This window comes from Heptranchias perlo, unplaced genomic scaffold, assembly GCF_035084215.1.
Source record: "Heptranchias perlo isolate sHepPer1 unplaced genomic scaffold, sHepPer1.hap1 HAP1_SCAFFOLD_47, whole genome shotgun sequence".
Classification (NCBI taxonomy): Eukaryota; Metazoa; Chordata; class Chondrichthyes; order Hexanchiformes; family Hexanchidae; genus Heptranchias; species Heptranchias perlo.
Genome location: NW_027139484.1, coordinates 445,689 through 506,636, shown reverse-complemented (window position 1 = coordinate 506,636; position 60,948 = coordinate 445,689). Strand labels below are relative to the sequence as shown.

General features: G+C 44.7%; 1 protein-coding gene and 6 non-coding genes across 7 annotated transcripts; 3 read left to right on the top strand and 4 right to left on the bottom strand.

The window, feature by feature from the left end:
- Positions 1-12,647: 12,647 nt before the first annotated feature.
- trnav-uac (transfer RNA valine (anticodon UAC)) lies at positions 12,648-12,720 on the bottom strand. The gene has a single exon. It is a non-coding gene; the product is annotated as a tRNA-Val (tRNA).
- Positions 12,721-14,589: 1,869 nt separating this feature from the next.
- Positions 14,590-14,672, top strand: trnal-cag (transfer RNA leucine (anticodon CAG)). The gene has a single exon. It is a non-coding gene; the product is annotated as a tRNA-Leu (tRNA).
- Positions 14,673-23,683: 9,011 nt separating this feature from the next.
- Positions 23,684-23,756, top strand: trnav-aac (transfer RNA valine (anticodon AAC)). The gene has a single exon. It is a non-coding gene; the product is annotated as a tRNA-Val (tRNA).
- A 4,084-nt stretch (positions 23,757-27,840) lies between these two features.
- Positions 27,841-27,923, bottom strand: trnal-cag (transfer RNA leucine (anticodon CAG)). Its single transcript has one exon. It is a non-coding gene; the product is annotated as a tRNA-Leu (tRNA).
- A 78-nt stretch (positions 27,924-28,001) lies between these two features.
- trnak-cuu (transfer RNA lysine (anticodon CUU)) lies at positions 28,002-28,074 on the bottom strand. The gene has a single exon. It is a non-coding gene; the product is annotated as a tRNA-Lys (tRNA).
- Positions 28,075-36,909: 8,835 nt separating this feature from the next.
- Positions 36,910-36,981, bottom strand: trnag-ucc (transfer RNA glycine (anticodon UCC)). The gene has a single exon. It is a non-coding gene; the product is annotated as a tRNA-Gly (tRNA).
- A 12,443-nt stretch (positions 36,982-49,424) lies between these two features.
- Positions 49,425-55,322, top strand: LOC137313344 (probable G-protein coupled receptor 139; the record flags this gene model as incomplete). The annotated part of the gene is made up of 3 exons (XM_067979470.1): positions 49,425-49,473; positions 51,637-52,520; positions 55,257-55,322. Coding segments are annotated over 3 exons (999 nt in total), but the record flags the coding sequence as incomplete, so codon positions are not given.
- Between the last annotated feature and the right edge of the window lie 5,626 nt (positions 55,323-60,948).

Genomic DNA, 60,948 nt, shown 5'->3' with positions numbered 1-60,948 from the left:
TTGAGGACATGACGTACAGGGTGGATAAAGGGGAACCAGTGGACGTAGTGTATTTATACTTTCAGAAGGCTTTCGACAAGGTGCCACATAAAAGATTATTGCTCAAGATAAAGAATCACTGGATTGGGAGTAATATTCTGGCATGGGTGGAGGATTGGTTATCGAACAGGAAGCAGAGAGTTGGGATAAATGGTACATTCTCGGACTGGCAACCAGTAGCTAGTGGTGTTCCGCAGGGGTCGGTGCTGGGTCCCCAACTCTTTACAATCTATATTAACGATTTGGAGGAGGGGACCGAGTGTAACATGTCAAAGTTTGCAGATGAGACAAAGATGGGAGGGAAAGTAGAGAGTGAGGAGGACATAAAAAACCTACAAGGGGATATAGACAGGCTGGGTGAGTGGGCGGAGATTTGGCAGATGCAATACAATATTGGAAAATGTGAGGTTATGCACTTTGGCAGGAAAATCAGAGAGCAAGTTATTATCTTAATGGCGAGAAACTGCAAAGTACTGCAGTACAAAGGGATCTGGGGGTCCTAGTGCAAGAAAATCAAAAAGTTAGTATGCAGGTGCAGCAGGTGATCAAGAAGGCCAACGGAATGTTGGTTTTATTGCTCGGGGGATAGAATACAAAAACAGGGAGGTACTGCTGCAGTTATATAAGGTATTGGTGAGACCGGACCTGTAATACTGCATACAGTTTTGGTGTCCATACTTAAGAAAAGACATACTTGCTCTCGAGGCAGTACAAAGAAGGTTCACTCGGTTAATCCCGGGGAAGAGGGGGTGGACAAAGGAGGAGAGGTTGAGTAGATTGGGACTCTCCTCATTGGAGTTCAGAAGAAGGAGAGGCGATCTTATTGAAACATATAAGATTGTGAAGGGGCTTGATCGGGTGGATGCGGTAAGGATGTTCCCAAGGATGGGTGAAACTAGAACTAGGGGTCATAATCTTAGAATAAGGGGCTGCTCTTTCAAAACTGAGATGAGGAGAAACTTCTTCACTCAGAGGGTAGTAGGTCTGTGGAATTTGCTGCCTCAGGAAGCTGTGGAAGCTACTTCATTAAATAAATTTAAAACAGAAATAGACAATTTCCTCGAAGTAAAGGGAATTAGGGGTTACGTGGAGCGGGCAGGAAATTGGACATGAATTTAAATTTGAGGTTAGGATCAGATCAGCCATGATCTTGTTGAATGGCGGAGCAGGCTTGAGGGGCCGATTGGCCTACTCCTGCTCCTATTTCTTATGTTCTTATGATCGGTGGAACACGGGGCTGGTGAACAGAATGCAGGCACAGGATGATAGGATTTAATCGGATATGAAAATGGACTTGAGATTGAGAGTAGAGTGAGTGATAGAGAGGGCGACTGAGAGGGAAAGCGAGAGGCTGTGGTGTGAATAATTCATCAGAATGAACTGCTGAAACTTCCAGTACAATTAAACAGAGAAAATGTGATTTGAAGGTGTTATTATGATGCGGTCAGATTGGGTGAGTTTTTATTGTCGGACTCGCTCCTCATGTTTATATCCCTGTCAGGTCCTCAGTCTGTTTTTGTGAATGTTCCTTGTTTTCCACATTAACACTAAACATCATTAAAATTCAAGAATAGAATCAGTAATTTCTTCATCGTGATGAAATATTGGGATATTGTATTTTTGAAGCTCTGCTGACTTCAATAAACAACGAGGTTGAGTTTGTTGATACTTTTAAATTTAATTTTAATTGAATGAACACATTTTATACACAACACAGGTTCCCTGACACCAATAACCACATAAATGAACAGTTGAATGTATTGGTTGGATTGTGTTGGTGGGACCAATAGATTAGATTTCCTCTAACACTCTGCTGCAGTCTCTCCCTCCGAATTCCAGTCTCTCCTCCCACCGCATTGAATCCTTTGTCTCCTCATCCGTTTCTTCAGTATGTCCACTTTCCCAAACTATCTGCTCCTGACTTTCCTCCAGCTCCTGCATGTCCTTTTCCTTGTCTCCCTCCCAATCTCACTCACTGGCTCGGTCTTCAGCTGACTTTCTCGATTAGTGCCACCCCGGTCGGCTCTCTTAACCCAGAGCAACAAACCAGATGCACCTCCCCCTGTCCCCTCACCTTCGCGACCCTTCGCTCTCTTTCACCGTCCGTCTGGAGCCCAAACCCGTCTTTAATCCGCTGGATTCCCGGTGTGTAAAACCCCTTCTCCCTTCCCCACCCGCACTGCGCCCTCACTCAACCCTTCCAGTGGATGCAGTGTTCACTTTATTCACTTTCTGTATCCATCTCCCAATTCATTATTGGTCATTGTGTTTAAAAACATCTCTCTGAAAATGCTGGAAATTTCACCCCAGATCCTCTCAAACTGCTGCTTTGGCTCCAGGTCTGATCAGTAATTTCTCTGCTTCATTTTCCCTCTCTTACAGTTAACTTGGTGGCGATTGTGATCCTGTCCCGAGGAAAGTGCGGTCTCTCCAAATGTATCAGTGTCTACCTCGTTGGAATGGCAGTGGGCGATCTCATGGTTGTTATCATTGGTGTGATATTGAATTGGATTGGTATGATGTATTTAGGAGTTTCATTCCTGCTCATTACTCCAGTGTGTAGTTTTATTGCCTCCTTGAGTAATGCAGCCACGGGTGTTTCTGTCTGGTTCACAGTCACTTTCACCTTTGATCGATTTGTTGCCATTTGTTGTGAGAAGCTGAAAATTAAATATTGCACCGAGAGAACGGCGGCTGTGGTTCTGGGAACAGTGAGTGTGCTGGGCTGTTCGGTGAATGTCCCCTGGTACTTTACATATGAACCTTACTATATAATTGATAATGTTCCCTGGGGTTGTGTGAGTAAACCGAGCTTCCGTTCTTCCCCCGCATGGGCCGCATTTGAGATGTTTCACCTCATTCTAACCCCTTGTGTCCCGTTCTGTCTGATTTTGCTGCTCAATGTTCTGACGGTCAGGCGTATTTTAGTGTCCAGTCGAGTCCGCAGGGGACTCCGGGGCCGCAGCAATGGAGAGAATCGGAGTGATCCAGAGATGGAGAACCGAAAGAAATCCATAATTTTACTCTTCAGTATATCGGGCAGTTTTATACTGTTGTGGCTGACACGGGTTGTCTTTTATATTTATGTGCGAATTGCAGACATTCGGTATTATTACTCCAACACTGACTCTGTTGTTCTCACAGAACACACATCAAAGATGCTGCAGCTTCTCAGTTCCTGCACAAACACGTGTATTTATGTCCTGACCCAGACTAAATTCAGAGAGGAGATGAAGAACGCGGTGAAATACCCGCTCAATCTAATTGTTAAATTAGTGAAATCATAGAAAGAGCTGAAGGGTTTCAAGCACTAGAACTAAATCCCATTTCATACTCCATCCCTACACTTCCCGGGGGATGGAACGTACATTTTATATTAGCAGCACAGAGCCCTGGAATGATCCTAAATCTGAATCTGAAATTATATTTTATTGATAATCTGACCGATTGAGGTAGGATTTGCTTTGCAGATGACACGTGAATTGTTGCTCAAAATGGCGGCACGAAAGAGCTCAGCTGGACTTTAATTAACTGACCGCAAGGAAAAATAGGCAAATCTGGAAATCAAAGTCACTTCTGTGGTCCTGATTAGAATGTGTGTACTCCACATAAATGATGAGACAGAGGCAGAGAGGAAGGGAGAGAGGGAGGGAGACAGAGACAAAGAGAGAGAGAGACATAGAGAGAAGGAGGGGGCGAGCGGGAGACAGAGAGAGAGAGAGAGCGTGAGAGGCAGAGAGAGAGATGGACAGAGAGAGAGGGGGGGAGGCGGAGAGCTGGAGGCAGAGAGAGAGAGAGAGAAAGAGGGAGTGAGGAAGCGAGAAAGAGGGAGTGAAAGAGAGAGGCAATTAGGCAGAGACAGAGAGAGACAGACAGAGGGAGACAGAGAGAATGAGAGACGGAAAGCCAGAGACAAAGAGGGAGGTGGATAGAGACAGAGAGAGTGACAGAGGAAGAGAGACAAGGGGGAAGAGAGATGAAGAGGGTGAGAGAGGGAGAGAGAGTGGGCGAGAGAGAGGGAGAGAAAGACGGAGAGGCTGAGAGACAGAGAGGGACATATAGAGAGAGGGAAGCGAGGGAAAGAGAGAGATAGAGAGATAGAGAGAGAGACAGTGAGAGAGAGACCGAGAAAGAGACAAAGAGAGAGGCAAGGAGTGAGAGACAGAGAGAGAGACCAAGAGAAAGACAACAAGAGAGGCAGGGAGAGAGAGACAGAGAGAGAGAGGGAGAGACAGAGAGGGCAGAGAGAGAGGGAGACAGAGAGAGTGAGAGACAGAGACAGGCAGAGAGACAATGGGAGAGAGACGAGAGACAGACAGAGGGACAGAGGGAGAGAGAACACAAGGACAAAATAAATGTAGCAATTAGAAAAGTGCAGAAATAAAGAGGGGCAGAGACAGAGTTACTCAGAGATGGAGAGAAATAAAGAGTAGGTTATTAAGACAAGAGAGAAAAATAAAGAGAGAAAGAAAGTATATATATATATATATATATATATATATATATATATATATATATATAATGAGAGAGAGACACTGCCAAATAATTACAGAGAAATAGGAGTGGAGAGGTAAATAGACAGAAGAAATCAATTCAAAATAACTAGAGACTGAGAGAGAGTCAGAGCAGGAGAGTGTCAGACATAAAACGAGAAAGAGGAAGAGAGAAAGAGGAACAGAAAGCAGGGAGAAAATAGAGAACAGGCGAGAGGGAGACATACAAAGATTAAAACAGAGACTGAGAAAGATGGAATGAAATACAGAAACAGATTCAAAGAAGAGTTCGAGAAGTCAATTAGAAACAGAGAGAAAGAAGTGGACAGAAGTAGAGTTGGAGAGAGTGAGAAACAAACAGAATGATATAAAGACAGATGAAAAGGGAAGGAGGAAGAGACAGATAAAAGGAAGGGAAAGGAAAAAGTAGATCCACAGAGAGAAACAAAGAGAGAGGTGATGCCTGGAGGCTGCACAATAAAGTCACTCAGCCTTGTGTACCTGACCCTGACCATTACTTACTGCAGGAGTTTCCCAGCTGCTCTGTGTGGTAAAAAATCATCTGATAAACGAAAGCCTGAGTCTAAATCGGCTTCAGCATGTCTGAAGGAAAAGGACGATTAAAAGGTGGAAGAGCTGTTAAAAGAACTATTTATGTCACGTTGTGAAAGGCAAACACAGGAGAGGATAGATCACCATGCCAATAATAACGATTCCAGGGGGTCTAGAGTTCGTTTGAACTCCTGCCGACTTGACTTGGTTACGTGGTGGACACTGAGAGAAAACAAGTGAAGTGTCAATCAATCATGGGTTGTATTTGTAGGAACCTAGTGTTGATAACCACTGTCTCAGAGGTGTGATTCTGAGTTTAAAAGGTTTTTATAAGCCGGATAGAAGTTGAATGGAGGGAGACACAGATCCACCATTCCTGCTGCAACCTCACCTTTCACTTCCTAGCAACACAATCTCACCTGGAATCATCATGACTGGTCATGACCTCCCAGCTAATGCCTCAATGCAGGTTTACAGATTGCCTGTGAAGCAGATGACCTGGATACAAGAGAAAATCAGGCTACAGTGCAACGGTGTCCATCAATGTACCTGGAGTCTTCCTGGCAAGCTTGAGCCAACCATAAGGATATCACTTTCGTTATGGGCTTCGTCTAAGATAGACATTGGATTTGCAAACGGTTATGCATTTTGGGAATTCAGAGTATGTTGTTTTATTGGTGTGAAAGCAATTCTAAATCGGGCATAAATCCAACGTGTTGATTAAATTCTAATGTAAATTTTCTAGTGCATTAATAATAATAAATGATTGTTTTGTTCATAAAGCCATGGTTTGTGCCTGAAGTTTCTTTAGGATAAAGAGCCAATTATTTAAATTTTAAATTAAACCTTGTGGAGATAAAAAGTAATTGCCCCAAATTAAAGCGTGAAATCACTTTGCACTTTTTTGCTCCTCCATCTGTACCATGTGTCACTTTCCCAGTGAGCTGCTGGGATTCTGTAATAAATCACATTGTACTCTTACCACTTCTGCTGTGTTACGAAACTGGACAGGGTCCCGCAGCACTCTCCTGATCTGTTACTGTTACAAATACTGTTATTGTTTCAGATTACAGAAAAATATGAATAATGGAGAAATAAACCAAATCCCAGATCAGAACTACATTCAGATTGAGTCCAATTTTACACTGATTTATTTAATATAAACTAGAATTACAAACTTTACACCAAATGGCTCATTTGACCTTTCCTCCGAATGTCTGGTCTCTCCTTCTCTGTAAGAATTATGTCCAAATAACTAAATATTAATCCATTTTCTTGCAGAAGTTCACATTTTGGTCTTTGATTCCCGCACTGCACCGCTGTCTTTGTGTTAAACATCAGCTCGTGCCAGTCTCACTCAGTTTGTATCTTTAACTATGGTGCAACAGTGATTTAACAGGAACAGCAAATGAACCCTCTGTGAAAATGCCGGTTTTGTTCAATTTAACACAAATTCGTGGTCTCACGAGCACTGAACATTTTAAACCGAGCCCTTAAAAATACAATGTGTAAAATGAGAAGGGATAAAAAGTTCATCGCACAAAAGAAATTATTAACGTTTTCCAACTTCACTCAGTCGCCCTTCATTCTGCAAAATAACATTATCGGTTAATCAATGGTGAATAAAACAAAGATTGTTATTTTTCTTACATGCGATTAATATAACAAGTGTTCAATAGCTGCTTCCCTGACGAGAAATCAGAATCGTACCCGGGTTACAGAGATAAGAACGCCGAATCCTAACCACCAGACAAGCAAAGAACCCTGTTTGCAATGTTATCAGATTTAACGTGGATTTCCCTTTCTCTGTCATTCAGCTTTTAATCCTTTTTAGCTCCTGGTTGCGGATATTCCCGTGATTAAATAGGAATAAAGGACAATAGGCTCAGGAAAACCCGGGGAGGTGGCATCGCGCTCACCGAGCCTTTCCAGCAGCACTTATCTTCCCAAGCACTGGAGTGAGTGAAACTTTCTCCGTGGGGGGGGGGGGGCGGGTGTCAATGTGGAAAGGATGGCGAGCGAACCAATTCTATGTCAGTTAGGATGGCCGAACGGTCGAAGGCTCTGCGTTAAGGTCATAGTTTCATTTACAGGCGTGGGTGCGAATCCCACTTCTGACATCGATTATTCTGACTCCTATTTTATTTGTTGCTTGAGCTGCAGTTGATTTTTCGGCCCAATTGATTTGCTCTTCCCGCAATAACCAACCCGGTCTCCATCCACGGCACGTTTTGACGCCCACCGGCTCATCCCAAAATCATGCTTTAAACGAAAATATGCTGGAAACACAAGGCGGTCATTCAACATCTATGGAGAGAACATACACTTTGGGAAATGTACCATCGGAACAGGAGGAGGCTATTCAGCCCCTCGAGCCCGCTCCGCCATTTGATAAGTTCATGGCTGATCTGTGATCGAACTCCATTTACCTGCCTTTGGCCCATATCCCTTCATACCTTCGGTTGGCAAAAAGCTATCTATCTCAGATTTAAAATTAGTAATTAAGCAAATATCAATTGTCTTTAGGGGAAGAGAGTTCCAAACTTCTTCCATCCTTTGTGTGTAGAAGAGTTTTGTAATCTCACTCCTGAAAGGCCTGGCTCTAATTTTCAGACTGTGCCCCCTAGTCCCAGAATCTCCAAACAGCGAAAATAGTTTCTATCTATCCAGAAAATGTCAATGACACAGTCAATGAAAGGTGCAGTTCACGAAGGCGGCTCACCAGCACCTTCTCAAGATCAATTAGGGATGGGCAATAAATGCTGACCTTGCCATTGACACCCACATCCCATGAACGAAGACAAATGTCGCCTGCATGGCCGAGTAATTTCCTGCTGCTAAACGATGGGAAGAATGAAACCATCGGCTTCAGTCCTTTGAACGAACTGTATACACTTGCCGTCGAGCTCAATCCCCACTTGGTCCTCTGCCCCGAATATCCACTGCATCAGAAAATCCTCCATAACATCGAATGACAGCATGGAAACATCACAGAAGGAGGCCATTCGGCCCATCGTGCCTGTGCCAACTCTTTGAAAGAGCTATCCAATTAGGCCCACTCCATTTCCCTTCCCCCATATCCCTACAAAATGTTCCCCTTCAATTATTTATCCAGTTCCCCTTTCAATGTTATTATTCAATCTGTTTCCACCACCCTTTCAGGCAGTGCATTCCAGATCATGACAACTTGCTGCGTAAAACAATTCTCCTCATCTCACCTCTGTTTCCAATTACCTTAAATCTGTGTCCTCTGGTTACCATCCTTTCTGGCACTGGAAATAGTTTCTCCTGATTTATTCTATCAAAACCGTTCATGATTTTGAACACCTCTGTTAAATCTCCCCTCAACCGTCTCTGCTCAAAGGAGAACAACCCCAGCTTCTCCAGTCTCTCCACCTCACTGCAATCCCTCATCCCTGGCACCATTCTAGTAAATCACCTCTGCACCCTCTCCAAGGCCTTGACATCCTTCCTAAAGTGTGGTGGGCAGAATTGTGACGTGGCCTGCTGAGGCCTAACCAGTGATTTAGAAAGGTTTAGCATAAGTTCCTTGCTTTAGTACTCGATGCCTCTATTAATAAAGTCAACGATTCCGAATACATTTTTTTTACAATCTATTTAACTTGTCCTGCCACCTTCAAAGATTTGTGTACGTATACCGCCAGGTGTACCTGTTCCTGCACCCCCTTTAAAATTGCACCATTTATTTTAAAGAGCTGGCACAGGCACGATCGGCCGAATGGCCTCCTGTGATTCTATGCTTCTATGTTTTTGATTTCAACTCCATGAAGCGCTTTGGGATATCCCCCAGAAGTGGGAGTCAGCAGTTCACTTTCTCCCTTAATACTTCCATCTGACCTGGGCTGGATTAAATAGATGTTTTCGGGGTGTAATGGTTATCATGTTGGCCTCACACGCGAAAAACTCCCGGTTTAATCCCGGGTCAGAAACAATTTGCTGGTACTTGCTCTTCACAAACTTCCAGGCGCGAGCTTTCTCTCGTGTGAATTGGGCAGCAATCCTTTCATATTCAATAACGGCTGCATCAGATTCCTGGTCTCATCACCACTGAACACTTTTAAGCAGACTCCTAAAATAAAGTGCGTAAAATGAGAAGGGATGAAAGTCAGAAAAGTTAGCGTAGTTTCGACAGTCACCCGGCAAACTTGTTAGCATTTCGTTCATTGCGAAACAGAAAGTTGTGGGTTTATTAATGGTAATTAATAGAATCATCTCAGAGACTTGAAACAGTTTCTCCTTATTTGCTCTATCAAAACCTTTCATAATTTTGAACACCTCGATCAAATCTCCCCTTCACCTTCTCTGCTCTAAGGGGATAATCACAGATGCTCCATTCTCGCCACTTAATTGAAGTCCCTCATCCCTGTTCCCATTCTAGTAAATCTCCTCTGCACCCTCTCAAAGGCCTTGACATCTTTCCTAAAGTGTGGTGCCCAGAATTGAACGCAATACTCCAGCTGCAGCCTAACCAGTGTTTTATAAACGTTTTGCATAACTTTGTTGCTTTCATACGATATGCCTCTATTAATAAAGTCCATTTACCAGGCTGTCTATGTCCTCCTGAAGTCTGATACTATCCACCACAATGTTTACTAAATTCCCGAGTTTCGTGTCATCTGCAAAGTTTGAAATTATAACCTGTATACCCAAGTCCAGCTCATTAATGTATGTATCAAAAATGAAAACATTTTGCAGTGTGACTTGTGTGACTTTAAGTCTAGTTTATATAACATCTTCTCATAATTTAACACATTGCACCCTGGTAACAATCTGGTGAATCTGTGCTGCACTCCTTCCAAGGCCAATATATCCTTTCAGATTCAAAAGGTATAAACTTGAAATAAGCGTCACTGTGGATCAGTTTTCGCTCACTCCAAGTTATCTGTTGAGTGAAATAAAAGAAAGCGCTTTTAAAGAATAAGGAAGCAGCCACTATCGCCCCTTTTGACAAGCCAATTTTGTGGCATTTTATCAAACGCCTTTTGAAAGGCCATATACACAACATCAACCACATTGCCCTCATCAGCCGTCTCTGTTAACTCATCACAAAACTCAATCACGATTTGCCTTTAACAAATCCACAGTGGCTTTCTATTATCAATCCACACTTGTCCAAATGACCATTAATTTTGTCCCAGATTATCATTTCTAAAAGCTTCCCACCACCGTGGTTAAACTGACTGGCCAGTAGTTGCTGCGTTTATCCTTACACCCTTTTTTGAACAAGGGTGTAACATCTGCAATTCTCCAGTTCTCTGGCACCAAACCTTGTATCTAAGGAGGATTGAAAGATTATGGCCAGGACCTCTGCAATTTAAACCCTTATTTCCCTCAGCAACCTCGGATGCATCCCATTCGGACCAGGTGAATTTAAGTACAGCCAGCCTTTCTGGTATCTCCTCTTGATCAATTTTCACCCTATCCAGTATCTCAACTACCTCCCCTTTTACAGTGATTTGGGCAGTATTTTCTTCCTCGATAAAGACAGATGCAAAATACTCATTTTGTACCTCAGCCATGCCTTCATGCGTAGATCTCCTTTTTGGTCCCTAATCGGTCTTACCCCTCCGCTTACTCACCGTTTATTTTTATATGCCTGTGGAAGACTTTAAAGACTTGATGAAGGGATCGAGTGTGATATATCCAAGTTTGCTAATGATTCAAAGCTAGATGGGAAAGTAAGCTGTGAGGAGGAAACAAAGAGTCTGCAAAGGGATATAGACAGGTTAATGTGTGCGTAAGAAGGTGACAGATGGAGTATAATGTGGGGAAATGTGAGGTTATTCACTTTGGGAGGAAGATCAGAAAAACAGAATATTTTTGAAATGGTGAGAAACTATTAAATATTGATGTCCAGAGCAACTTGGGTGTCCTGGACACCTGAACTCCAGGTTGTGCGAACCTAGTATCAGCACATAAAACGTGATGACAGAGAAAGGCTAAATAAACACTAAGACATGAAACAATCCTTGGTGCTTCCTGAGAGTCAGAAAAGTGGGATGGTTTACGACCATGATTTAAGATCAGTGGTGCTTACGTACGGAACAATTCAGCCGAATTGTATAAAGTTAGGGCATGCTCCCTTGTCAAATGTTAGGGCTCTCAGTAGGGGACAATCAGAAGTCCATTGCCACAGGCAGTCCGCAAAGATCATGTCTGATATACCTGGATTCGCAGACAGGTCAGGTTGTGTTGATTGCTTGTCATTAATGTAATCTGTAGACAGTTATATTATAATAATAATACTGTTGAATGTAATGTTGAAGGCAGCTGTAGTGCAACTCTTTTGGAAGTCAATCTATTAAACTTGCTATTTTGTAACCACTCGAGCTAAAATCAAGCGGAAGTTATTGTTGATGGATTAACAACCCATAGTTGCAACAGTAACGGGAGAAATCCGCTTACAAACATTCACTTTTTTTATAAACATCACACCATAGTTTCTTTTTTCACACGTTCTTTTTTGCAGTTCTAATTGAAATCGAAACACCGAAAGTCTAAGTGTTTTTCAGAAGACCCCCTCCTGTTATGTATCTTGAGCAGTTTCCCACATCCTTTTCCTGTGATGTGATAATTCTGGGCGCAGGATGAATGTAATTGGATTTGCTGCAGTCCGATGACAGCAGGCGATGGAAGCGAGCGCCATGCTGCTGCTGACAAGTGAAGGATACTTCCGATGCTGCCTGACATCCGGTGGGAGTGGGCGGGGATTTGAAAGCCAACCCATTCCTCCAATCTCGGAGCTCTAAAGCGGTGCTTGATAAACATTGATAGAAACAAACACCCAATGAAACACCCAGGCCTCGTGGCGCAACGGTGGAGCGTCTGACTCCAGATAAGAAGGTTATGTGTTCAAATCACGTCAGGGTCACAGTTTTTTCACTGAGAGCCGGTTTGAACAATTCTGCAATTCAAATTTTCTTTGCGTCTTCACAATGAACAGAACCCTGCTCTGAAGTCTGCCTCTGGTTCCCCAGTGTCAGGGAGGGAAGCACCTGATGACCTCATTTATTTAATGTAAAGAACAGAAGACAAACACACATCTTAGTTCAAAAACCACCCTGCAGGTGGACACATAGTGAGATAAACACAGGGCAGAGATGCAGACAGTATCCGGAAACATCGGTAAATAGACAAGAGACATGGATTGAGCGCTTTGTTAACAGAAAATTGTCTGAACCTCCACGGTCAATGAAAGGGCTTTTGTTGGCCGGTTTCCCATTGAACCGGAGAATTCGGGAGAGCTTGGGAGATGGTTGGTTCGGTTCCCTTGTCACCCACCAGCGGAAAAGTTTTGTCGATCCCACCCGACGAACTCCTTTCAAAAGCCACTCTGTCCAAAGCCAATATATCCTTCCAGATTAAAAGGGGATAAAACTTGAATAGAGCGTCACTGTGGATCAGTTTTCTCTCATTCAAAATTATCTGTTCAATGAAGTAAAAGATGCAGCTGACAAAGAATAAGGGAGCAGCCACTGTCTCCCTTTTTGGCAGGAGAAGAAAATCGATCTGTCTGTTTGTGGAGACCAAGTTCCAACATAATGTTTCCGCTCGGGATCGAACCGGGGACCTTTCGCATGTAAAACAAACGTGATAACCACTACACTACGGAAACCGATGATATGGTAGGTAACACAATGGACAGCTGAATGGTGTGCTCTCTCTGCTCGTACTTGGAATGTGTTGTTTCCATTGCAGCAAGAGACACAGACAGTGGCTGCTCCCCCTTATCTTTAAAAACTCGCAGGGTAGTGGGTTTGAGCCCCACGTTGGGCGAGTACCGTTTTAAACTTTTATGCTGCTTCCACCCGCCCCCCTCCGTCTCACCGCGCACGATGGGGCCGCGCCCGGGCTGAATCTCTCCATTTTGGTTTCCACCCCTGTCGCAGCATGAAATGGTCCTTATCAAAGTCACAAATTATACCCTATGGGACGACCACCATGATAAACTATCCCTCCTCATCCTTCTCAAATACAATATCTCACCGTGCTGTTACGCTGTTAGACTAGATTCCTCTCTCTGCTCTTATTTGGAATGTGTTGCTTTTCCGTCTGACAACACTTAGTATCATTGTATTATGTTAGTCCGCTGGAGGAGATCATTCGGCCCCTCGTCCCTGTGCCGGGTAAAACACACGTATTCGTTCAAAATTCGTTCAGAGACAGATTGAGTGTTTTTTTTATCAGAACATTGCCTGAAACCCCACAGTCTACAGCTTTCCTCCTCGCTATCAACCACACGGCCTACTTTTGTGTCACCCGCAAATTTCTCAATCATGCCCCCTACGCTTAAGTCCAAATCGTTAATGTAAACCACAAAAAGCAAAGGTTAATCCCGGGGATGAGGGGGCGGACATATGAGGAGAGGTTGAGTAGATTGGGACTCTGCTCATTGGAGTTCAGAAGAATGAGAGGCGATCTTATTGAAACATATAAGATTGTGAAGGGTCTTGATCGGGTGGATGCAGTAAGGATGTTCCCAAAGATGGGTGAAACTAGAACTAGGGGGCATAATCTTAGAATAAGGGGCTGCTCTTTCAAAACTGAGATGAGGAGAAACTTCTTCACTCAGAGGGTGGTAGGTCTGTGGAATTTGCTGCCCCAGGAAGCTGTGGAAGCTACATCATTAGATAAATTTAAAACAGAAATAGACAGTTTCCTAGAAGTAAAGGGAATTAGGGGTTATGGGGAGCGGGCAGGAAATTGGACATGAAGCTGAGTTCGGATCGGTCAATGCCCTGTGGGTGGCGGAGAGGGCCCAGGGGCTATGTGGCCGGGTCCTGCTCCGACTTCTTGTGTTCTTTAGATTTGTGGTTGGGATCAGATCAGCCATGATCTTATTGAATGGCGGAGCAGGCTCGAGGGGCCGATTGGCCTACTCCTGCTCCAATTTCTTATGTTCTTATGTTCTTATGACCAAGTACCGAGCCCTGCGGCAAAACACTGGCAACAGCCTTCCAGCCGCAAAAGCACCTATTGACCATTACCCTTTGCTTTCGACCACTGAGCTAATTTTGGATCCAATAAGCCACATTCCCTTGGATCCTATGGGCCTTTACTTTTTCGACTAATCTGCCATGTGGGATTTTTTCAAAAGCCTTGCGACAATCCATGCAGACTACATCAATTGCGCTACCCTCATCGATCCTCTTTGTCACCTTCTCGAAAAATTCAATCAGGTTCGTGAGACACGACCTCCCCTGAACAAATCCATGCTGATTGCCCTTGATTGGTCCGTGCCTTTCGAAGTGACAGTTTATCCTGTCCCTCATTTGACATGGAGTCTTTCTCCTGCTTGCTGCAAGAACAGATAAGGCGGTTATCAGTGCTCAGGCCCGGCGAGCTCAGTCGGTAGAACATGAGACTTTTAATTTCAGGATCGTGGGTTCGAGCCCAATGTTAGGCGAGGGCCATTTTAAACTTTCATGCTGCTTTCACAGGCCAACAGTGCAGAAATAATGCAGAATAAAGCATGCTATCGGTCGTCAGAATGGCCGAGCGGCCGACGGCGCTGCGTTCAGGTCGCAGTCTCTTCTGGAGGCGTGGGTTCCAATCCCACTTCTGACATTCTATATTTTTACCAAGACGTGGAAATATTTTATTTGTGGATTGGGCAGCAGCTGATGTTTCTGCCAAGTTGATTTGCTCCTCCCACAAAAGCAATTGGCTTTGTCATGCATATGTGTCTTGAGAAGTTTTAAATGGTGAAATGGTTGACATATTAATGACCTGGAGAAAGAAATAGAACAGCAGTGGGAAGCAATAAAAACGCTGATCAATAGAGTCCAGGAGAAATATATCCCACGACAGAGCAAGAAAAAAATAGCCAGAAATGTCACACCAGGGTTGAATCAAGAAATAAGGACAAAATTGAAACGAAAGAAAAAGGCCCACACGAGACAATAAAGGAGAGAGGGGAATGTGAAAAGACTGGGAAAGAAGTCCAAAGAACTATTAGAAAGGCAAAAAGAAATATCAAAAAAGCAAAGTATTCTAGACACATCAACAGCCAAAGAAAATTTAGGATTGGAATAGGGCCACTAAGGGATACACACGACAAACTCACTGGCAATGACAGCGAAATGGCAGAAATATGAAATAATCACTTTTCTTCAGTATTTACCAGGGAGACTAATATTGTGGGCATGACAGGAGAAGAGATCAAAAAATATATAATGACATTCAAGATCGAAATGGGGGAGATAATTCATAAACTAATCAAAGCTCGAGAGGAAATTTCCTGTTCGGAGCCGAACCAGAGTTTCAAACCGTTCAGTCACGCTAATTTCCGTATTACTGTTCAGGAGCTCGTTTCACAGGGACACGATTACTGCGCTCCATTTAGGGAGGCTCAGTGAAAGGCGGAAATTGATCTATTAATAGAATCATAGAATAGGACAGCGCCATTCTAATGCCATTCGGCCCATCGTGCCTGTGCCAGGTCTCTGAAAGTGCTGTCCAGTTCGTCCCACTCGCCTGCTGTTTCCCCATAGCCCTGAAAAAGTTTCCATCCAAGCGTTTATCCAATTCCCTTTTGAAAACTGTGAGTTAAGAAAAACAATATTGAAAGGGGTGCTGGGGCCTCTGCAGCGTCGATGTGGAGTGTGTGATGATTGAAGTTATTAAGATGGTTGCTTTACACATGGTATGTTGTGCTATCATCCTGAAATATCTTCAACATCCAATACAAATTAAATTGCAAACCTGACGGACAAACACTGGAAAACAAGTCACGAGTGAACGCAAATCATCTGGGACCCGTTTTCAGCCTCACCGCACTTTAAGTAAAGTGAAATAACTTTGCATTGAAAAGATTTGGAACTTGCATCTGTGCCTTTATCTGTTCCATTTCTTAAAGTTGCTGGTGTCTGATGATGTACACGCCTCTGCTCGCTCTATTGAACAAGAAAGGAGGTGTTTGACGTTGACGGGACCTGTTGGTTATGAGCTTATCCTTTACATTGAGTCGGTTCGCGTCTTTTGAACGGCGTCAGCTTTAGCCCAGCGGTGAACTTCGCAGCAAACAAGTTCATCACCCTCTCACCGCGGGCGCTGACTGACACGTTTATTGTTATTTCTTTCAGTCCTATATAAATAGTGACCGTGATTTTAAATTTGCACTAAGTGATTTTGAAGTAGTCTCCTTTAAATTTTTCAAAGGTGACCCCGAATTTATGATAGTCCGGACATTTCACCAGCCGTGTTGAAAACAAAACATGTCTTTACCTTTCGCGTCTTTTTTCGAAAGGCAAAAAATATATTTCCCGTGACCTCTGAAGGATGGACGAGTGCATTTCAGAAAGCTGAAGAAAGTTCACCGAGCTTAAATCGTCTGACCACGTTAAAGGCGATATATATATATATATATATGTGTGCAAATAGTTGCTGTCTGTTTCTGTGGTTGTCTTTTTTCTGTGTGTGTCCATCTGCAGGTCGATTTTGAATCAATACCAGTGTTCGTGTCAGTTTGTTGCATGAAATAAATGAGGTTATCAGGCGCTCCCCTCCCTGCCACTGGGTAGGTACTGAGTCGGGGTTTAGACCAAACATATGTTTCGTTTTGTGTGAAAAAGCAATTAAAACCTTCATTCGGGAATTATCCAGTCTCATGTGAGCGGTGAAAGAAACAGTGACCCCGATGTGATTTGAACACGCAGCCTTTTGATCTGGAGTCAGACCTTTGCGCCTCGCACTCTGAAGACAGGATCCTGGATGTTATTATATTTTTTGAATGTTTCTCAAACACCGTTTCATACATTGGTTAAATGGATCGGGCTTATCAAATCTCCGCCAGATCCCACCGGGTGTGAGACAGTCTTGGAAGCAGCCTTCACCCCCAATATCACGCTGGCATTCATCGCCTGCTCCCAACGGACTGCATGAACAGGGCTGGGAGATATGGACTTTGTTCACATCATTCAGCAATGTGAATCGTTAAATATTTAATCATTTTTAATGGGGACAAGGTTTCAAAACGCTCCCGCCCGGTTTCGAACCGGGGACCTTTCGCTTTCTCGGCAAACGTGATAACCACAACACTACGGAAAACTGATGCTTCAAGCTCTGTGATATGGATATAACCCCTCAGCCAAACTAATTTCCGTATTACTGTCCAGGAGCTCATTTCACAGGGATACATTTACTGCGCTGTATTCAGGAAGGCTGCAGAGAAGGATAGGTGGCAATGGTCAGGCAGGGAATCTCAGAGCATCGCGCCGACACAAACATTTCACTGTTTTTTTCATGTACCTGTTATCCGACCGCAGTTTAAACTATTGCGAATGGCATGCGCAGATGATATTGTTCATTGAGTGTTTTCTTGCTCGAAACATCAGCCTTTACGGTTAACAGCCGAACGCGCTAACCGATTGCGCCACAGAGACCAACCGGTGTGGTTTCTTGCAAGATACACGAAAGCAGCGTGTCACCTGGCCAAAGTTTCATGTTGCAGCCACAGAAATGTAGTTGTCCATTATCAGTGTTACTTTTCCAGAAATAAAGGAAGGAACATTGTTTGTGGAAACATGGAAACGGTCTGATCTCGCTCACAGCATCGATATCACCGCCAACCAGCTCTCCTGCAACCGGCGCGCTAATCGCTGCTTTGTCTGTTACTTATTAGCACTGCGGGAGAGCCTTCGTCACACGGATTGCAGCGGTTCAACAAGGCGGCTCACCACCACCTTCTCAAAGGTAATTAGGGATGGGCAATAAATACCGGCCTCGCCAGCGACACCCACATCCCATTAACGAATAAAAAAAATATTAATTTCAGATTCTGCATCAGTTTGAGGTGCTGTATTGGATTAAGTTTTGTATTTGTTTGAGGTACTTTATTGCTTTGAGATACTGAATTAGATTGAGGTACTGTATTAGTTTGAGGTATTAATTTATGTTTCAGGTTCTGTATCGGTTTGAGGTACTGTATTAGTTTAAGGTGTTGTATTTGATTGAGGTACTGTATTAGTTTGAGGTACTTTATTCGTTTGAGATGATGTATGAGCTTGAGGTATTATATTAGTTTCAGATTCTCTATCCGTTTCAGGTATTGTATTTGCTTGAGGTACCGTATTAGTTTGAGGTACTGTTTTAATTTGAGAAGCTCTATCAGTTTGAGGTGTTATATTAGTTTGGGGTATCTGTATTATAAGGAAAGAGTTAGTCTTTATATTGAATTAATATTAACCTTTACCTTTTGCCTCTTAAGTAAGGAAGTATAAATCTCTGTTGGGAGAATGAAACTACAATCATAAGACAGATTTGCTTCATTTTATATGCATGCATATGTTTAATATAGAGACTAGTAGATTCTGAAGTCCAGCAACTCTTCGATCGGAGCTGATATCATAATACTCATAAGTTTAATTATCCTTTTGATATAAACAATTCTCTGACAATCATAACAAGGCCTTTAAATCATTCAGAGCTGGTGTGTATGTGTGTCAGACAGCATTGTGTGCTATTCGTCTTACCAGCTTCACAGGGAAGCAGGAGAGGTGTGAGATATGTATGATTGCTCCGTATCATTCCAAGCTGACGCAGCGGGAAAGGGCTGCACTGGTGAGAGATAAACACCATTCTGCTCACTGGTCAATGGGCAAGGCCATATGTTTTAACTCACAAGTTCAAAAGTTATAGTTATAATTAATGCCTAAAGCAGAACACCTGGCTGTGTGGAAGGAGCCTGTTTGCACCACAAGGCGACATCTAGTGGAGGAGTGTAGTTAGGTGATGAGGGAAGTGATACTCTGATAACATCGAAAATGATGGAAACCCTCAGCGGGTCAGGCAGAATCTGTGGAGAGAGAAACAGAATTAATGTTTCAGATCAATGACCTTTCATCAGAACCAAGTTGGGCAGTTGTGTTAGGTAATAGTATGAAACATAGGTATTGTTTCACTCATGTGGGCTGATTTGGGTACTTTTCTGTCTTTGGAAGTTCAAGATCAAAAGTGAAATAAGGGCTCGTCCGGGATTTCAATCCGGGACCTCTCGCATATTTGGACTAAAAACCCCTAAACGAGAATCATACCCCGAGACCAACGAGACCAATAACAACGAGCAATGCACTTAAGATCCAGCCATCGTAAAACCCTTTTTGGTGGCTATCCTTGATCAGCAATTATGAGGACAGGTTGCATGGACGAGACTTTCATTCCCTTGAGTATAGAAGATTAATTGAGTTGTTTAAGATGATTAAAGGATTTGCCAGGGCAGATAGAGACTATTTCCTCTGGTGGGGAGAGTCCAGAACAAGGGGGCATAACCTTCAAATTAGAGCTGGGCCATTCAGGGGTGATGTCAGGAAGCACTTCTTCACATAAAGGGGAGTGGAAATCTGGAACTCTCTCCCCTAAAAAGCTGTTGAGGCTAGGGGTCAATTGAAAATTTCAAAACAGAGATTGATAGATTTTGGGGCTAATTCGGGAGTTTAATGACTTTGACATTTTTTCCCTGTGACTTGTATGGTTTCGATCGATGAAATGTTCGTGAAAAGAGTCAGTGCAAAGAGAGTCAGCAGTTCATGTTTTCCCGAGACACTTCCTTCAGACCTGAGACCGAAAAGTTTGTCGTTTCCGTAGTGAAGCGGTTATCATGTTCACCAGTTACACGCAGAATGTTCCCGATTTGACCTCGGAGGGAAGCATGTTGTTGGGACTTGCTCCCCATAAACCTCCAGAGACGAGCTTCTTCATGCGTGAAAGGGGCTACAAACCTTTTTAAATATAAGAGCGGCTGCACCAGATTCCTGGTATAATAAGCACTAAACATTTTTAAGCAGACTCCTAAAATACAGTTTGTAAAATGGGAAGAGATAAAAGTTCATGACATGCAAAGCACAAAGATTTATTAACGTTTTAATTGTCACATGGCAAACAAGTTAGCATTTTCTTCAGTGTGCAACAGAACGTATTAATGGTGATAAAAAAAACATTCAGTGTCTCACAGACTTGAATTATTTTTGTGCAATGAACTATTCCCAACCACCAAGGAACACTGCAGCAAACATATATATTTAAGTATATAATAATTCTATATACATGCATAATCTATGCTCTCAATCGAACTCATAGCGCAATAGTAGCGCATCTGATTCCAAATCAATAAGAATATGCGGTGTCAAATCACGTGGAAGTCACTATTAACATTACCATGCATGTAAGCCTGGATAATTTCGGAATTAATGCTTTTTAACAATAAACGGAACTTTGGTCATAAGTTCTGCGGTGTCAGGGAGGGAAGCGTCATTTAAAAATAAACTACTGGTAGCGGTGAGCAAGTTAAGGCACAGCAGGTGTTGGGACAAGTGAGTGAACCGTCTTCGTTCTGTTGGTTGGTGCTTGAACGCCCGGGTGCTTGATTCTGACACATTGATGGGCCCGAGGGAATTTTACAAGTGATGTTCATTGCTCCCTGTCATTGATAATTGAAATGAAATGTTAATCTGGCAAAGCCGGCGAACAAAATATTAAACAAGCGAAACAAATACTGAGCAAAATTAATTGCAATGTTTGGGGGAAGTGCAGCGCAAAAGCAGAAGATCTGAATGGAATTATCAATGATTGAGCGGAATACATTGCTCGACTTGTTACTCGATTGTCTTCTACACCATGGAATTCAGGAGAACCTGTTTCATGGTTTGTACTGAACCCTTGGAGCGGAGCCAACAGCCGGCTCGCTGCAACAACGGACAAGGAAGTAGCAGTTTCCTCAGGTTTGGCCAGCTCAGTCGGGAGAGGCATTCACCTCATGATCGTGGGTGCGAGTTTCAACTTTTACGCTGCACTTTTACAGTCCCCAGCGCTCCATTTTCGCTGAAATGGAGAATTTCTCCGCCACCTGTTTCTTGATATCACAATTGCTGGCGTGCGAGTGAAAACGGCCCTCTGCTTCACTGTGAGTGCAAGAGACAAGTCTGTAGGTGCCGCGTGGCGTCCAATGAATGTCAAAACTTTAAAAGAAGAGTTAGCGATTCAGATACACAAACCTCGCTGGTGGGCAAGTGATTTTTTTGTCAGAGGTTCCAGCCTTGCCTTCATCTCTTGCCCTTTGCGAGGCACTTGTTCCGGTTTAAATTTACAAACTGGGTGAGTTGGTGATCGGGGGGACTGCAGGAGACTCAGCGGCCCCGAGTGAGACACAGAAAAAAAATCCGCCCAAGCCCTGTCCCAATGTACGTATGTGGAAGTAAAGACGGGAGGGGACGGTGTGACGCTCCAGTCAAACCGCCTGTCGGGGAACGCCTTGATTTTAAAATTCTCATCCTTGCTTTCAAATCCCACCAGAACCTCGCTACCCCACCCTATCATGTAGCTACAAGAGCAGGTCAGAGGCTGGGTATTCTGCGGCGAGTGACTCACCTCCTGACTCCCCAAAGCCTTTCCACCATCTGCAAGGCACAAGTCAGGAGTGTGATGGAATACTCTCCACTTGCCTTGTTGAGTGCAGCTCCAAAAACACTCAAGAAGCTCGACACCATCCAGGACAAAGCAGCCCGCTTGATTGTCACCCCATCCACCACCCTAAACATTCACTCCCTTCACCACTGGCACAATGTGGTTGCAGTGTGCACCATCCACAGGATGCACTGCAGCTGCAGCAACTCGCCAATGCTTCTTCGACAGCACCTCCCAAATCCGCGACCTCTACCACCTAGAAGGACAAGGGCAGCAGGCACATGGGAACAACACCACCTCCACGTTCCACTCCAAGTCACACACCATCCAGACTTGGAAATATATTGCCGTTCCTTCATCGTCGCTGGGTCAAAATCCTGGAACTCCCTTCCTAACGGCACTGTGGGAGAACCTTCACCACACGGACTGCAGCGTTTCAAGAAGGCGGCTCACCACCACCTTCTCAAGGGCAATTAGGGATGGGCAATAAATGCCGGCCTCGCCAGCGACGCCCAAATCCCATGAACGAATAAAAAAAATCTCTGTGCTCCTCCAATTCTTGCCTCTTGCGCATCCCCGATTTCAATCGCTCCACCATTTGCGGCTGTGTCTTCAGCTGCCGAGGCCCTAAGCTCTGGAATTCCATCCTTAAACCTCTCCGCCTCTCTCTCCTTTAACACATAGCTTAAAACCTACCTCTTCGACTAAGCTTTTGGTCACCTGTCCCAATATCTCCTTGTGTGGCTTAGTGTCAAGTTTTGTTCAAAAACTCTTCCTGTGAAGCACTTTGTGAGGTTTTACTGCATTAAAGGTGCTATATAAATGCAGGTTGTGTCCTCTGGTTATCGACCCTCCTGCCAATGGAAATAGCTTCTCCCCATCCATTCTATCAAAATCCCCTCATAATTTTGAACACCTCTATTAAATCTCCCCTTAACCTTTTTTTTTTGCTCGAAGGAGAACAATCCCAGATTGTCCAGTCTCTCCACATAACCCATCCCTGGACACGATGGAAGGCGGAGGGCTGCAACCAGGTTTGCAAATTATTGCCAGTCGGGAGCTGGACAAATCGAAAGGAACCGAAATGACAAACAGCTTTGTGAATCTATAGATACGCTTTGGGAAACGGAATTGGAGGCGAATAAAAGACTGACCAGACAGGCGGCCAAGACGCAGCTGAGTCGGGCATGTCCCCCTGGAACAGTTACTCTGATGTTGTGGATGAAATTAAGAGGTCGGAGCCATTTAAAGCGCTCCCAGTTACTGCAGATCAGGGATCAAAACCTGACATCAGCGTCAGGACGCTCAGAATACTTTTTCTTTATTTGTTCATGGGATGTGGGCGTCGCTGGCGAGGCCAGCATTTATTGCCCATCCCGAATTGCCCCTGAGAAGGTGGTGGTGAGCCGCCTTCTTGAACCGCTGCAGTCCATGTGGTGAAGGTTCTCCCACAGTGCTACTGAGTGACAGACAAAGCACCGGTGGGCGCGCCGGTTGCAGGAGAGCTGGTTGGCGGTGATATCGACGCTGTGAGCGAGACCAGACCGTTTCCATGTTTCCACAAACAATGTCCCATCCTTTATTTCTGGAAAAGTAACACTGATAGTTGTCAATTGCATTTCTGTGGCTGCAACTTGTAACTTTGGCTAGGTGACACACTGCTTTAGTGTATCTTGCAAACACATGCATTGGGTGATCTCTGTGGCGCAATCGGTTAGCGCGTTCGGTTGTTAACCAAAAGCTTTGGTGGTTTGAGCCCACCCATGGCCGAAAATTGCACCTTTTTCTTCCCACTTTCGGATTCATTGCCTCATTCTGATCGCCCTGAAGCCGGTGCCAGGTTTCAATTCCTGATCTGCAGTAACTGGGAGCACTTTAAATGGCTCCGATCTCGTCATCTCATTTCAAGTTTTCGAATGTGTGATTTGGCGACAAGAAAACACTCTGTGAACAATGTCATCTGAGCATGCCTGATTCGCTATAGTTCAAACTGCGGTCGGATATCAGGCACATGAAAAACAGTGAAATGTTTGTGTGGGCGCGATGCTCTGGGATTCCCTGCCTGACCATCACCACCGATCCTTCTCTGCAGCCTTCCGAAATACAGCGCAGTGAATGTATCCCTGTGAAATCAGCTTGGCTGAGGCGTTATGTCCCGAACACGGGACTGCATGCGTCAGGTTTCCGTAGTGTCGTGGTTATCACGTTCGCCTAACACGCGAAAGGTCCCCAGTTCGAAACCGGGCGGAAACCTTGTTCCCATTAAAAATGAGTAAATATTTAACGATTCACACTGCTGATGAAATGTGAACAAAGTCCATAACTTGCAGCCCGCTGAGAGCAGGCGATGAAAGACCCGTGATATTGGGGGTGAAGGCTGCTTCCAATACTGTCCCACACCCGGTGGGACCTGGCGGAAATTTGATAAGTCCTATCTATTCAACCAAGGTGGGATAAATGAAACGGTGTTTGAAAAACATTCATCGATATAATAACATCCAGGATCCAGTCTTCAGAGTGCGTGGCGCAAAGGTCTGACTCCAGATCAAAAGTCTGCGTGTTCACATCACATCGGGGTCACTGTTTCTTTCACCGCTCACATAAGGCTGGATAATTCCCGAATGAACGTTTTAATTGCTTTTTCACAGAAAAGAAACAGGTGTTTGGCCGAAAACCTGACTCAGTCCCGACCCAGTGCCAGGGAGGGGAGCGCCTGATACCCTCATTTATTTCATGCAACAAACTGACACGAACACTGGTATTGATTCAAAATCGACCTGCAGATGGACGCACAGAAGAAAGAGAACCACAGAAACAGACAGCAACGACTTGCATATATATCTGAAAACATATATATGAGAAAGGCATGGATATGAGGGAACTTGGGGAAATAAATAATGATGTCTTGAGGAGTGTACATATTACAGAGAGGGAGGTGCTGGAAGTCTTAACGCGCATCAAGGTAGATAAATCTCCGGGACCTGATGAAATGTATCCCAGGACGTTATGGGAGGTTAGGGAGGAAATTCCGGGTCCCCTAGCAGAGATATTTGAATCATCCACCGCGACAGGTGAGGTGCCTGAAGATTGGAGGGTAGCAAATGTTGTGCCTTTGTTTAAGAAGGGCGGCAGGGAAAAGCCTGGGAACTACAGACCAGTGAGCCTGACATCTGTAGTGGGTAAGTTGTTAGAGGGTATTCTGAGGGACAGGATCGACAGGCATTTGGAGAGGCAGGGACTAATTAGGAACCATCAGCATGGTTTTGTGAGAGGAAAATCATGTCTCACGAATTTGATTGAGTTTTTTGAAGGGGTAACCAAGAAGATAGATGAGGGCTGTGCAGTAGACGTGGTCTACATGGACTTCAGCAAAGCATTTGACAAGGTACCACATGGTAGGTTGTTACATAAGGTTAAATCTCATGGGATCCAAGGTGAGGTAGCCAATTGGATACAAAATTGGCTTGACGACAGAAGACAGAGGGTGGTTGTCGAGGGTTGTTTTTCAAACTGGATGCCTGTGTCCAGCGGTGTGCCTCAGGGATCGGTGCTGGGTCCGCTGTTATTTGTTATTTATATTAATGATTTGGATGAGAATTTAGGAGGCATGGTTAGTAAGTTTGCAGATGACACCAAGATTGGTGGCATTGTGGACAGTGAAGAAGGTTATCTAGGATTGCAACGGGATCTTGATCAATTGGGCCAGTGGGCCGATGAATGGCAGATGGAGTTTAATTTAGATAAATGTGAGGTGATGCATTTTGGTAGATCGAATCGGGCCAGGACCTACTCCGTTAATGGTAGGGCGTTGGGGAGAGTTATAGAACAAAGAGATCTAGGAGTACAGATTCATAGCTCCTTGAAAGTGGAGTCACAGGTGGATAGGGTGGAGAAGAAGGCATTCAGCATGCTTGGTTTCATTGGTCAGAACATTGAATGCAGGAGTTGGGATGTCTTGTTGAAGTTGTACAGGGCATTGGTGAGGCCACACTTGGAGTACTGTCTACAGTTCTGGTCACCCTATTATAGAAAGGATATTATTAAACTAGAAAGAGTGCAGAAAAGATTTACTAGGATGCGACCGGGACTTGATGGTTTGACTTACAGGGAGAGGTTAGACAGACTGAGACTTTTTTCCCTGGAGAGTAGGAGGTTAAGGGGTGATCTTATAGAAGTCTATAAAATAATGAGGGGCATAGATAAGATCGATAGTCAAAATCTTTTCCCAAAGGTAGGGGAATCTATAACGAGGGGGCACAGATTTAAGGTGAGAGGGGAGAGATACAAAAGGATCCAGAGGGGCAATTTTTTCACTCAAAGGGTGGTGAGTGTCTGGAACGAGCTGCCAGAGGCAGTAGTAGAGGCGGGTACAATTTTGTCTTTTAAAAAGCATTTGGACAGTTACATGGGTAAGATGGGTATCGAGGGATGTGGGCCAAGTGCAGGCAATTGGGACTAGCTTAGTGGTATAAACTGGGCGACATGGACATGTTGGGCCGAAGGGCCTGTTTCCATGTTGTAACTTCTATGATTCTATGATTCTATTTCATTGCCTTTAACGTGGTCAGACGATTTAAGCTCGGTGAACTTGCTTCAGCTTTCTGAAATGTACTTGTCCATCCTTCAGAGGCCACGGGAAATATATCTTTTGCCTTTCGAAAAAAGACGCGAAAAGCAGAGACATGTTTTGTTTTCAACACGGCTGGTGAAATGGCCGGACAATCATAAATTAGGAGTCACCTTTGAAACATTGAAAGGCGACTATCTAAAAATCACTTAGTGCAAATTTAAAATCACGGTCACTATTCATTTTGGTCTGAAAGAAATGACAATAAACATGTCAGTCAGTGCCCGCGGTGAGACGGTGATGAACTTGTTTGTTGTGAAGTTCACCGCTGGGCTAAAGCTGACGCCGTTTAAAAAACGCGAACCCACTCAATGTCAAGGATGAGCTCATAAGCAACAGGTCCCGTCAACGTCAAACAGCTCCTTTCTTGTTCAATGGAGGGAGCAGAGGCGTGTTCATCATCAGACACCAGCAACTTTTACAAATGGAACAGGTGAAGGCACAGATGCAAGTTCCAAATATTTTCAATGCAAAGTTATTTCACTTTATTTAAAGTGCCGTGAGGCTGAAAACGGGTCCCAGATTATTTGCGTTCACTCGTGACTTGTTTTCCAGTGTTTGTCCGTCAGGTTTGCAATTCAATTTGTATTGGATATTGAAGATATTTCAGGATGATTGCACAACATACCATGTGTAAAGCAATCATCTTGATAACTTCAATCATCACACACTCTACATCGACGCTGCAGAGACCCCATCACCCCTTTCAATATTGTTTTTCTTAACTCACAGTTTTCAAAAGGGAATTGGATAAACGCTTGGATGGAAACATTTTCAGGGCAATGGAGAAACAGCAGGCCAGTGGGACTAACTGGACAGCTCTTTCAGAGAGCAGGCACAGGCACGATGGGCCGAATGGTATCCGAATAGTGCTGTCTTATTCTATGATTCGATTAATAGATCAATTTCCGCCTTTCACTGATCCTCCCTAAATGGAGCGCAGTAATCGCGTCCCTGTGAAATGAGCTCCTGAACAGTAATACGGAAATTAGCGTGTCTGAGCGGTTTGAAACTCTGGTTAGTCTCCGAACAGGAAATTTCCTCTCTGAGTTTGATTAGTTTATCAATTATCTCCCCACTTTCCATCTTAAATGTCTTTACATATTTTTTGATCTCTTCTTCTACTGCCATGCCGACAATACCAGTCTCCCTGGTAAATACTGAAGCAAAGTGATTATTTAATATTTCTGCCATTTTGCTGTCATTGCCTGTGAGTTTGTCGTGTGTATCCCTTAGTGGCCCTATTCCTATCCTAAATTTTCTTTGGCTGTTGTTGTGTCTCGAATACTTTGCTTTTTTTTATATTCCTTTTTGCCTTTCTAATAGTTCTTTAGACTTCTTTCCCAGTCTTTTCACATTCCCCTCTCTCCTTTATTGTCCAGTGTGTGCCTTTTTCTTTAGTTTCAATTTTACCCTGATTTCTTTATTCATCCCTGGTGTGTCATTTCTGGCCAGTTTGTTCTTGCTTTTCAGTGGGATATATTTCTCCTGGACTCTATTGATCACCGTTTTAAATGTTTCACACTGCTGTTCTATTTCTTTGTCCAGGTCATTAATATGTCAAACATTTCACCGTTTGAAACTTCTCAAGTCACATTTCCATCACAAAGCCAGTTGCTTTTGTGGGAGGAGCAACTCAACTTGGTCGAAAAATCAGCTGCATCCCAATCCACCAATAAAATATTTTCACGTCTTATTAAAAGTAAGCAATGTCAGAAGTGGGATTCGAACCCACGCCTCCAGAAGAGACTGCGACCTGAACGCAGCACCTTAGACCGCTCGGCCATCCTGACTACCGAATGCATGTTCCATTCTGCATTATTTCTGCACTGTTGGTCAGTGAATTGAGCATAAAAGTTGAAAATCGCACTCGCCCAACGTGGGGCTCGAACCCACGACCCTGAGATTAAGAATATCATGCTCTTCCGGCTGAGCTCGCCGGGCATGCTTACTTTCATCGCCTTGTCTGTTATTGCAGCAAGCAGGAGAAAATTATTGGAATAATTTCTGAGGGCTCGGATAAACTGTCACTTCGAAAGGCACGGACTCATCAAGGACAGTCAGCATGGATTTGTTCAGGGGAGGTCGTGTCTGACTAACCTGATTTAATTTTTCGAGGAGGTGACAAGGAGGATCGATGAGGATAGCGCAATTGATGTAGTCTACATGGATTTTAGCAAGGCTTTTGAAAAATTCCCAAATGGCAGATTGGTCGAAAAATTAAAGGCCCATGGGATCCAAGGGAATGTGGCTTGTTGGATCCAAAATTAGCTCAGTGGCAGGAAGCAAAGGGTAATGGTCGATGGGTGTTTTTGCGGCTGGAAGGCTGTTTCCAGTGGGGTGCCGCAGGGCTCGGTACTTGGTCCTTTGCTTTTTGTGGTATACATTAACGATTTGGACTTAAACGTAGGGGGCATGATGAAGAAATTTGCGGGTGACACAAAAATAGGCCGTGTGGTTGATATTGAGGTGGAAAGCTGTAGACTGTCGGGGTTCAGGCAATTTTCTGATAACAAAGCACTCAATCTATTCCTGAACGAATTTTGAACGAAAATGTGCGTTTGACCCGGCACAGGCACGACGGGCCGAATGATCTCCTCTTGTGGACAAACATAATACGATGATACGAAGTGTTGTCAGACGGAAAAGCAACACATTCCAAATAAGAGCAGAGAGAGGAAACTAGACTAACAGCATAACAGCACGGTGAGATATTGTATTTGAGAAGGATGAGGAGGGATAGTTTATCATGGTTGTAGTCACATACGGTATCATTTGTGACTTTGATAAGGACCATTTCATGCTGCGACAGGGGCGGAAACCTAATTGGAGAGATTCAGCCCGGGCGCGGCCCCATCGTGAGCGGTGAGACAGAGGGGGGTGGGGGAAGTGTCAGAGCTGGGGCTCACCGGTGGAAGCAGCACAAAAGTTTAAAACGGTACTCGCCCAACGTGGGCTCAAACCCACCACCCTGAGAGTTTTTAAAGCAAAGGGGGAACAGCCACTGTCTGTATCTCTTGCTGCACTTGAAACAACACATTCCAACTGCGAGCAGAGAGAGAACACCATTCAGTTGCCCATTGTTTAGTGAAATATTATCCATTTCCGTAATGTAGCGGTTATCACGTCTGCTTTGTACGCAAAAAGTCCCCAGTTCGATTCCGGGCAGGAACATTATGTTGGAACTTGGTCTCCATAAACATCCACATCGATTTTCTTCTCCTGCCAAAAAGGGAGACAGTGGCTGTTCCCTGATTCTTTGGAAGCTGCATCTTTTACTTCATTAAACAGTTTACTTTGAGTGAGAGAAAATTGATCCACAGTGACGCTCTTTTCAAGTTTTATTCCCTTTTAATCTGGAAGGATACATTTGCTTTGGACAGAGTGGCTTTTGAAATGAGTTGTCGGGTGGGATCGACAAACCTTTTCCGCTGGTGGGGTCAAGGGAACCGAACCAAACATCCACCAAGTTCTCCCGAATTATCCGGTTCAATGGGAAACCGACCAACAAAAGCCCTTTCATTGACCGTGGAGGTTCAGACATTTTTCTGATAACAAAGCGCTCAATCTATTTCTCTTGTCTACTTCCCGATGTTTACGGATACTGTCTGCATCTCTGCCCTGTGTTTATCTCACTCCGTGTCCACCTGCAGGGTGGTTTTTGAACGAAGACGTGTGTTTGTCTTCTGTTCGTGATAAAGTCAGTGCGGTTTGACGTGTTGTTACTCAAAGGTGCACTTGCCCTGCTGGTGAGCAGAGGCAAGTGCTCGAGCAAAACAGACGTTTTCGGGCAGATGCACAAAGCTTTCAGGTTGAAGAAAGGAACGGAGGTCTCCTGTGCCTCAGCGCCAACATGTTAAGCTGTAGGCTGTCTGTAAAGCAAAGAAAACGGCTTTGAGCTAATTTCTGCTTGCTCCAAAAGCACGTTCGCTGGTTCCAACCAGAATCCTAAGGATGACTTTTATCTGTTAATTGTATTGCAGTCCTCCGCTGTACCAGCTGAACGATCGAAGGGAAGCAGCAAAGATTGCTCTCTTTGGTAAATGTTCACTGTGCGCCTTTTGACACTCCCGGACTCGTGGAGTCACATGTGCATGACCGAGACTGACTCGGTTCCTGCTCATAGCGCATCGTTGTGGGAGTGTGAGCTGTTACTTTCTCTGCACACCCGAGAGGCGAATGCAGCAGTGGATACCGTGTCTTATGACAAATCAGAAGATTGTCTGGCCAACTCCAACCTGACTGGATTGTTTTTGCAAACTGTCCATTACTTTATGACTTTTAATAGCTTGCAAATTGCCCTAATTGGAAGTGCTGCCTGGAAGTCTCCACCGTTCTTGCACTCTGAACAGAGCAGGAAATGCATTAGTTTTATTCACTTTGTAAATCCTGAGTTCAATCCAAAGAAAAGATACCAGGACCCGTGAAGCTTTTTTCCATGTCTCACCAAAATCAAAAACTTTTGCTGACTGCAGCACTCCAGAAGATTTACTGCCCCTTGATCTCGATTTATCGAAGCTCAGGATTCACGTGGGTTATGGATTTGCTGAAAACTGAAACCATTTTTGTTTCGGGACAATTTCCCAAGGTAAAAAAGTGAGTGGAAAATGCGGACATCGATCCCAGAACTTCTCGCATGCTAAGCGAGCGCTCTACCATTTGAGCTAATTCCCCTGCGTAACGGGACCAGTTGCCCTTCACAATAGTCGCTTAACACTCGCCTCCAAACAGCGCCACGAATTGCCACCTCCCTGAATTTCCTCAATACTTTGCTCCAATCCGCGGTATCGAGTATTCGCAAGTGAGCAACCGCAGAATGGAAAGGCACAGTAATCGTGAATGATGCCGAGAAGAGCCCGAGCCTGCGGAACGCAGACGAGGTCATCGGACAAGAACAGCAGCCCGAACTTGAGGAAACAGCGAGAGCTCTGTCTGTCTGTCGGTCTGACTGACTGATGGAAGGCTTATTTGCCTGAAAATGAGTGCGGTTTGACGTGTTGTTATTCAAAGGTACGCCCTGCTGGTGAGCAGAGGCAAGTGCTCGAGCAAAACAGACGTTTTCGGGCAGACACAAAAAACTTTCAGGTTTCAGAAAGGAAAGGAGGTCTCCTGTGCCTCAGCGCCAACATGTTAAGCTTTTGGTTGTCTGTAAAGTAAAGAAAACGGCCTTGAGCTAATTTCTGCTCACTCCAAAAGCACGTTCGCTAGTTCCAACCAGAAACCTAAGGATGACTTTTCTCTGTTAATTGTATTGCAGTCCTCCGCTGTACTAGCTGAACGATCGAAGGGAAGCAGCCAAGATTGCTCTCTTTGGTCAATATTCACTGTGCGCCTTTTGACACTCCCGGACTCGTGGAGTCACGTGTGCATGACCGAGACTGACTCATTTCCTGCTCAGACCGCAGCGCTGTGGCAGTGCAAGCTGCTACTTTCTCTGCACACCCGAGACCAGTGGAGCAGTGGATATCGTGTCTAATGACAAATCAGAAGATTGTCTGGACAACTCCTACCTGACTGGATTGTTTTTGCCAACTGTCCATTGCTTTATGACTATAGATAGCTTGCAAACTTACCTTATTGATAATGCTGCCTGGCAGTCTCCACCGTTCATGCGCTTTTCATACAGCAGGGAGTGCATTAGTTTTATTAACTTTGTAAATCCTGAGTTCAATCCACAGAAAAGATACCAGGACCTGTGAAGCTTTTTTCCATGTCTCACTTCATCTTTCCATCTTTGCTAAACACCAAAATCAAAAACTTTTGCTCGCTGCAGCACACCAAAAGATTTGCTGCTCCTTGACCTCTCTTTATCGAAGCTGAGGATTGACGTGGCTTCTGGATTTGCTGAGAACTGACACCATTTTCGTTTCGGGACAATTCCCCAAGGTAAAAAAGTGAGTGGAGAATGCGGGCATCGATCCCGCTACTTCTCGCATGCTGAGCGAGCGCTCTACCATTTGAGCTAATTCCCCTGTTTGGCGGATCTATTTGCCCTTCACAATAGTCGCTTTACACTCGCCTCCAAGCAGCGCCACGAATTGCAACCTCCATGAATTTTTTCAATGCTTTGCTCCAATACGCGGTATCGAGTATTCGCAAGTGAGCAACAGCAGAACGGGAAGGCACAGTAACCGTGAATGATGCCGAGAAGAGCCCGAGCCTGCGGAAGGCATACGAGGTCATCGGAAAAGAACAGCCGCCCGAGTTTGAGGAAAATGTGAGAGCTCTGTCTGACTGAAGAATGGAAGGCTTATTTGCCTGAAAGTGAGCGCGGTTTGACGCGTTGTTACTCAAAGGTACGCCCTGCTGATCAGCAGAGGCAAGTGCTCGAGCAAAACAGCCGTTTTCGGGCAGACACAAAAAGCTTTTGGTTTCAGAAAGGAAAGGACGTCTCCTGTGCCTCAGCGCCAACATGTGAAGCTGTCGGCTGTCTGTAAAGCAAAGAAAACGGCATTGAGCTAATTTCTGCTTACTCCAAAAGCACGTTCGCTCGTTCCAACCAGAAAGCTAAGGATGACTTTTATCTGTTAATACTATTACAGTCCTCCGCTGTACCAGCTGAACGATCGAAGGGAAGCAGCAAAGATTGCTCTCTTTGGTAAATGTTCACTGTGCGCCTTTTGACACTCCAGGACTCGTGGAGTCACATGTGCATGACGGAGACTGACTCGGTTCCTGCTCATGGCGCATCGTTGTGGCAGTGTGAGCTGCTACTTTCTCTGCACACCCGAGGCGAATGCAGCAGTGGATACCGTGTCTAATGACAAATCAGAAGATTGTCTGGTCAACTCCAACCTGACTGCATTGTTTTTGCGAACTGTCCATTACCTTATGACTTTTGATAGCTTGCAAACTGATCTAATTGGAAGTGCTGCCTGGCAGTCTCCACCGTTCGTGCGCTTTTAACACAGCAGGAAATGCATTAGGTTTATTCACTTTGTAAATCCTGAGTTCAATCCGCAAGAAAGAGACCAGGACCCATGAAGCTTTTTTTATGTCTCACTTCATCTTTCCATCTTTGCGAAACACGAAAATCAAAAACTATTGCTTGCTGCAGCACACCAAAAGATTTATTACCCCTTGACCTCTCTTTATCGAAGATTAGGATTCACGTGGGTAATGGATTTGCTGAAAACTGACACCCTTTTTGTTTCGGGACAATTGCCCAAGGTAAAAAAGTGAGTGGAGAATGCGGGCATCGATCCCGCTACTTCTCGCATGCTAAGCGAGCACTCTACCATTTGAGCTAATTCCCCAGTTGAGGCAGTGAATTTGCCCTTCACAATAATCGCTTAACATTCGTCTCCAGGCAGCGCCGCGAAGTGCCAACTCCCTGAATGCATTCAATACTTTGCTCCAATCCGCGGTAACGAGTGTTCGCAATTGAGTAACAGCAGAACGGGAAGGCACAGTCATCGTGAATGATGCTGAGAAGAGCCCGAGCCTGCGGAAGGCAGACAAGGTCATCGGAAAAGAACAGCAGCCCGAGCTTGAGGAAACAGCGAGAGCTCTGTCTGTCTGTCTGTCTGTCTGACTGATGGAAGGCTTATTTGCCTGAAAGTGAGCGCGGTTTGACGCGTTGTTACTCAAAGGCACTCCCTGCTGGTGAGCAGAAGCAAGTGCTCGAGCAAAACAACCGTTTTCGGGGAGACACAAAAAGCTTTCAGGTTTCAGAAAGGAAAGGAGGTCTCCTGTGCCTCAGCGCCAACATGTTAAGCTTTTGGCTGTCTGTAAAGTAAAGAAAACGGCATTGAGCTAATTTCTGCTTACTCCAAAAGCACGTTCGCTAGTTCCAACCAGAAAGCTAAGGATGACTTTTATCTGTTAATTGTATTGCTGTCCTCCGCTGTACCAGCTGAACGATCGAAGGGAAGCAGCCAAGATTGCTCTCTTTGGTAAATGTTCACTGTGCGCCTTTTGACACTCCCGGACTCGTGGAGTCACGTGTGCATGACCGAGACTGACTCATTTCCTGCTCATGCCGCAGCGCTGTGGAAGTGTGAGCTGCTACTTTCTCTGCACACCCTCGGCCAGTGGAGCAGTGGATATCGTGTCTAATGACAAATCAGAAGATTGTCTGGACAACTCCGACCGGACTGGATTGTTTTTGCCAACTGCCCATTATTTATGACTTTAGATAGCTTGCAAACTAACCTAATTGGCAGTGCTGCCTGGCAGTCTCCACCGTTCGTGCGCTTTTCACACAGCAGGGAGTGCATTAGTTTTATTAACTTTGTAAATCCTGAGTTCAATCCACAGAAAAGATACCAGGACCTGTGAAGCTTTTTTCCATGTCTCACTTCATCTTTCCATCTTTGCTAAATACCAGAATCAAAAACTTTTGCTTACTGCAGCACACCAAAAGATTTGCTGCTCTTTGATCTCTATTTATCAAAGCTGAGGATTGACGTGGGTTCTGGATTTGCTGAAAACTGACACCATTTTTGTTTCGGGACAATTGCCCAAGGTAAAAAAGTGAGTGGAGAATGCGGGCATCGATCCCGCTACTTTTCACATGCTCAGCGAGCGCTCGAGCAAAACAGCCGTTTTCGGACAGACACAAAAAGCTTTTGGTTTCAGACAGGAAAGGAGGTCTCCTGTGCCTCAGCGCCAACATGTTAAGCTTTTGGCTGTCTGTAAAGTAAAGAAAACGGCATTGAGCTAATTTCTGCTTACTCCAAAAGCACGTTCGCTTGTTCCAACCAGAAACCTAAGGATGACTTTTATCTGTTAATTGTTTTGCAGTCCTCCGCTGTACCAGCTGAACGATCGAAGGCAAGCAACAAAGATTGCTCTCTTTGGTAAATGTTCACTGTGCGCCTTTTGACACTCCCGGACTCGTGGAGTCACGTGTGCATGACCGAGACTGACTCGGTTCCTGCACATGCCGCAGCGCTGTGGCAGTGTGAGCTGCTACTTTCTCTGCACAACCAAGGCCATTGGAGCAGCGGATATCGTGTCTGATGACAAATCAGAAGATTGTCTGGTCAACTCCAACCTGACTGGATTGTTTTTGCAAACTGTCCATGACTTTATGAATTTAGATAGCTTGTAAACTGACCAACTTGTCAGTGCTGCCTGGCAGTCTCCACCGTTCGTGCGCTCCTCACACAGCAGGGAATTTATCAGTTTTATTATCTTTGGAAATGCTGAGTTCAAACCACAGAAAAGATATCAGGACCTGTGAAGCTTTTTCCATGTCTCACTTCATCTTTCCATCTTTGCTTAACACAAAAATCAAAAACTTTTGCTGACTGCAGCACACCAAATGATTTATCGCCCCTTGAGTTCTCTTTATCGAAGCTTTGGCTTTCCGTGGGTCATGGATTTGCTGAAAACTGACACCATTTTTGTTTCGCTGCAAAACCCCAAGATGAAGAAGTGAGGGAAAATACAGGCATCGATCCCGCTATTTCTCGCATGTTAAGCAAGCGCTCTACTATTTGAGCTAATTCCCCAGTTATTAGCCCAACCTTGCCCTTCACAATGGTCGCTTTACACTCGCCTCCAAGCAGCCTTCGAGAAATGCAGCAACGCAAAATCGTCGAGCACAAATTGATAACCAAGTTCCGCACCCATGAGTATGGCCTCAACCGGGATCTTGGGTTCATGTCACGCTGCACGTAACCCCACCAGCGAAAATAAGTTCTCTGTTATTAATACAACGGGTCATTCTCTGTCTTTCTCTTCCTTTCGGAAGTTTCTCTCTCTCTCTCTCTCTCTGTCTTTTGTTCTGGCCGTTTGTATATTCGGTGGTCCTGTCGGTTACATCTATCTGTCCGAACACGTTGATTGCCTTGACAACGGGCAGTTGGAAAGATTATCTGTAATCACCAGGTTGTGTTCTCTGACGATAAATGCAGTCACCTTCCATGGAATCCCATACTCACCTGACGAAGGAGAAAGCCTCCGAAAGCTTGTGATTTTCAAATAAAACAGTTGGACTATAACCTGGTGTTGTAAGATTCCTTACATTTGTCAACCCCAGTCCATCACCGGCATCTCCACATCATAAATTATTGTCGTCAGCACACTTGGAAATAAACTCTCAACATAAGAACATAAGAAATAGCAGCAGAATAGGCCATATGGCCTATCGAGCCTGCTCCGCCATTCAATAAGATCATGGCTGATCTTCGATCTCATCTCCACTTTCCCGCCAGATCCACATATCCCTTGATTCCCCTCGAGTCCAAAAATCTATCGATCTCAGCTTTGAATATAACTCAACGACTGAGCATCCACAGCCCTCTGGGGTGTAGAGAATTCCAAAGATTCATAATCCTTTGAGTGAAGAAATGTTTCCTCATGTCGGTCCGAAATGGCCGACCCCTTATCTTGAGACCATGAGCTCGAGTTCTTGAATCTCCAGCCAGGGGAATCAGACTCTCAGCATCGACCCTGTCAAGCCGTCTAAGAATTTTATACATTTCAATGCGATCACCTCTCATTCTTCTAAACTCCACCGAAAATTGGCCAATTTTACACAATATTTCCTCATACTACAATTGCAGCAAGACCTCCTCACTCTCATATTCCAACACGCTTCCAATAAAGGCTAACATTTCATTTCCCTTCCTCACTCTCATTCGACCCTTGGTAAATCAGTATTTCCAGCATGTTATTCCTCTTTTGCTTCTTTCGGGAAAAGAAATGAAGGTTGAAAATATTTTACTATAATTGCACTATGTTTTGGAAACAATATCCAACTGAACTGCATCAAATTCGATTGTAAACTTAACAGTTTCTGATGGAAATAAACTAATAAAAACACTTAACTGCGATGGCCGGGAATCGAACCCGGGTCAACTCCTTGGAAGGCAGCTATGATCACCACTATACCGCCATCGCTAAAAATAATCAACAATAAAATAGTTGCCAAACATCAGATCCTGATCCGACACTGCAGGCTGTTGGATTTTGTTCTTCATTTGAACTGGTTTCTGACGGATCGTTTCTCGCTCTGTTGCAGTTCCTGTTTCCGCCCAGGAGATTGAGCCAACCCCCAATCAATGGAAATTCCACACCAGCCAGTAATTCTTCAACTGAAATCGGACTGAAGAGATTGTCGATACCGGCAATACTTGACCAGCTGGCAATACATTTTACCACAGCTCATATCAGCGATTGAGTAAAGTTAAATAATTCCATTAAATCATTACAGAGACCTGACGAACAATTGGGCAGGATTGGCAGCTTAATATTCAAGTCCATAAGATCTTTAAAAAGGACAGGGAAATAGGGAAAGGAGGAGGAGCAGCAATATTACTAATGGTCAATATTACAGCAGTTCAAAGATAGAATATCAGTGAGGGTGAGCGGGCAGTGTAAACACTCTGAGAGAGACTCATCACAAGTGCCCCCACTGTACTCCTCCAGAAGGTATAAGAAGGGCGAGTGCGGGAGGATTTCTTCATTCTTTGTGAAAGTGTTTGTGAGATTGTGTTAAATGTCTGGAAGAGGAAAAACCGGCGGTAAAGCTCGGGCCAAGGCCCAGTCTCGCTCATCCCGGGGCGGACTGCAGTTCCCTGTTACCCGTGTTCACAGGCTCCTGCGAAAGGGGAACTATGCTGAACGTGTGGGTGCCGGAGACCCGGTCTAACTGGCTGCTGTGCATCGAGTATCTGACGGCTGAAATCCTCGAGCTGCCCGGCAACGCGGCCCGGGACAAACAAGAAGACCCGCATCATCCCCAGACACCTGCAGCTGGCCATCCGTAACGACGAGGAGCTCAACAAGCTGCCGGGACGGGTGACCATCGCTCTGGGTGTTGTCTGATATCCAGGCCGTGATGCTGCCGAAGAAAACCAGCATTGTGAGCTCCAAGAGCAAGTAAACCGGCCAAGGCTTAATCTGATAACCCAAAGGACAGGACCAACCTTATTGAAATCTTTGAAGAAGGAACAGAAAATGTAGACAAGTTTAATGCAGTAGATGTGATATATTTGGATTTTCAGAAGGCCTTCTATAATGTACCACATTGCAGACTCATGGCTAAGTTCAGAGCAAGTGGAGTCAGGTCAGGTGGCAGAATGGATAGTAAGTTGGCTACAAAATTGACAGGCGAGAATAGAGTTTCAGGGTTGCGACTCAGACTGGCAAAAAGGTGGGAAGTGGAATTCCAGTTGCTGGGACAACTGTTCTTCACAATTTACATTAACGATTTGGATTCGGGAATCGGAAGTACAATTCCAAAATTTGTGGACGACACCCAATTGGGGGATTTAGTTAATACAAAGGAAGAATGCATCAAAACGCAAGAGGGCATAAATAAACTTGCAGAATGAAGAATCAGGAGGTCACACACTGCTTGGATAATAAGAGTCTAAACGGGATATAGCAGCAAAGGGATCTAGTGGTACAGATACACAAATTACTAAAAGTAGCGACCCAGGTTAATCAGGTCATAAAAAGACAAATCAAACACTAGGATTCATTTCTAGAGGGATAGAGATGAAAAGCAAAGAAGTTATGTTAAACTTGTATAGAACCTTGTTTAGACCATACTTGGAAGACTGCGAACAGGGCTCGTCTCCATATTATAGACATAGGGGCATTGGAGAAGGTGCAAACAGGATTCACAAGAATGATACCAGAAATGAGAGGATATTCTTATCAGGAAAGACTGAACAGACTGGGTCTCGTTTCTCTAGAAAAGAGAAGACTGAGGGTTGATCTGATCGAGGTTTTTAAGATAATGATAGGGTTTGTTAGGATAGATGTAGAGAAAATGTTTCCACTTGTGGGGAGTCCAAAACTTCAGGTAATAAACATAAAATTGTCGCTAATAAATTAAATAGGGAATTCAGGAGAAATTGCTTTACCCAGAGAGTGGTTAGAATGTGGAACTTGCAACTACGAGGAGTAGCTGAGGCAAATAATATCGGGGCATTTAAGGGGAAGATAGATCAGCACATGAGTGAGAAAGGAATAGAAGGATATGCCGATAGGGTTCGATGAAGTAAGGAAGGAGGAGGCTCATGAGCAGCATAAACGCCAGCATAGACTAGTTGGGCCGTATGGCCTGTTTCTGTGCTCCAGTTTCAATGTAACTGGATGTAAAGGCTCTTTTCAGAGCCACCCTCTGTATCTGTGAAAGGGCTGGTTACTGTCTGAAGGGAGACGCTGATATCAAGCTACCAGTGAGGCTTTGAGCTGCTTTTGTCTCGTTGTGGACGAGATGAGGAATTAATGGGACTGGAGTCGGGGCAGTGACCACAATCCGGTACATTAAACGGTGACTTATAGACCCCAGCCCACACATCACCAGGTTTCTTGTATTTATTTAAACTACTTGCCATGCTGGGCTCATAAAGAATCACCAGAACTGCTCGACTAACCTTTCTACATCTGTGGAATTCAGCGCTTCGCTCTGTTTCTGTTCTATTTTGTTGGATTATTTACATAACGCATCAAACTCACTGGGGAGTCTCTGAAATGTAACTCTGTACAGAAACAAATAACAGTGAATTGCCTGGTGCCCAGGAGATCAGGAACATTACTCGCCTTTCGTCCTGTTAACGAGTAAACCGTGTTTAGAGTCCACCGACCCGCTTTGGTTCCATATGGGGGATTAAACAGAGAAATCGGGAGGGGAGGAGACAGTCAGAGTGACAGAGCGGAGAGCGGCATCTGATCTTCCAACTCAACCTCCAGTTCTCTCCATCCGACAGTTTCAAACCGTTTATCGATAATAGAACCGAACCTCAGCGCTCCGCACAAACCCTGACAGACCCGGGCTTCATAGTCAAGGGTTCCCAAAACCCGAAGCTTTCAAATAAGCCCCGTTACAATGAGAAATCGTTAATATTCCTGTCTGAATACAGTCCATTCAATAACAAGTCAACTCGGCTCCTCCATTTCAGTCTGTTTCCCTGTTCTATCTCCCCACACATCCCCTCCCAGACGGGTTCAGCGTTTCACAAACACCTTATTCCAGCTTATTTGGAGAATCTCATCTGTTGGGGTTTGAGTTATGACGCGGAGTTTCTCCACCAGTGTTACCGTCTCACAGAGACACTCGCCCTGAATCTGTGAAAAGATTATGACCATGAACTGGGACTGGAGCCGAACACATCCCCAGTTACAGTGAGGCCCGGCCCGGACATCTCATTCTCTCTATTTTATATCAGACAGTATCCCACTTTCAGGTCCAGCAACAGAGGGAGAGAGAGAGAGAGAGACAGTATCAGTCTTACACTTCCGATCTGTGTCCAAATCACGCTCAATAGCAGTATCCACCTTCATATACAGCACCATAGAGAGAGAGGGAGGCAGACACGGTGAGAGAGACAGAGAGAGCGGTGAGACACAGTGACAGACAGACGTTAACAGTATTAGATCCAGACTTACCGGGAAAGTGCCGTTTTATCCAGAAAGATCGCGTTGGAGAGACAGAAGATGCAATCTCATCTCTCACTGATATTGTACAAGGGTCAGAAACACTATTAATCCCACACCCAGGGACAGTACAGAGAGGGACAGAAACAATGGGTCACATTTAACCCTCTAATGCCTGTTGTACTATCTGCAGTTTTACAGCTCAGGGCTGTTCGATATTACTCTCAGTGACCGACAGTTTCACTCCGGTTAAATTAATCTGCGACTGTTGCTGCCTGATATTAACCCTACACGGTCCCAGCAAATACACCGACTCCCACTTTCCTCCCATGTTTCTCCAGGATTGGTTTGAGAAATCCTCTCTCAGTCACACATTATAGGGGCCATTAATGAAGAGAATCCATTGGCTGATTTCACAGCCGCTCACTTTATCTCTGAAAGGCATTTCCCATCAAAAGACTCCGAGAGAAACAGCAGGGATGGAAACATCTAGTTTAATAGTTGGAGATTGTAAAGTCAGTCTGGATTCCAGCGTTAGGCACTGGTGGAATCCCATCTGTTTCCCATTCTGGTGCCTGTTCCTGCACTGCCTGTGGACCCCATTCCCTCTGACATTTCCCCCAGACCCAATTCCTTTGCTCAGACTCGGAAAAATTCCAATTGGGGAAAGTTTCCATCGATTTTTGGATTGGGAATTGTGGGCGCCATTCCCTCAGTGAGCGGAAGAAGATGGTTTAAAACAGTCGGGAATGGAGAGATCACGGCCCCCGGGGGAAGGGAGCAAAGAGCAGCCTCGTTACAGCAGATCATCGCTTCGGGACCGTGTCCGCAGATGGGCTCAGAGATCGGCATTGAGTCCGGGGGAAGTTCAGGGGCAGTCCGGGGGCTGTTTGTAAGAGGCGGAGTCGATCAGGAACTGGTCCCGGAACATGGAGTGAGAGGGGGGAAGGGAGAGGTCATTCTCGGGCTGTGTGTGTACAGGGTGTGTCCAGGGGAAGGGAGAGAGAATGGGCAGAACCTGCTATTAAAATCATTGCTGCTTTCTCTCCCCAAACCAGGAGTGAATGGTCCTGGTTTAGTTCCAGCCTCACCCTGTTTATTGTTATTGGACAGTGAAGAGTGGAAACAGAGCCGGACAGTAAGGATGTGGGGAGTTATACAAAGAGCATCTATTGCAGGCATCAGGTGAGAAGTGTGAAGGACACATTTTAAACAGCGGCTGTTTGGTTTCGATTGAACGGTTAGTCCCATGGGAGAGGGGATTAGAAACCTGACCTGTGCAAAGGTCCCTGCCCCATCGGGTCGTCCCATTCATGGATCAGTGCATGGGTTGGGCCGTGTCTGGATGTCATTAAATTGTTATAAAACAGCCCAACACACCTGGTATGCAGAAGCTGATTGCTGCAGTACTGCAGTGGAGTCAGACACTGACACTGTTTGTATCACTGGATTTCATTTGTGGATATTCAAAATGATCATTAAGAGAGATATTAAACTGATCACTTCTGTATTTTCTACCTCACATGTTCCTGAGTAACAAGAGATAATTTTCTTTCCACAGGCAAACCCTTGAACGATCCAGAATAAATGTGATGCTTCCTCCACCCGAGGCAGAAGGAACAGTGCAGCCAGCTCCTTCTCACACACAGTAAGTATATTATCACTCACAGAGCACAGAGACACAGACAGGTCATCAGTTCCACAGTCTCAGACAGCAGGAGTAGTCAGTCCCACACTGATCACAATTTCCAGAGACACATTTTCAATCCAACAGTCAAGCAGAGTAGGTGAGGCAGACACTGTTCCATTTCCCCCTAACTCAGTCCCGCTGACAGGTAGATACAAAAATCCCAGTCCAAAATCACACACTCAGAGTGAAAGGCACTGTGTCAATCTCACAATAGGGCAACATTCGCTACGAATTAAATACCAGATAGAAATCACACATGGTACCCGATTCAAAGGTACTGAATGAATCCCAATAATGTACCCCGAGATTCAAATTGAATACTGGCCGAGAACTCTCACACACATGACTTTAATACATGCAATATCCATTCGAAAAGTGTATCATATGATACAAATTGCATACAAGTCCAAAACTCAGGTAGAGTATCAGATTGAGAAATATTGAAAGATAGTAAACCTGAGAAACAAATTAGATACTTGTTCAGAATGTCCTCGTAGAATGAGATTTAAAGATAGAGTATCAATTCTATTAGTGCAGCCTGAGATACACATTGCATACCAGTCCAAAAATCTCATACACAAAAAGCAGGACAAATCCAATCCGGCCAATTACCGCCCTATCAGTCCACTCTCAATCATCAGCAAATTGACGTAAGGTGTCGTCGACAGTGCTATCAAGTGGCACTTACTCACCAATAACCTGCTCACCGATGCTCAGTTTGGGTTCCGTCAGGACCACTCGGCTGCAGACCTCATTACAGCCTTGGTCCGAACATGGACAAAAGAGCTGAATTCCAGAGGTGAGGTGAGAGTAACTGCTCTTGACGTCAAGCCAGCATTTGACCGAGTGTGGCACCAAGGAGCCCAAGTAAAATTGAAGTCAATGGGAGTCAGGGGGAAAACTCTCCAGTGGCTGGAGTCATACCTAGCACAAAGGAAGATGGTAGTGGTTGTTGGAGGCCAATCATCTCAGCCCCAGGGCATTGCTGCAGGAGTTCCTCAGGGCAGTGTCCTAGGCCCAACCATCTTCAGCTGCTTCATCAATGACCTTCCCTCCATCATAAGGTCAGAAATGGGGATGTTCGCTGATGATTGCACAGTGTTCAGTTCCATTCGCAACCCCTCAAATAATGAAGCAGTCCGAGCCCGCATGCAGCAAGACCTGGACAACATCCAGGCTTGGGCTCATAAGTGGCAAGTAACATTCGCGCCAGATAAGTGCCAGGCAATGACCATCTCCAACAAGAGAGAGTCGAACCACCTCCCCTTGACATTCAACGGCATTTCCATCACCGAATCCCCCACCATCAACATCCTGGGGGTCACCATTGACCAGAAACTTAACTGGACCAGCCATATAAATACTGTGGCTACGAGAGCAGGTCAGAGGCTGGGTATTCTGCGGCGATTGACTCACCTCCTGACTCCCCTAAGCATTTCCCCCATCTGGAAGGCACAAGTCAGGAGTGTGATGGAATACTCTCCACTTGCTTGGATGAGTGCAGCTCCAAAACACTCAAGAAGCTCGACACCATCCAAGATAAAGCAGCCCGCTTGATTGGCACCCCATCCACCACCCTAAACATTCACTCCCTTCACCACTGGCGCACAGTGGCTGCAGTGTGTACCATCCACAGGATGCACTGCAGCAACTCGCCAAGGCTTCTTCGACAGCATCTCCCAAACCCGCGACCTCTACCACCTAGAAGGACAAGAGCAGCAGGCACATGGGAACAACACCACCTGCACGTTCCCCTCCAAGTCACACACCATCCCGACTTGGAAATATATCGCCGTTACTTCATCGTCGCTGGGTCAAAATCTTGGAACTCCCTTCCTAACAGCACTGTGGGAGAACCTTCACCACACGGACTGCAGCGGTTCAAGAAGGCGGCTCACCACCACCTTCTCGAGGGCAATTAGGGATGGGCAATAAATGCCGGCCTCGCCAGCGACGCCCACATCCTATGAACGAATAAAAAAAACAGTTATTAAACATAACAACGAGATCTGCACCTGTGTTTTATCTGTTCAATTTCTGATCTCCATTCAGACCTGTATCAGTGTTTCACTTTATATTTCCTGTCCTCTGTACAGTGTGTTTCTTTCCCAGTGAGGAGTGGGACTCTGTAATAAATGTCCCAGTGCTGTGTTGACACAAAATGGTGGCCCTGAATAAACACAAAATTGAGACAGACACCTGTAAAAAAATCAGTGCCTTTACATTTAAACAAAATGCCTCTCTCAGTGTGTCTCTCCTTCTCGGTACTTTACGGCCCATGTATGGAACAGTGTCAGCTCCTGGACATGAACAGTACACAGTGGGTAACAGGGAACCATTCACTCCCGCCCTGAACTGAAAACAAAATGGAGCCAGCAATGCTTACTGAGGGGCAAGCCGGCCATCATACTGATGGTCAAGGCGGCCATCTTACTGAGGATTGTAAACAATTTTACAACACCAAGTTATAGTCCAGCAATTTTATTTTAAATTCACAAGCTTTCGGAGATTTTCTCCTTCCTCAGGCAAATGTTTCATGACTATCATCTTACTGAGGGGCAAGGTGGCCATCATACTTTGAGGCAAGGCGGCCATCTTACTGAGGGGCAAGGCGGCCATCATACTTTGGGGCAAGGTGGCCATCATACTTTGGGGCAAGGCGGCCATCATACTGAGGGTCAAGGCGGCCATCTTACTGAGGGGCAAGGTGGCCATCATACTTTGGGGCAAGGTGGCCATCATACTTTGGGGCAAGGCGGCCATCATACTGAGGGTCAAGGCGGCCATCTTACTGAGGGGCAAGGTGGCCATCATACTTTGGGGCAAGGCGGCCATCTTACTGAGGGGCAAGGCGGCCATCCTACTGAGGGGCAAGGCGGCCATCATACTGAGGGGCAAGCCGGCCATCATACTTTGGGGCAAGGTGGTTCTCTTCCTGAGGGGCAAGGCGGCCATCTTACTGAGGGGCAAGGCGGCCATCTTACTGAGGGGCACGGCGGCCATCATACTGAAGGGCAAGCCTGCCATCATACTTTGGGGCAAGGTGGCTATCTTACTGAGGGGCAAGGCGGCCATCTTACTGAGGGGCAAGGTGGCCATCTTACTGAGGGGCAAGGCGGCCATGTTACTGAGGGGCAAGGCGGCCATCTTACTGAGGGGCAAGGCGGCCATCATACTGAGGGGCAAGCCGGCCATCATACTTTGGGGCAAGGTGGCTATCTCACTGAGGGGCAAGGCGGCCATCTTACTGAGGGGCAAGGCGGCCATCATACTGAGGGGCAAGGCGGCCATCATACTGTGGGGCAAGCTGGCGATCTTGCTGAGGGGCGAAGGCCATAAAAATGCAAACATTTCTAGAGGAATAGAATTGAAAAGCAGAGATATTATGTTGAACTTGTACAGGAGCTTGTTTAGACCAGTCTATGTAAACTGTAATTAAATCAGATAATGCTGGACACACACAACAGGTCAGGCAGCATCTGTGGAGAGAGAAACAGTCTTCACATTTCAGGTCTGTGAACAGTTCTGGTCTCCATATTATAAAAACGATACATGGTCACTGGAAAAGGTGCAAAAAATGATTCACTAGAATGATACCAGAACTGAGAGGTTATAAATATCAGGAAAGACTGAACAGGCTGGATATTTTTATTCTAGAGAAGAGAAGGCTGACGAGTGCCCGAATAGAGGTTTTTACAATTAGGAAGGGGTTTGATATGTTAGAGGGAGGGAAGATTTTTCCACTTGTGGGGCGCCCAAAACTTGGGCTCAGCAATATAAAATAGTCACTATTAAACCCAATAAGGAATTCAGGAGAAACTTTTTAACCATGAGAGTGGATGGAATTTTGGAACTTGCTCCTACCTGGAGTAGTTGAGGCGAATAGTGGAGATGTATTTAAGGGGAAGCTGGATAAGTACACGAGGGAGAGAGGAACAGAAGGATATTCTGAAAGAGTTAGATGAAGTCAGGAGGAGGCTCGTGTGGAGCATATACACCGGAATGGAACAGTTGGGCCGAATGGACTGTTTTTTTAAGATTTAAGCCTCGTCCTTTCTATTCCCATGGAAATAATCCTGTTTTTTCAAGTCTTTCCAAATAAGTTTCCCTTCCCTGGCCTCATTCGAATGAATCTACACTGTGCTCTCCCTATGGCTTTAATGTTGTTTCTATAATGGGACACAGAAACTGCTCTGGAACTATGTGGTTTAACCGAATAGAGTAACTAATAAATCTTCATCATAGTCATCAGTCCCAGGGAGCAGTAAAACGGGTTATAATCATGGAGTAAAAAGGCAAATAACTAATAAACCTTCATCCTAGTCAGTGTTGCTTGTCTCCTATTAGATCAAGGTTCCCCTAAAGGTTCCCTCACGATTGTACAAACCGATTTCAATGCGATGCCTGAACATAAACCAAGTTATGTTGTTCGAATAAAACGGTGTCCACGAGCAGTTTCCAATGTTTATTTATGTGAGCAAGTCTGTCTCTGATATAAATTTCTTTCTGGTACAAGAATATGATCCCAGAAACTACTTTTGCTCATACAGTGGACAACTAATGAACACATTCCAATGAAAGTTAACAACAACTTGCATTCCCAGACCGCCTTTAATGGAATAAACATTCCCAAGCGGATTCACGGAGAAGTAAAAGGAATAACAAGATATCAGGAGGACTGGCGAAAACCTTGGTCAAGAGTGGGTTTCGGGAGGATGTAAAAGGAGGAGAAGTAAATGGAGAATCGGAGGGGATATGATTGGTTTTCAAGAGTAGAATTTCGACGACCCCTGACCAAGTAAGGAAATAGTAGGAAGGACGGCAAAAACTTGAGCAAGAGACGGGTTTCTTGGAAGGTCTGAAAGAAGGAAAGAACTTGCTTTTATCAAGCGCCGTTCTTGACCTCTGGACGTCCCTAAATAGTCAATGAAGTACATTGTTAAGAGTAGTCGCTGTGTTAATGTAGGAAACGTGGCAGCCAATTTGCGCACATGAAGCTCCCACACACTGCAATGAGATAAATGGCCAGAAAGTCGGTTTTATAAACATTGGTTGAGTGGTAAATATTGGCCAGGACACTGGAAGGAACTCCCCTGCTCTTTTTCGAATATTGCTGTAGGATCATTTACATCTGCCTGAGAGGGCAGATGGGCCCTCGGCTTAAAATATCGTACCGTCGGCACCTTCGACAGTATAGCGCTCCCAGGGTACTGCCCGTCCGACAGTACTGCGCTCTTTTAGCACTGACCATCCGGCAGTGCGCCAGTCCCTCAGTACCGACCCTCCGACAGTGCAGCACTCCCTCACTGCTGACCCTCAGACAGTACTGTGCTGCCTCAATATTGACCCTCCGACCATACAGCACTCCCTCAGTACTGACCCTCCGAGAGTACTGTGCTCCCTCAGTACTGACCCTCCGAGAGTAATGTGCTCCCTCAGTAGTGACCCTCCGATAGTCGAGTGCTCCCTCAGGACTGCACTGCAGTGTCAGCCGGGATTATATGTTCAAGTATCTGGAATTAGACTTCAATGCACAGACTTCTATCTCACAGGTGAGACTGCTCCCACTGAGCCACGTCTGACACGTGAAAGGAGGAATGGAGATGGAGCGGCTTAGGGAGGGCATTCAGGAGCGTGGATATGGCTGAAGGCACCGCTGTCAGAAGTAGGACAAATGGACTGCAGATGCACAAGCGGCCAGAGGTGGAGGAGCGGAATGTTTGGGAGGGGCTTCCGGAACTGGTAGTTTATAGAGATAGGGAGGGGTGAGGCCCTGATGGATTCAAGTGTGAGAAAGAATAAAAATAAACTAAAGGCTGAGGAGATTGGAATCCAAAGTGACTCACCAATCAAAAAACTAGGGGTGAGGATGGAATCCCTGGCAAGTATGTGGAGATTGTGGGGCCAAAGATCATGACTTCCCAATTTTTAACTGGAGGAACTGGAGGCTCATCTAAAACAGAATGTGGGTCTGGCAACACAAATATATTGGAAGGGTCAAGAGAGGCGGTGGTTTTGTCAGCGTCCATCTGAAAGCTGGTCCATGTCTGCGGACTGTGTCACCAAAGGGCAGCATGGAGATGAGGAAGAGGAGGGAGCCAAGGATTGAACCTTTAGAAACATCAGAGATAACGGTGATAGGGTGGGAAGAGAAGCTTCTTCTGGCTCTGATCAGATAGGTGAGTGGAACCAAGTGAGGTGAGTCCCAGCAAAAGAGGCCAGTTTCCGATGAATGAGATGCTGACGGGTGGGTTGTCTGTCGGTATGGAAATGGGGAGGGATTTAAACCCAAGGATGAGAATTTTAAATTTAATGAATATGCAACTGGGAGCCAGTGAGGGTCAGTGAGGCCGAGCAGGACCTGGTGCTGGTTGGACACGGACAAGAGTTTTGGACGAGCTCACGTTTAAAGAAGGTGGAGGTTGAATGGCCGGTCAGGAGTGCATTGGAGGAATTGAGTCTGGAGGGGACAGAGGCATTGATGAGGGTTTCAATGGCAAAGGGCTGAGGAAGGAATGGAGGCGGGTGAGGGAATTACGGGGCCTTTGTGATGGAGGTCAAAAAGGGTCATGGGCTCAGCTCGGTGTTACACGGGACCAATTTTACTGGAACCGTTAACCAATGTAGAATAAACGGGTAAACATCTGCAGTAAAATAGCGGAGAGAGGAATGTCAATATGACATGTTCAGTGTCCGTCCCCTAATATCACCCAGTCATTTCTAGGCTGCAATCCTCAACCTGCCCTTTAACTGTCCTCGTGTCAGAGACTCGCAATTCATATTTTAACTGGGAAACTGCAGGAACAGAGTGAAACGGGTCTGCTTGTGTCCCTGGATTCAGTGCACACTGCGGAGACATCTGTCTAAATTATAAATGAATCACCAGGAGTGAACATGGTCAATATAGTTATATAAAAGCTGTAAATGAAGCCGTTTATTATTGTTGGATCAGTCCTGTATGAGATCAGATTTAAACTTTATTCCTGAGAGAGATCTGACTAAGTAATATCGTGGACTTTGAGATGTTTGTGTTTTATTCACCACATTATTTACAGCGGAGTCAAAGCTGCTAATGTAATGTGTTTGTTAAACTGACTGTAACTAACAGCAATGATCAGGAGTATAACCGTGTCAGTGGAGACTTATCCCCTGTATAAATCAGGGCTTGTTGGAATGGATCAGCTCAGAGTGCCTGCTGGATCTGTGGTTTCCAGGGTAACAGAAGTCAGTGCTTCTCACAGAAATGGGATATCCAGTAATCCATCAGATAGAACTTATTTATTATCCAGTTCTTGCAGCATTTGGAGTTCCAGGTAAGCCATTATCTCAGCTGTTAATGGTGTAAATCGGTGTTAACTCTGCTGCTGTACTTGGAAAATTGTTTTTTGTCCCTACATATTTTACACAGTCACTTGTTCTGTTCTATTGGTTGAATGATGGAATGTGTTAAGTCTCTGCTCTTTCGGTATTGAGGCGCTGCATTATATCTGTCATGAATTTGTCTATCCAACCCTGGCATTGTTACTGGATTATTCTCTGTACTGAATGTACTGGGCTAAGAGTTGGTATCAGACCATCAGGAGCTGATAACAGTTTCTTGTTGTGGAACTAACCTGTCCTGGAATATGTTTTCATCAATGTGTTTTCAGTGATTGATAATGAGACAGCTCACGGTCTCAGTGTTACAAGGAGGCAGCGGAATGTCCTCCCTCCCAAATAACATGCTTCAGTTTAACTGGGATTTCAATGTATTTATTGGTTATCACTGTTATGAAATATTATTTCATTATGTGTGTATCTGACGCCGCTTCAGATGTCTGGTTACTGAACTGAGTTTTCTGCTGACTCTTTCACATCTCCTTCTCTGCTTCACTGTGGATGAATTCACTGACTGTCACTGGACTTCACTGTAAAATGAAATGTTTTGATGTTTTGTGGTCTCAATTTGCACTGTCCCTGTTGGAATCAGCAGCCCTTCTATGTACCTGTAGGTGATAAGTATGATGTTGGAGTTTTGTAAATTGAACAATCCCGCCATCCATCCCCATACCCTATAATTACTGGAGAAGGAATCTCAATTATTGTGAGTTCTGCCTGGGAGAGGGATTCGATTCTGTTTATTCCATGATTTGTGGATGAAGAGAACAGTGCAGGTGAACAGGTGGAGAATTGGATGATCTGTAGAAACATTAAACTATCCCACAGAGGCTTCACTATTTAACAAACTAACACTGAGAATAGGATCGGTGGAACACGGGGCTGGTGAACAGAATGCAGGCACAGGATGATAGGATTTAATCGGATATGAAAATTGACTTGAGAAAGAGAGTGAAGTGAGTGATAGAGAGGGAGACTGAGAGCGAAAGCGAGAGGCTGTGGTGTGAATAATTCATCAGAATGATCTGCTGAAACTTCCAGTACAATTACACAGAGAAAAAATGACTTGAATATGTTATTATGATGTGGTCAGTTTGGGTGAGTTTTTATTGTGGGACTCGCTCCTCATGTTTATATCCCTGTCAGGTCCTCAGTCTGTTTTTGTGAATGTTCTTTGTTTTCCAACTTAACACTGAACATAATTAAAATTTGCTGAAAAAAATATAATCAGAAATGTCTTGATCGTAATGAATTGTTCGGATACAGTCCGTTAAAGTTAGGTGAATTCAATAAACAACGAGGTTGATTTAATTAATACTTTTAAATTTAATTTCAAGTGAATTACAAAGTAAATTTATTGTACACATTTTATAACGACACAGGTTCCCTGATATCAATAACCACAGAAATGAACTATTGAATGTTATAGTTGGATTGTGTTAGTGGGACCTATAGATTCGATTTCGTCTGACATTCTGCTGCAGTCTCTCCCCATGAATCCCAGCCTCTCCTCTCACTGCATTGAATCCTCTGTCTCCTCATCCGTTGCTTCAATTTGTTCGCTTTCCCAAACTATCTGCTCCTGACTTTCCTCCAGCTCCTACATGTCCTTTTCCTTGTCTCCCTCCCAATCTCACTCACTGGCTCGGGCTCCAGCTGCCTTTCCCATTTAGTGCCAGCCGCTGTCGGCTCACTTAACCCAGAGCAAGAAACCAGATGTACCTACCCCTGTCCCCTCACATTCCCCACCCTTCCCCCTTTTTCACATCAGTCTGGAACCCAAATCCGGCTTTAATCAGCTGGATTCCCGGTGTGCAAAACCCCTTCTCCATTCCCCACCGGCACTGTGCCCTCACCCAGCCCTTCCAGTGGATCCGGTGCTCACTTTATTCACTTTCTGCATCCATCTCTTAATTCATTACTGAACATTGTGTTTAAAAACATCCCTTTGACCGAAATCGCTGCCCAGGTCAATCAATCACTTTCCACCGTTTGATGCAGCAACAAAGCTGGAAATTTCACCTCAGATCCTCTCAAACTGCTGCTTTCACTCCAGGTCAGATCAATAATTTCTCTGCTTCCTTTTCACTCTCTTACAGTTAACTTGGTGGCGATTGTGATCCTGTCCCGAGGAAAGTGCGGTCTCTCCAAATGTATCAGTCACTACCTGGTGGGAATGGCAGTGGCCGATCTCCTGGTCGTTATCACTGATCCGATATTGAGTCAGATTACTTCGATTTATTTCACAATGTCATTCCTGGACATCACTCCCGTGTGTAGTTTTATTATAGTCTTGAGTTTTGTAACCACGAATGTTTCTGTCTGGTTCACGGTCGCTTTCACCTTTGATCGATTTGTGGCCATTTGTTGTGAGAAGCTGAAAACTAAATATTGCACCGAGAGAACGGCGGCTGTGGTTCTGGGAACAGTGAGTGTGCTGGGCTGTTTGGTGAATGTCCCCTGGTACTTTACCAATGAACCTTTATATATAATTGATAATGCTCCCTGGTTTTGTGTGAGTAAACTGAGCTTCCGTACTTCCCCCGCATGGGCCGCATTTGACATGTTTCACCTCATTTTAACCCCTTGTCTCCCGTTCTGTTTGATTTTTCTGCTCAATGTTCTGACGATCAGGCGTATTTTAATGTCCAGTCGAGTCCGCAGGGGACTCCGGGGCCGCAGCAATGGAGAGAATCGGAGTGATCCAGAGATGGAGAACCGAAAGAAATCCATCATTTTACTCTTCAGTATATCGGGCAGTTTTATACTGTTGTGGCTGACATATGTTGTATTTTTCATTTATGTGCGAATTGCAGACATTCGGTCTTATTACTCCTTCACTGACCCTGGTTATATCTCAGAACAGATATCAAAGATGCTGCGGCTTCTCAGTTCCTGCACAAACACGTGTATTTATGTCCTGACCCAGACTAAATTCAGAGAGGAGCTGAAGAACGCGGTGAAATACCCACTCAATCTAATTGTTAAATTAGTGAAATCATAGAAAGAGCTGAAGGGTTTCAAGCACTAGAACTAAATCCCATTTCATACTCCATCCCCTACACTTCCCAGGGGATGGAAAGTACATTTTATATTAGCAGCACAGAGCCCTGAAATTATCTTAAATCTGATTCTGAGATTATATTTTATTGATAATCTCACCTATTGAGGCAGGGTTTGCTTTGCAGACAACACGTGAATTGTTGTTCAAAACGACGGCACCAAAGAGCTCAGCTGGACTTTAATTAACTGACCGCAAGACAAAATGGGCAAAGCTGGAAATCAATGTCACTTCTGTGGACCTGATCAGGATGTGTGTCCTTCACATAAATGGTGAGAGAGATGGAGAGGGGAAGGGACAGAGGGAGAGAGAGAGGGGAGACAGAGAGAGGGACAGAGAGAGAGAGGGGAGGGGGAGAACGGGAGACAGAGAGAGAGTGAGAAAGAAGGAGTGAGGGAGCGAGAAAGAGGGAGAGAAAGGGAGCGGCAATTAGGGAGAGACAGAGACAGAGAGAGGGAGACAGAGAGAATGAGAGAGGGAGAGTCAGAGACAAAGAGAGATTTGGAGAGAGACAGAGAAAGAGAGACAGAGAAAGAGAGACAAAGGGGAAGAGAGAGGGAAAGGGCGAGAGAGGGTGGGAGAGAGAGAGGGAGAGAAAGAAGGAGAGGCAGAGAGACAGAGAGGGAGATATAGAGAGAGGGAAGCCAGGGAAAGAGAATGACAGAGAGAGAAAGTGACAGAGAGAGTGGCACATAGATTGACCGAGAGAGAGACAGAGAGAGAGACCAGGAGAAAGACAAAGAGAGAGGCAGGGAGAGAGAGACACAGAGAGAATGAGAGACAGAGAGGGCAGAGAAAGGGAAATAAACAGATAGATAGAGAGGCAGAGGGAGAGAGACGAGAGACAGAGAGAAGGACAGACAGAGAGAGAACACAAGGACAACATAAATGTACCAATTAGAAAAGTGCAGAAATAAAGAGAGGCAGAGACAGAGTTATTCAGAGACGGAGAGAAATAAAGAGTAAGTTATTAAGACAAGAGAGAAAAATAAAGAGAGAAAGAAAGTATATCTATATATATATATATATATATACATATATATATATATATATTTATACTTTCTTTCTCTATATATAATGAGAGAGAGACACTGCCAAATAATTACAAAGGAGAGGAGAGGTTAATAGACAGAAGAAATCAATTCAAAATAACGAGAGACTGAGGAAGATTCAGAGCAAGAGAGTGTCAGACATAAAACGACAAAGAGAAAGAGAAAAAGAGGAACAGAAAGCAGGGAGAAAATGGAAAACAGGATAGAGGGGGAGAAATACAAATATTAAAACAGCGACTGAGAGAGATGGAATGAAATACAGAAACAGATGCAAAGAAGAGTTCGAGAATTCAAATAGAAACAGAGAGAAAGAAGGAGACAGAAGCAGTGCTGGAGAGAGTGAGAAGCAAACAGAATGATGTAAAGACAGATGGAAAGGGAAGGAGGAAGAGACAGATAGAAAGAAGTAAAAGGGAAAAGTATATCCACAGAGAGAAACAAAGAGAGAGTTGATGCCGGGAGGCTGCACAACAAAGTCACTCAGTCTTGTGTACCTGACCCTGACCATTACTTACTGCAGGGGTTTCCCAGCTGCTCTGTGTAGTAAAAAAAATCATCTGATAAACGAAAGCCTGAGACTAAATCCGCTTCAGCATGTCTGAAGGAAAAGAACGATTAAAAGGAGAAAGGGCTGTTGGAAGGATTGTTAATGACACGTTGTGAAAGATCACACAGCAGAGGATAGATCACCATAGCAATAATAACGATTCCAGGAGGGCTAGAGATGGTTTGAACTCCTGCCGGCTTGACTTGGTTACGTTGTGGACACTGAGAGAAAACAAGTGAAGTGTCAATCAATCATGGGTTGTATTTGTAGGAAACTATTTTTGATCAGCTAACGCCCCAGAGGTGTGATTCTATGTTACAAAGAAGCTGGGCAGAAGTTGAGTGGAGAGAGACGCAGATCCACCACTGCTGCTCCAAACTCACCTTTCACTTCCTGGCAGCACCACCTCACCTGGAATCTTCATGACTGCTCGCAACCTTCCAGCTTGATGCCTCGATGCTGGTTTACAGATTGCCTGTGAAGCAGATGACCTGGATGCCAGAGTAAGACAGGCTACCCTACAACGGTATCCATCAAAATACCTGGAATCCTCCAGACAAGCTTGAGTCAACCACAAGGATATAACTTTCGTTATCAGCTTATTCGAAGATAGACATTGGATTTCCAAACGGTTATTCATTTTGGGAATTCAGAATGTGTTGTTTTATTGGTGTTAAAGCAATTCTAAATCGGGTATAATCCCCAGATGTTGATTACATTCTAATGTAATTTTTTCTAGTGTATTAAGAATAATAAATGATTGTTTTGTTCATAAAGCCATGGCTTGTGCCTAAAGTTTCTTTCGGAGAAAGAGCCCATTATTTAAACATAAATTTTAACCTTTTGGAGATAAAAAGTCATTGCCCCAAATTAAAGTATAAAATCACTTTGCACCTTTTTATTCCTCCATCTGTACCATGTGTAACTTTCCCAGTGAGCTGCTGGATTCTGTAATAAATCACAATGTTCTCTTACCCCTTCTGCTGTCTCACTAAACCGGGCAGAGACCCGCAGCACTCTCCTGTTCTGTTACTGTTACAAATACTGTTATTGTTTCAGATTAAAGAAAAATATGAAAAATGTAGAATTAAACCAAATCCCAGATCAGAACTACATTCAGATTGAATCCAATTTTACTCTGATTTATTTAATAGAAGCTAGAATTACATTCTCTACACACATGGCTCATTTGACCTTTCCTCCGAATGTCTGGTCTCTCCTTCTCTGTAAGAATTAAGTCCAAATAACCAAATATTAATCCATTTTTCTGCAGAAGTTCACATTTTGGTCCTTGATTTCCTCACTGCTCCGCTGTCTTTGTGTTAAACACCAGCTAGTGCCAGTCTCACTCCGTTTGCATCTTTAACTATCGTTCAACAGTGATTTAACAGGAACAGCAAATGAACCCTCTCCGTGTCTCACAACACAGCTCACTTCATCTTGCCCCTCAGTAAGATGGCTGCCTTATTGGTGGCCATTAGGTTTCAGGATCAAGGCGCCCAATTTGTTCAAGCTGCATGGCGGCCAATTTGTTCAATATGACCATCTTGTCCCGCAGTAATTTGGCCGCCTTGCCCCTCAGTTAAATGGCCGCCTTGCCCCTCAGTAAGATGTCCAGCTTGCCCCTCAGTATGATGTCCAGCTTGCTCCTCAGTAAGATGACTGCCTTACTGGTATCCATTTTGTTTCGGTTTCATGACATTGAAGTTGTTGTTCATAGTTTTAAGTTTTCATGGTAACTATGGCACAAGAGGAGGCCTTTCGCCCCACTGTGCCTGTGTCAGCTCTTTGAAAGGGCTGTCCAATTCGTCCTATTTACCCCTTTGCTCTTTCCCCACATCCTTTATCGAGGCTTTGTAAGAGTAGTTGTATTATGCAAATATATATATTTATGTATATATGCAAATTGATGTTCTGGTAGTTGCTGTAAGATATTAATACAAGTTGTTGTCGATAAAGATTGTCTCTCAATCTTTTACTACTTAGTTTCTTCTCCTTTATAAACTGGGCTTTGTTTCTGTGTAATTGACTGTTGCTGAGAGATTGTCCCTGCAACTGATGAGGGATCATGCCGTGTGTTAGGTTTTTGAAAAAACTTTTTGCTTTGGCTCTTTTGAATGTCATGAATTTTTTTGAACTCTTTGGCTGATTGGAAAAAGCCACAAACTGTAAGTTGACCACAAACTAAAGGCTTTCTCTCCACAGGGCACTGACCGAGGCCTTCACCACAGGCTGCACCCAATGACACTTACATGAGTTTTGTCTGGGTCACTGTGGGATCAATGGGAGCACTGTGGTCTCACAGGTTGCTGTTGGATCTCTGGGACACTGCAGGTTAACTGGGGTATTATGGGATCACTGGGACACTGTGAGATCAGTGGGACACTGTGGAATCATTGGGTTAATGTGGGAGCACTGGGACACTGGCGACCACCTTGTTTAAGATGACCGCCTTAATGACCGCCATTTCGTTTCAGCTTCATTGCAATTCAGGAGGAATTTCATTACCCATTCTATGTAATATGTAATACATATATAAAACACGTTATTTTATATGCACACGTTGTTGTAAATAAAGAAAGTCTCTCAAACGTTTACACAAATGCAATTTGATACTGGTACCTCTGGGTGCACCGTGCAATCACTGGGGGCACTGTGGGATCACTGGGATCACTTTGAGAGAACTGGGGCATTTTGGGATCACTGAGACACTTTGGATCACTGCGGCAATATCACTGGGTGCACTGTAGGATCACTGGGTCACGCTGCGATCACTGTGGGATCACTGGGTGCACTGTGGATCATTGGGACACTGCGCATGACTGAGTCAATATCACGAATGCACTGTGGTATCAATGGGTCACTCTGCAATCACTGTGGGATCACTGGGTGCACTTTGGATCACTGGGACACTGTGGATCAATGGGGCACTATCACTGGGTGCACTGTGGGATCACTTGGTCATTGTGGGAACACTGTGGGATATTTAATTATCCAGGTGGGCCGAATGGCCTGTTTCGGTGACGTGCTGAATTCTATGTAATATTTATATAAAGATATATTGTATTGTATTTTATATTAGGAAGTAGCTGTTGTAAAACAGAAATAGTAGTCGAGCCGAATGGACACTGTACTGTGCTGTACTGTACATTCGATGTTAAATATATATACACATAATATTTGATTATACATTGTATTATATTTTCTACTGCAGAAGTTGTTGTCAAATAAGAAATTCAGGGGAACTTCTTTACCCAGAGGGGCTGAATGGCCTGTTTCTGTCCCGTGCTGTATTGTATGTAATATATATATAAAGATATGTACGGGGTTAAATTCGATAACCCCCGAATCCGTGCGCGGGGGTCGATTAACCCCCCAGATCATGAAGCTGCACCCGGTCATTGTGATGCAGACAGTCCGTGATATTGGTGCTGCCTGGTGATTTGCCTGATTCCTGCGAGCAGTCAGGCCTGGCTGCGCTGTTGAACCGCTTCTCACCAGCAGGGGGGCCCAGATATTGCGTCAGTGCTTCGCACCTCTGAAAGGCAGGCTGCACCTCTTAAAGGCAGGTTGCACCTCACAATGTCAAAAATTTGATTCAGATACAAACCTCCGGGGTCATTTCTTCTCGTACAGTTCTGATTGGAAGTTTCTTTTGAATTAAACAGACCATTGCTTAAAATGACTGGCTCCCAGTCACTGTTTTGAAGGCATTTATCAGCCTGTCTTTTTCAAACTGGTGAGTCTGTTTGGAATCTCTGAGAATGTTAATCAAGTCGACAGTTTCCATAGTTTGTGAGAAAAAGACAACAAAGAACGAGGATTTTCGAAAGTTCAGTCACATTTTCGTATAGTATTTGTAAATTATTTATTATTTTCTTTTCCAGTAAGGATCTGGTTGAGCTTTACAGTAAAACTATTGTCTTACTGCTACTATGTTTTTTCTCTCTTACTGTTTCATCAATTTGTTTGACAGTTAAAGTCTGAAACAAGGCCTAGTGTAGTGTGAATCTACACCCTCTGAAGAGCAGGCACTATTCATTATCTGGAGCCCTTCAAATGTTGCATTGATATCAGGACAAGCGGAAACACTGAGACATTGGGAGTGAAGCCTCAACTGACAGAGGAGCTGCTTTATCAAGCTTAGAAATATATCTGATTTTAAATCAGCAAAATTTCACTTCATTAAAGTCGGCATAAAGACAACTATCTCTGAACTGTCGCCACTATCTGAAAAACAGACATTTTACTGATCGGGGAATAATGATCTTGTTCAAACTGTACAAAATAAAAATCAATTGTAATCTTTTTAAAATAACGATCTGACATAAAGCATTTTCCAACCAAACAAAAGTACCAAGCATTCCCAGGATATTGAGAGATTATGTGAGTGGGTAAAACTGTAGCAAATGGAGTTCAATGTGGGGAAATTTGAGGTCATCCACTTCGGATCTAAGAAAGATAGATCAGAGTGTTTTCTAAATGGTGAGGAGCTAGGAACTGTGGAGGAGCAGAGAGATTTGGGGGTCCAAGTACAGGAATCATTAAAAGCTAGTGGAGAGTTACAAAAATAATTAAAAAGGCGAAGAATGTCGGCCTTTATTTCAAGAGGGCTGGAATATAAAGGGGTGGAAGTTATGTTCCAGCTGTACAGAGCTCTGGATAGATCTCATCTGGAGTTCCTGCATTCAGTTCTAGGCACTGACCCTCAGGAAGGATATATTGGCCTTGGAAGGGCTGCAGCTCAGATTCAGCAGAATTATGTTTGGGCAAGATGAGTTAAATTATGAGGGCAGGTTGCATAGACTAGACTTGGATTCCTATGAATATAAAAGGTTAAGGGGTGATCTAATTGAGTTGTTTAAGTTGATTAAAGGAGTTGATAGGGTAGATAGAGAAACTACTTCCCCTTGTGGGGAATCCAGAACAAGGGGGCATAAAATGGATCTCGGCCGTTCAGGGGTGATGTCAGGAAACACTTCTTCACACAAAGGGTCGTGGAAATCTGGAACTCTCTCCCACAAAAGTTTGTTCAGGCGGATTTCAATACTAAATTTCAAAAGGAAAATTGATAATGTTTTGTTAGGCAAGGGTATAAAGGATTCTGGATCGAAGATGGGTAGACGGAGTTAAGACACAGATCAGTCATGATCTAATTGAATGGCGGAACAGGCTCAAAGAGCCGAATTGTGTACTTCTGTTCCATTGTAACAGGCTCGAGGGGCTGAATGGCCTACTCCCTTTACTAGGCAACACACTCGACGCGCTGAATGGCCTCCTCCTGTTCTGTATAATAGGCTCGAAAGGCTGAATGGCCTCCTCGTGGTCCTACTTAACACGCTCGAGGGTTGATTGGCCTTGTTCTGTTCCAGTGTAATCGGCTGGAGGGTCTGAATAGACTTCAGTTACCAAATAACTGGCTCGAAGGGCTGAATGGCTCCTCCTGTTCCGATGTAACAGGCTGGAGGGGATGATTTGCCTCCAGTTCTGGAGTAACGGGCTCGAGGAGTTAAATGGTCTCCACCTGTTACTGTATAACAGACTCGAAGGGCTCAATGTCCTCCTGCTGTTCCTGTCCGACAGCCTTGAGGAGCTTGCCGCCATTTGTCCAACATGGTCGCCTTTCATGCTGCCATTTTGTCTTAGAATGCCGCCGTACTTGCCGCGATTTTGTCCATGATGGTCGCCGTACTTGCCGCCAATTTGTCCAAGATGGCAACCGTCATGCAGGCCGTGTATCAATACACATACATATAAGTTATAAATTCAGGTTGTTGTTCTTGTAGTAGTATTTGTTGTATTGGTCTAAATATAGTGACTGCCACCCTGGGATCATTCTGGTGTGACTGGTTGCACTCTGGGGTTACTGGATGCAATCTGGGAACCCTCGGTGCACTCTGGGATCACTCTGGGGTGACTGGGTTCACTCTGGGATATGGCGTGCAATCAGGGATCACTCTGGGGTGACTGGGTTCACTCTGGGATATGGCGTGCAATCAGGGATCACTCTGGGGTGACTGGGTTCACTCTGGGATATGGCGTGCAATCAGGGATCACTCTGGGGTGACTGGGTTCACTCTGGGATATGGCGTGCAATCAGGGATCACTCTGGGGTGACTGGGTTCACTCTGGGATATGGCGTGCAATCAGGGATCACTCTGGGGTGACTGGGTTCACTCTGGGATATGGCGTGCAATCAGGGATCACTCTGGGGTGACTGGGTTCACTCTGGGATATGGCGTGCAATCAGGGATCACTCTGGGGTGACTGGGTTCACTCTGGGATATGGCGTGCAATCAGGGATCACTCTGGGGTGACTGGGTTCACTCTGGGATATGGCGTGCAATCAGGGATCACTCTGGGGTGACTGGGTGCATGCTGGGATCTCTGGGTGCACTCTGGAATCACTCTGTGGTGACCAGGTGCACTCTGGAGTCACTGAGGTTTCACTGGGATATTCTGGGAGCACTGTCGTATCACTGTGGACAATCTGCATGTTAATTTTAGCCATTTCTCTGTACTAGCCGCTATTTTTTCTAAGATGGCCGTTGCACTTGCCGCCATTTTGTCCATGATGGTAGGCCGTTCTTGCCAATTTTTTTCCAGGATGGCCAACGTACTTGCCGCCATTTTGTCCAAGATGGCGGCAGTGGTTGACGCCATTTTGTCCAAAATGGCTGCACTCATTGCGGCCATTTTGTCTAAGATTGCAGAAACTCTGGCGCCATTTTGTCCAAGATGGCCGCCGTAC